At 38.0% G+C, this 72,089-nt stretch overlaps 1 protein-coding gene across 1 annotated transcript; it reads left to right on the top strand.

Moving 5' to 3' along the window:
• The first annotated feature begins 27,702 nt into the window (after positions 1-27,702).
• On the top strand, positions 27,703-71,880 carry LOC124168694 (nose resistant to fluoxetine protein 6-like). Its single transcript, XM_046546961.1, has 15 exons — positions 27,703-27,766; positions 34,332-34,633; positions 37,300-37,514; positions 42,638-42,801; positions 48,257-48,367; positions 49,925-50,110; positions 52,102-52,195; positions 55,182-55,307; positions 57,505-57,670; positions 58,851-58,930; positions 60,429-60,524; positions 61,684-61,813; positions 63,333-63,507; positions 66,046-66,188; positions 67,770-71,880. The coding sequence occupies exons 1-15, from the start codon at positions 27,703-27,705 to the stop codon at positions 67,941-67,943; spliced, it is 2,226 nt and encodes a 741-aa protein (XP_046402917.1). The 3' UTR covers positions 67,944-71,880.
• The last annotated feature ends 209 nt before the right edge of the window (positions 71,881-72,089 follow it).

Raw genomic sequence — 72,089 nt, 5'->3', positions numbered from 1 at the left:
GGGGGATCAATCCCATCATCCCCACCATAGTTACGCAACTGCATTATATTAAAATATAAACTAAATAAAAAATAAAGACGTACCATTAAGATAATAGACTATCCATCGTATAATTTGTGAACCACGTCCTTGAGTATTCTGCTCAGCGATACGAAGAAACCAAACACGATAATTTACGATCGACAACTGGAAGATTTATAGGATGAAAACTTGGTAAAATAGGGAAAGGCGGGTCAGGGTCATGACTTGACCCAAAACAAAAACCCAATCGTATATACAGAGAAGACTGGGATGGATGTCACAAGCGAATACAACTCCATCTCTGGACATTTTCTCTTAAATTTGGTATTTCGACGTCTTCCGCTGGAAAATATATTTTCTGCCTCCAGAGAAGAAACGACCACACGGGTCAAGGTCACACATTAGCGGCCGAAGGTCAGTCTCTCCCACACTCAATTATGTCGTTCAAACAGGCAGTAAAGAGCCGGAGTCGGAGAATTCACGGCGCTATTGTGCGTATCTTAAAATATACACTGTTTCGAATATATTCGTAACCTTTCACCCTTCGCGAAGCCATGACACCCATTCTAGTATGGTATGGTATTTGGAGGAGGCGACCGACAGCTAGGGTCATTTGCGCCATGAGGGAAGGGCAGGGATGGAAGGGTGGAGAGAAACCCGGCGTCGGCATTTGCCTGCTCTTAACGAAAGGCGCCAAGAGGACCACGGCTTAACGTCCCATCCGACGGACGGAGTGTTGCGCTTGAAATGTCCTCCACTGAAGCAGGGATCGGCAGTCTCTGAAAATTCTCTGCCACCGTCGGGGTTTGAACCTATCGCCGGGTGGAAGCCAACACTCCAGCCACTACACCAACCCGATCCCCTGACACCCATTCTAAAGCGCTCCTTGGTTCAGGTTGTCACTATGACTGCGAAACGAGAAAAGTTTGTTCTAGTCTTGCGTAAATTAAGGCTGCGATATGAGTTACTTAAAATGTTGAAAGCCTAGTTTAGAAAAGGAGCGTAATAACCATGAGTGTTACAAGTGAGAAGTTCTCTAATCAGCCACTAACTTTGCTGTCGCCCACCGCGTCTTAAAATAAGTTCAAAAAAGTCATCACTTGCGTCGCTGACGGGTAATGCGATCCGACATTTACGGAGAAATAATCGCGGGTGAAATCCGTAAAAGTTACCAAGGTTAGTAGAAAATCATTTTTTTAAGAAGTCCCGATAACCTTAAACAAATGTTCACTAATTAATTCTTCATCGTGTGGTATTCCATTATAAGGTCTTAGGATATTTCATTTCTACTTATACCACTACTTTTATACATAACTCGACCCGGGTTTCGAAGAGAAATAATCATCTTCAGGCGTAAATTATGATTTAGTTATCATATTTTTGTTACCTGGTTAAGTAACGGAGGACGGCATGAATTTTAAATTGACACCAGAATAGGGGATAAAGATGGGTAAAGATATTCGTTTTTCAGAGATCTGTCCTGGTTTTCAACAGTTTTTAAAATTTCCAACTCTTCTCAACAAGAGTTTTATTCACGGCGGTTGTTGCATGATTTTAAAATATTCATTTGAAAATCGCTTCGCTGCAATGGCAGTTGCATATTAAGTGTTTAGCAAAATTACTTTCATCATCTTTGTTAATTTTGTGAGCACTTAAATGTTTTTTCCGCCTGACTTCGAAGCTTCTTCCTGTCTGCCCCACGTAGACTCCATTGCAATTGCTGCATTTCAACGAATACACTTCACTTCTATCTAACTGGTCCATCGGATCCTAACATTTAACAAACAGTCTTCTCAGAGTGACCCTAGGTTTAAAAGGCATGCGAAATTGGTCTCTAGGTAAATGACGAGCCATTTCCATAGAAAGTGCATCGAGGTACGTCATTGTGCACCACTTCTTCTTTTTATCTCGTCCGCCGAAAACACGCCTGAAGAGGATGTTTACACATCGAAACCCGGATCGTGTTGTGTAAAAAACTAGTGGTATAAGTAATAGTGAAATATCCAAGAAATCTTAAGATTTATTTTAGTTATAGCAGTAAAAATCATTTCGCTATCATATTTTACGCAGATGATATGGAAACGTAATTGATGTCAGTTATGCAGTATTCCGCGGATGAGGAGAGAGCTGTAATATTCCCCAGTTTCTTAGATCACCACCTACAACACTAGAAGCTAGGAACTGAGTTGAGGAACTGGAGATAAAGGAATTTACCGATGTTCGGGTTTCATTCGATAAAGGCGTCAATCACGGTATGCAAACGAGAGCTTTGAGCGACCATAAAAATTCGATTACTTGCCATTAGTATATAAACTTACCATTTGATCAACTGGGTAAAAGGTGCCGATGTACAGAATATTTCTCCACCAGTATTTCGGGCAGAGGTCATGGCCAAGAGTTGGAGGTGGAAATATGGACACTTCCTGTAGCCAGCGTGCCGTTATCTCCACAATTGCTATGGCGATGAGGTAGGTCGGAGTCAGCCTGGTAGAGAGAAAAATAAAATGCACTTATGACCAAAAAGTATTCGACGAAATAAATTTCTCCAATGTTTACTTACGTATGTTATTTGAATCGTAACAGTATAATTTGATATTGTTAAATGTTTTCCATAATGTATAAATATATATCTGGAGAGAATGAATATGTGAATAGTAGGCTTGCACCATAAATTGAATTGTCATGTAGCATTTAAATTTATTAAGGCAAAAATAATAGTGCAAGGATACTCACCGTATACACAAAGCAAAACTATGAGTATATTAATAATTCAAATAAAGATTTTGGATTGGTATAATTAGTGAAACCCTCAAAATTTTTACTTTAAAAATTTGAATTAGTGAAATAAGTAGAAGTGAACTATCCAAGAAACCTTGTACTTAAATTAGTTGAGAGCGACCACCTCTAGGGTTCAAATTTCGGGCTTTGCTCTCCGGTGGTGACGTAGTGCGCAAGACTTGTATTGTTAATCGCACTTTAACTTTAACGTAATACAAGACGCTAAATAAATTTAGACTATTATTTTTGGAATTTGACCGATCCTTTTTCTTCAATATTACCCACACATCTTCGGTGGACTGACGTTGAATTCTAGAAGAACTCAACGCTGAACCTGATGCTGTACAACAATTCGACGTTGGGCCTGATGCTAGCACTAGGTCTATGGAGCCAGTCTCGATGTTGGACCGCAAAGGGATAACGTATCTGAACTGAACTTCTTTATGACTGATTTTTTACACCAAATTCCACTCAATTTCCTTTCAATAAACCGGCTTATTGCTTCCATGTTCTCCGTAATGGCACCGAGGTTTTTTCAAGCATACCGCCTTCGATCGAAGTATTCTATCAATTTGCTTTCCTCGTCCTACTTTTTTTATTTTGGCCGAAACGAGTGAGTTCCATGGCTTTATACTTACGGCTTCTCACATTTTCTGGTGGGCTTCCATTCCACATCTTCACATTTTTTCTCGAACGCTTTGTGTTTCAACGATTCTGAATTTGGCTTGCTCTTAGGTTTTTAAGAGGCGCTATAAGTTGCTCTAAATGAACATGACTTCATGACCCCTGTCATGCAAATAGCCAGATTCAACTTTAATTACAGCATTCATTATAATAGCTAAAAAAAAAAGGAGTTAAGTGCCGAGAGTTGATTTCATTTTAACCCTGATTTCTGGTATAGTAAATATTACATCAGGTTTTTATCATATCGAAATATATATATAGGCACACTTTTTCATTCTTAAACATGCATCGCTTTCGATCCCGTATAAAAATTATGATTTTTAAATGCTATATCTACAAAAGCTTTAACACGGAAAGACATTCTTGTAGTACTAAGTCAATAAGATACGAGGGCGGATTTTTTTCAACCTCCGGTCGCTCAGCAAAAACAGCATACAAGCGAAAGGCGGGTACTCCGCAGGGAGGGCAATTGCGCGTCCTCCGTACCACACCCTCAAGTCACTTCTGATCGTAAGTTGTTAGTTTAAGGTTAGTAGCAATCTCATTAGTTACACTGCCTCAATTGTTTCCCCCGCCAAGTTGTGCACTGCGGAGAGAGAGTCAGAAAACTCGACGATTGGCTCCAGCATCGATATGTCTTGACCTTAGTGCCGATAAAAGAGAATTTTTTCACTGCACTGTGGCAAGAGTGTGAAAGAGTGAAACATTACGTCCATTCCCATTCAAAACAAAAGAGGAGACATGCTGACTTTTGGAGGTGTTCTGATCCATGACAACGCCCGTCATCTCAGCGCTGATGCAGCCCAACTGCTCCTTGAACAATTTCAATGAGACATTTTCGATCACCCGCCGTGCAATTTCGACATAGTGCCATGTGACTTCCATCTTTACGCTGAAATGAAGAAGTGGCTAGGAGGGAAGCGTTTCCTAACGGGCGATGAGCTTCATGGCAAAGGCAACATTCGTAGGAAGTCTTTGGCGGCAGCCTCCTATGAAGAAGGTAGAGTAATACTTGTCCACAGGCACGAAACAATTCCTCAATAGCCGAGGCGATCATGTCGAAAGGGTACCACAAGTATGCTCAACATTTAGCAATGAAATAATTTTTTATCAATCACTTCGTCTTCTGTTCATGACCCTTCTGAAGTTGAAAAAAAAACGGCCCACGTAAAATCAGCGGATTAAATTTTCAAATTTTCTATAAAATAACATGATATTCTTCCGTCTTCGCCAATACCCGTGTAGCGTTAAACATTATTTTATGCCCAGGGCTGGAGGCGTAACGTTCAGCAAACGCTTATGCGTCCCACTGATGCAGTTTCAACGCTCTTTCATGCTCTTTAAGCCCAGGGGTTAAATAAATGTTTGACGCTACACGGGTATTAGCGAAGACGGAAGAATATCATCCGCGTCTTATACGTGAATCCGTCGAGAAAGCGGAAAGGCCAAAGAACTTCAATAGGGAGGATGGATATAACCTCAGCCGCATATGGAGAGGGTTCCTGGCCCAATATAATGACCAATGGCTATCGCCTTCCGTAAAAAATTCAAACCGGTCAACAATGGGTTAACGAAACCTATATAATAAGCTCGAGACGAGAACGGGTCCCTCCCATTCTCTTGAAAACGCTCCCAGTAGGAGTGAAACGTTAACAGATAATGTTACCTACGCAGCATTTCCCGAAGGCAACCACGCATTAATTGATGCGCCTCAGGCGCGTTCCCGCTGTCCCGGTGAACCAGTTCACCCTAACCAGCCAGATGACAATTGATTGATTTTGTGCGCAATTGTTTATGTTGTGGGGGTAGTGTTCTGCTTTTGTGAGCAGAAACTTATAACTAATAAATGAGGAATTTAACAATAACATTTTTTTGGATTTAATACATTGACAATATATTGGGGTACATATATTAATAGACTTAGGTAACATTGAAATATGGGTTGAATTTACAATTTGTTATGATGTTAATGATGAATATGTATAAATACATATATGTATATTTTTTCTCTTTTTCATTATTCATTTCTTTGAATTTCCATTGTGCCTATGTTGACTGAATGGGCAAAAAAACTCCTTTTCAAATTACATATATAACGTAAAAAACCCTAGGATGGGCAGTATCACAGAACACACAAGATAAAGATTAAAAACTCACATTAATAACTGAATTTTCGGTGGCATTACCACCTTCCTCGGAGTTAGGCTTTTACCTAGGTAGGTAAAAGCACATGTAAAAGGGAGCATTAACTGTCCTTGAGAAAAAATCCTTAAAACGATATATGAAACTCAGAGTAAGGATTGGGGTAGAGGGCGCTTTCAGGCTGCGCAGTAGCAGATTCTGTGGTCAACATGGTTACCACGTGATCGTGGGAAGAAGTGCGGGAATCCTTACTCTTCTTGTGGGAAGAAGTGCGGGAAGTGTGGGATGTAAGTGCGGGATCTTGACTACATGTGCAGTAGTCAAAGCGCACTCTCCCCCCCATCCTTACTCTGAGATATGAAACGACACTATAGAACTTCGGCAGAATTTTATACAAACGCTTCAAGTTCAGCGTTCTAACTTTTTTGCTGCTATGGTAGTCCCAAAACAAGTTATTTATCATTATAATGCAGTCCAAAAACAACACAAGGCCGATTACAGAGGACTCACAACAACAAAGAAAACAATTCAAAAAAATAGAAAGCAAAACTTGAACAAAAATGAACAAAATTTTATTCAACAGTATTACAAAGTAAATAACAAAGAACAGTATTCATAGGGTGGTGCTTGAAATAGGTAAAGGGAAAATTTCGAAGGAAATGGTGCGAAATAGTTGAGGTATGAAAAAGGGATCATAATTTGGAACAGATTTCGAATAGGAGTTATTGGAAGAAGGTAGTCTGCCTTCAAATTCAAAATTGCAATTGCATTTTATCCATTACTGCTTCTTTCCATGATGAATGCCGTCATGCTTATGTTGGTCAACTACCTCCGGCCACAATTATAATCTTCCAGAGAGTTTCGAGCAAGTAAGTTGCTTTGTTGATCTATTTATCTCAATTAAATCGGTTTGATTCCCCGAGGGAGGTGCCGACAGTTAAAAGCGAAACCGACCTCCCGGCAAGACTTGGTGAGCGTATGTACTTTAATTAATCTTCGGAACCGTAGCAAATCAAGCCTCATGATAGTTCTCAAGACCCCGGTAATTGACCTTCCGGCAGAAGGAGATACCCTCAGCTCGACGTAGTTACACGCTTTCGCCCTTTGCAACGCCCAACAAAACCAGTCCCAGAGCGTCATTGCTGTGTATCGCGATGCGGAAGGTAATGTCATCAAACATTCTCTATTCCATTCTTCCGGCAGGACAATGCAGACCGGATATCGAGATTCGTTAAAAGATTTTGTTGATGGAAGGGAAAGATATGTTGCCACGAGAAACAATTATCTTAATCGAAAAAAAACGTGAAAGTTTCAACATTCATAAAAATACAGGGTGCGCACATAGCCTATTACGAATTATGAAATATTATTACAGAAAAACCGTGAGACAAAATAATTTAAATTTTATGCTGTTACATAGCTCAGCGTTAACAGTTTTTTTAAAGACCACTTGCGTTAGTATACCTCAACATAAGCCCTCTTATAGCTTGGAGAATGTCAAAGCGTTAATGCAGTTCCCTCCAGGTGTTTTGTAACGTGTGTTCTCTCATAGTACCCACAGCAGCTTGTATCCTAGCCTTCAGTTCATCGACGTGAGCGATAGCAAGACTCAAGTCCTTGATATAGCCCCAGAAAAAAGTTATTATGTCAAACGGTTGTTCTGTAATCATTTTTTTTATAAACAAGGCAAGACTTACTGCTCAACGTGTAATTTTTTGGTGCAAGGGTCGCGACAAAAAACAAAAATCTCAATCGTAAACTTAAAAAAATACGCGAGAGTTACCGCCCACATTTCATTAGCTGGTGACATCATCAGAGTTCTGGTTCATTTAATCGATCAGGGTGGACAATGCGGACAGGAAATCGCAATTCATTAAAAGAATTTCGGTCATTTAAGGGAAAAATAGGTCGCGAAGAGAAACTAAAATCTTAATCGCAAGTTACATAGTGTAACAATACAAAAATAAATTTTCATGGACAAACGATTTTTTTCTCGCTAACTAAAAAGAATGATATAAATTTTCTACGAAACCTCACAAAATACCTAAATAATTGCGTGAATAGTTCTCGGGGTAGACACCGGGTCAGGAACTGCATTACTGCCGACGTTTCGATGTCCGACTCGGACATCGTCCTCAGGACTATGATTAACTCATAGCCCTTAGGACGATGGCCGAAAACATCGGCAGTAATGCAGTTCCTGACTTGGTGGCGCTCCCGAGAACTATTCACGCAGTCAATTCGCCGGGAGGCTAGTAAACATTTCTTCAAAATAAATTGCTTCATACAGGGTGTCCCATTTATCTTGACCAACCGAAATAACTTTTTTTCCAGATGCAAATTCAAAAATGCGTCAAGCAAATGTTCATTAGCCGTCAGGGGGACATTAATTAGCATGATTGCCTTCCTTGTAGCTTTGTTATTTACAAATATATGAACAGCGGTATGTCTTTTTTAAATGGCACCCTATATTTTTTATTCGGGAATTCGTTTCCTCTCCTAAAGACTTATTCAAAAATGTTGCACAGTGGACCATTAACATAAACACAGTGTTATTAAAAATGACTGACTCTCTAGCGCTTAGTGCAGGTACGCGGGTATTGGAACCACTCCACTTGCTGACGTTGACAGTGAACTAATGAAAACATAGTAAAATTCACACCAGTCATAAGAAACTCGTCCACAGTAAGTGGACGAGTTTCTTATGTTTTCATAACGTTGTCTTTATGTTAATGGCCCACTGTGCAACATTTTTGAATAAGTCTTTAGGAGAGGAAACGAAATGCCGAATAAAAAATATAGGGTGCCATTTAAGAAAGACATACCGCTGTTCATATCTTTGTAAATAACAAAGCTACAAGGAAGGCAATCATGCTGACTAATGTCCCCCTGACGACTAATGAACATTTGCTTGGCACATTTTTGAATTTGCATCCGGACAAAAAGTTACTTCGGGTGGTCAAGATAAATGGGACACCCTGTATACAACGAAAAACGTTGGACTAATGCTCCACATCAACACTGACTTTATGCTTTTTAACAATTAAAATGTAATTGAAATGAAAATTAATTGCACATGCAATTGAAAAGTATTTACATTTCCTCACGTACTATCGTGTGTGTTGTAGCAGATGATGGCTGCAACGCGGACTTATGACGTCAACACATTGTTCGGTGAGACCCACCCGAAGTCCGTTCTGAGAAAAGGGCTTGGTGGAGTAACCGGCGAACACACCTTACCGCCAATCGGGAGATCCGGGTTCAAATCCCGGCTAAGTAAAATATTTTTCATGGCGAAATTCATCTTTTGGTGTACTTAAAATGTAATTATCAGTAATCAAGTAAGATGAAGTAAGAGTGGAGTAGGTGAGGTACCTCACTATCACTTAGTCACTTTACTCACAGTTACTTACCTCACTGACGCGCTCACTATAACTGATTCACACCGGGCAAAATGAATTTCGAAACACCATCGCAACGGAGCTAGCCCCCAAACATCTTCAGGTGTGTGCATAGGAAATGGGTCCTTTTCGTAATTGGCCCGAAAAAATTTCGAGCTGACCGTGATCCAACATTAAGGGCTATTATAACTCTTCCGCATGTTGCGTCACGGGGGCGCGCGTGTCGCCCGGCCGAATTCGCGTGCATCTTGCGATAGGCGTCGCTTTCTCCGCGCAAGAGGGACACACGGAAAAAAACTCTCTTTCCTCACGTTGTTTACCCAAGTTAACACCTCCTACTCCACGCCGTTGGGACCATCTTCCGTAACATCTGCAAGAAGTTGACCACATCCTTCAAGATCTTAAGGAGATGCGAAGTGTCTCTAAAAAAACCGGTACAAATATTTTTTCTTTACCTTCCTTCAAACATTCTCTCAAGACTTTCTTTCTTACGCACCGACTCGACAAACACTCCTGCAAACTTGGTCATCGACGTTTACAATGCCTCGTTCAGGACACTCCCACGGACACTCGGAACCTCGGGTGTAAAAATAAACGAAGATTTTCAGGAAGAAAAGGTTTTTTTCCACACATGAGCGCATTTCCGTATTCACGACCCAATTGACGACAACAGTGCCGGGGAGTGCTATCGAGCTCCTCCTGTCTCTCACGTGTCACTGCTGAAGTTAATGAATTAACCAATTGCTAATTTAAATTAAAAAAAAATTCAAAAGGGTTGCTAAGGGTCAAGAGTTGTTGATTAGTTACAAGAAAGATGGATCAAATATATTATCTATTATTTATACATTTCGCTATGATGACTTAAAAGTTATTCAAAAGCTGAAGAAATGGATAATATAAATTCGGTCATATTTGCAAAATTATTTAGAGTTGTCGGACATTTAAGTGAAAGAGTTTACATAATAATTAATTTTCACCTGTCTCTAACAGCTGATTAGAGTCATTATTTCAATATTCATCAAAGAGACAACAACGGCGTGCATAATTTGAGATTAATACGATCATCTCCAATGAGAGACCCCGGTTGTCCCAGTTCAACTCGAATTAATATTCTTAAAGCAGTCCCTACTATTCTTGCTCATGCTCTAAACATTAAATATAGAGTTCCAATATCTTTGTAATTTGAAGAAAACAATCATTGTCGTATTCTTCTATCTTTTTCACAATTAATGACCCTTTAATTATAAAGTAAGATGGTAGAGTAATAGACATTATATTGTAAATCTAATAACGAGGATTTACCCCTCTCTTGCTAGATTTTAAAGTAAAAAAATGATATTAGACTGTAGTTCTAAAGTTGTCTGCACAAACTAAGACCAGAAAGCTTATTACTTTTAATTGAAGCTTTGAAGACAACTTGTTTATTTAACATAAAATCTTAATATAAGTTAATTGTTACAATTGGAGGAATCCCTTCCATTGAAATTAATACTGATACAAATATAATAGATCTATTATTATTTTGATTGGTCCAAATTGTGGATATATTTGTTATAGTAAATGCAGAATAGGTTATTCGTAAATAAAAATATAGTGTAACTATAGTTTCAAGTGCCGCGAGTCAATAGTCAAGTCAATATTCAATTTATTTTAACAACATACACATTCTTACTTCTTCTCATGATTCCCTCACTATGAGGCGTCAAAAGGCCCTGAGGAAACTGTCTTCCCTCTGCCATTCCTTTTTTCAAAACAGACTATCTTTACCACTAATCACTGCAAATCCCCCATCTGCCAGTCCACCTCTACACCTCTATAAACCTGAAATTGCACTTCTTCTCAATCTCTCTGCTCCCCCTCCTGCCCCAGCCTCCCGCCCTCCTCCACAGAGGATCCCGCAGCGCGTTTTCTCTCCTTCCCCCCACTCCTCCTCTCCCCCTTCTGGTGATAATCAGTCTCCGGAGCATAAGGTGGTCAACTTATCTTCCTACTCCCTCACTCCAGACGAAATATCCGTGCTAGATAAGGGATTATCTTTCTCACCCACACCCAAAGTCGATCCTGTGATGCTCGTAAGCGACACTATCAAGTTTTGCCGACGGTTGAAATGGAAATTCTTCTGGGACGCTCAGTCCTCTCCAACGGCTCCGGCCGCTGTTCAAACTCCTGGCTCTCACCCCTCTCTAGCTAAATTCAAACCTCCTTCGCCTCACGAACCGAAACCTCTTCCCGCCAATCACCCTGTAGAAATATTCACCAATCTTCTTCTTTCCAAAGTTTCGGACCCCGCTTTTCTTAACTCTCTTCATCCTCCAACAAACCTCTCCACTACCGAAAAAAGAGCACTGAGCAATTGAGAAAAAATTCTGATATTTTCGTTACTTCCTCAGAAAAAGGATCTACTATTGTTGTGCTCAACTCCACCGACTATCAAACCGAAGCCCAAAGACAACTCTCTGACAACTCTTCCTACACACCTACCTCGCATGATCTCAACCCTGCCTTTCACCGAAACATCCAATCCTTTTTAAAAAGGAAAGCACCAAAAGAGGGCCTTTCTAGTGGTGACATTTCCTTATTATCTCCACCCCATCCGCGAACCCCTCACTTCTACATTCTACCGAAAATTCACAAGGCAAACAATCCTGGTCGCCCAATCGTCTCCTCTTTAAATTCCCCCACAGAACGAATCTCTTCCTTTGTTGACTATTATCTTCAGCCTCTTGTACACTCCCTTCCTTCCTACATTAAAGATACGTACGATTTCCTCAATCGCCTCCATTCTACCTCTCTCCCGGTTGATAAAGACATCATTATGGTCACTATCGACGTGACCTCACTATACACCTCTATACCTCATGTAGAAGGCCTTGCCTCCCTTCGACACTTTCTTGACAATCGACCTACACCTCAGATACCCAGCACTGACTTTTTAGTCGATCTCTCTCACCTAATCCTCACTAAAAACGCCTTCTCCTTCAACGATAAACATTATCTGCAGATCAAAGGTTGCGCCATGGGAAGCAGATTCAGCCCTTCATACGCAAATTTATTTCTTGGTCTCCTTGAAGAATCCTTCCTATCATCCTACCCACTTCAACCTTCACTTTGGCTTCGCTATATAGACGATATTTTCCTTCTCTGGCCTCATGGAGAAGACTCATTGAGCTCTTTCATTTCAGCACTCAATGAATTCTCCGAACTATCCTTTACCTCTAACCACTCCCCCTCCCGAATAACATTTCTCGATGTTACCATTTCCCTTGAAAATAAAAGTTTCATCACTTCAGTCCACATTAAACCAACTAACAAACAACAATATCTTCACTTCAACAGCTGTCACCCCTCACATACTAAACAATCCCTTCCTTACTCTCTCTCAGTAAGAGGCCACAGAATTTGCAATAATCCCGAATCCTTGGACATTTTTCTTAATAATCTTCACCACTCCCTTCTTCGTAGAGGATATCCTGAGAACCTTCTGCGTAAGAAAATCCTACACAATACTTACAAACCCAAAATTCATACCAAGAAACAACCCACACACCTCTCCCTTTCCACCACATACTTCCCGGGCGTGCAGACTTTGAACAGAATCATCAAAAGCCTTTTTCCGATTCTTTCTAACAATGTCACTACTGGAAAAATCTTCTCTAGCTGTCCATCCTTATCCTTCCGTCGATCGCCAAATCTATCTTCCATTCTCAAAACGACTAAACCACTCTCAAGGTTCACCACCCGTACTAGCTCTTTACCTATCCCTTGCCAACGACCCCGGCGCAAAACGTGTGCTATCCTCATTACCCAGTCACTTCCTAACAAATTTCTCACTTTTCCGCTTCCTTCCACTCCATCCCCCACCTGTACAACTAGCAATGTAATTTATATCCTTTTATGCAATTCCTGCCCCGCCTTCTACATTGGTTTAACCACCACCTTACTCAACCTACGGATTAACATCCATCGAGCTTCTTGCAAACCCACTTCCCAATCTGCTTCGCTTCCTGTCCCTACCCACGCCTTTTCCCACAATTTAGAATTTGATGATTGCTTTCACATAGGAATACTTGCCTCTCTCCCACCCTCCGCCTCACCGCTAGAATTGAAAACTCTTGAGCAGTCTTCCATTTGGCTATACCAAGCTTTCAACCCGCCTGGTCTTAACAGGGCCCACTGATCTCTATAGCCTTCTCCTCTTTCCCATTCCCCATTCCCCACCCTCTCCCTTCCCCTATCTTATCCTAATCCCCTCAGCCTTTGGGCATCCTCTGTCCTCCTCCTCAGTATCTCCTTGTCTCCTTCCCGACGAAGACCCTAAGGGGTCGAAAATTTTAAACTAACGTGTGAGTTCTCTTTTATTTGTGTCTATGTTTTTGTGGCCTATCATGGCATTTATTTATATTTATATCACCTGTGGTGTCCTTCAAAAGTAACATATATAAAAGCATACGTATTTTTTCTAATTACGGGCCACTACTTGCTTCCCCGGAGCATGCCTATATCTTTTGGCGTCACATAATATCGATTTTGAATTTTAAATTTCGTCTTACCTCACACGAGACGCTAAAATTTTGGGAACCCTAATGGAGTGACCATTAAGAAAAGCCAGCGTTTAATTTATAACAGAAACCGTAAGGAAGGCCATTTTCCCGTTTCCTCGTAGTTACGAAATTCTCATATTCAAGTATGTTACTCACTTATTTTCCTTTCGGGAAACCTCGCCCGACTGGATTTAAAGGAACTGTGAAAAGGAAGTCGTTCTACGCAAATTTATTGCTCGGAAAGCGAACGTTTTTCGCCCTTAATGTCCTCTGACCCCTTCACAGCTTTGACGTCGCGTGATGTGGCACTCATGTGAAAACGGCTTAATCCTTCGAGGGCGATTCTTAAGCATTCAAATACCGGTCTTCTAAATGGCGTCACAGCCGTCACATGCCGAAAAGAATTGTGGAAATACTTATTTCCTTTCTTTGGATCTATTCGTTTGGGCAACCTGGGGAAATCTATTTATTAAAGTAGGTTAGCATGAATGTAGGCGGTCATTCAGTCAGTAAGCTCAGTCGTAAAGGACCTCATTTGACCCACATTTCAGGTTGCGGATGCCTACATTTCCATGTATTCCACTCCCGCAAGGGAAAGTACCCGAGTGTCACCACCTGATTACGTTCAGATTTTCGTTAATCCACTCTAATACGCAGTGGGTGACAAAATATTTAACTCCCAACCGGAAAATTATTGTAATGTAAAATGGCTTCAAATGTATGCAAATTCGCTACAAATGGTTATGCGGTAACTAAAAATTGGTAATGAAACCCCAACTTCAGAATTATATTGGGATGTGGATGAAGTTATCAAATGAAATAATTCCAATTGGATTTCTATCAATATCATCATTCTTTTTCCTCTTTATGAGCATGAGAGTCAAGAGAAATAAAATTTCCTATTGGGATTAACAACTTGAAAATAAATTCTTTTGTCGCAGTCACCTAATCACACTCTTTGGACCCATCACGAGAACTCAGATTTTATCGTTTTGATCTTCGGCCCATGGTAAGTAGCCGAATATCCCACTTTTATACATTTAGTCTGAACTTTCACTTGCGTTATGCCCTTTGACTCCTTCACAGCTTCGCGCGGCCAAATGCCTTTTCATATTCACGAATCCCATTATCTTCCTGCCCTTTTTCGGTTTTCCCGACAACATACTTCCCATTGCAGCGTTAATAATTCCTTCAACCGCTGATGAGATTCCATATACAGTAAAACTCGCTTAAAATGATCACGCATGTAACACAAAACCCCTCCTTAAACGAGGTGAGTTCACGGTCCCTTGGAATTTCTTATTATCGCCAATAATTCTTTCTATGCACGTAACGAGTTCGGATGATACGAAATCCCCGCTATTGCGAACTATTCTTCGGTCCCTTGGGAAATTATTTCCTCTTATGTAATTCGATGTGTCATTCAGTAAAGCGTTTTTTTACTCTTGTCTTGTGACAAGTTATAGCGCTTCCGCCAACGTACTATGGGTAAATATCTCTGTTAAGGCCTGGTTACACGGTACATTAACACGTACAACTTAATGTCCATTTGAGTGAATGATTTTGGTGGACCGGAACGGAACATGTACGAATGCATGTACCAAATTAGAACAGGTTCTATTTCCTGTTAATGCATTCGCACGAGTTGGGTGGTTACACGGTGCATTTCGGCGTTCATTCTTGTGTTCATACATTTAGACATTAACCCGTACGTGTTAATGCATCGTGTAACCAGGCCTTTATATGAATAAGTTACGGCCATCTTGGCTACTTAACCGTTCCTTACCTTATCAAAAGTTGTTCTTAAGTGTGGTCATCACCACATAGTTCTACAGTTTATCTTAAAACCATTCTCCTAACAGCCATTTGGTGGAAAGATTAGGACGGTGGTTAATTGTTTCGGATCTGTTGCTTAAATATAGACGGAATTACGGAATGTTATATATATCCATAGACCTCCTTCGGGATCTACCTGCCCCTTTACATGCAAACCAACCTTCGGGTGGGATCACTGAATGATGTATCAGAAAGGAAAGACAATGGCTAATTCCACAATTTATTAATTACTGCGACCGGTTTCGATTGCGTAGTATCATCATCGGGCCTGAAAATGTAGTGAAACACAGTTAAATGACAAAATACAGAATATTTTAAATAATTACGTTGTAGAACAATAATAAATTAAGGAATAAGACATATAGTGACGGAGGTGTAGCTTGCCCGCGCCCACTTGTAGTTCGCGGCCACGTAGAGTCCCAGCCAACTAGCAGCTGGCCAGTCGCTCACATGCTTCACTAAGCTGTGAGTGTCGGCGGAGCATTTAAACTGCGCTCGGCACAAAATGTACGAATTTTGCCGTCGAATACGCAAATTCGCGTAAAAATATAATAAAATTCCAGTCATCGCATCTATGTCGCATTTATTTGCGCACATCGCATTTGCGGTATTCACGCATCTCTAATCATCATTAGGCTGATGATGATACTATGTAACCGACACTGGTCGCAGTAATTAATAAAATTGTGGAACCTGCCATTATCTTTCTTTTCTGATACATCATGAAGGAGTTCCATCATTTTCATGCCCGACACGATTAAATTTATCACTGAATGAGTTTCAGATCTGACTGTTGGAAAAAAATTGTGATTGATAACGTGATTCGCAATGTGTAGCTCTAGCTTTTTCTCCTTCTTCATATCAAGTTAGAATAAAAATTCCCTACCATAGGCGAAGACTTCCATTTCACTGTTCCTTTTCATTTTGTCGGGTGAGGTTTCCGGAAAGTAAAAAGAAAGAACTGCACACTTGAATATGAGAAGTTCGTTACTGCGAAGAAGCGAAAAACGGGAAAATAGCCTACCTACAGTTTCTGTAATAAATTAGAAGTCTAGTTTTCTTAATTTTCACACCAATAGAGTTCTGTGAAAATTCAGCGTTTCGTCTGAGGTGACTCTAAGACTAAGAAGAAATTTAGAATTCAAAATCGATAAAACTTGACGACAAATGATATAGGCCTGCTCCGGCGAAGCAAGCGATGGCCGATAATTTATTTATTTATTGAATTAAATAATTTTTCACATACAGCAGTGACGACAATAAAAGAAGAAATTCGTTATAAAGCGGTAGCGAAACGGGAAAATGACCATCTTATGGTTTCCGTTATAAATTAAACGTCTAGTTTTTTTAATTGTCACACCATTAGAGTTCTCGGAAATTTCAGCGTCTCGTCTGAGTTAAATGATAGACTAAGACGAAATTAGAATTCAAAATCGATATAACAGGATGCCAAAGATATATGGCCGTACTCCGATGAAGCAAGCAATGGCCGGTAATTTATTTATTTATTTAAATCATTTTACAACGTTTTTATAAACTCGCTTCGATGTTTGTCATTCCGTTGGGGTCTAATATTGCAACTCAATTTTCAACCACATTCCAACTATCCATTCAGGTGAAATTTTCAGGATAACTCTCCAGATGAAGATAAAACATGCACTTTCATTACGATTGGAACTTTATCAAGAATTTTATTCAGAATTTAACAAATTAACTACGGAGATTACTTTTAAAAAATGGCCACGAAAATCCGATGGCAGCGCTGAAATCGTTCAAAGGAAAGAGAATGAGGAAAAACCATAGGAAAATATTTGTTTGCATCAAAGTTTATTGAAAACTTTTCACGAGAAAAAAGTTATTTTTCTTAAAAATATTTTCATACTCAATATTATTTCACGTGCAGCCGTGACGCCAATTTATAGTGAAAATTTTAACAAAACATCAAATGAGACAAAATATAATAACAATCTAAAAACTAAAAAAGAATAAACTAGAGCAGAAATATTCAATTAGCTGACGGCTGAGACGAAGCTAGGGGCAGTGTATGTGAATTCTTTGTTTAATAAATAATAATATCAGCGTTGAATCGCATCTCCGATCCTTGAACTCACCATGGAGAGCGGTAATATGCCTACCCAAGAAACAAAAAAAAAACTGGACTACGATATAGTTATCCATGCACGTTGCCTTGGGGGCATTTATAGGGAAATATTTTCCCACGTCTTCACTCAAGGATGAGAGAAACATAATACGCTGAGGATAAAAACGGGATTGTTTCCAGAAAAGTTCGCTACCGAATACGCCAATGTAATGGTATGGCATTAAAATAGAAACCTTCCTTTTCATCAATCTTTTTTTTTCAAGTGTAAGTTCGACAATTCATGCTATTAATTTGTTCGTCCCACAATCACACTCCCTATACTCAGGAGTTGTCAGTATTGCTAAAGGTGGTGTTTTGCATCGATTCCCACATGTTTCTTTTTCTCTCTCGAAGGGAATAAAAAATTGTCGACCCCCGAAAGCGGTCAAGCAACTTAAGCACGTGAACCGGCTGAAGAGGCAGGTATGCAATCATTGTGGAGGACCTACAAAAAAATCGCAAGAGAGGGCACAAGTTTTGAAGTCGGCGTATCAAGTCCGAAGATTACTCGTAGCGTATAACGAAATGCATCGCGAAGCCGGTTTCGCGGTTATGAACCACTCCACCACGTAAGCAATGCCTCATTGACTGATAAACATGAGGAAATATTTCTTTTTCCCCAGGGAGGCGTGTTCCTCAGAAATGAATAATTGAACTTCGATGTCTCATAATTGGGTGGTTGTATCCGGTGATCATGTTAACGTATCATTTACTCGTCGAACCGCGGACATGGCATTGACAAAGCAATTAACTTTTCCCAATTTCTCCATCACTTCAACCCCATTCACTTCCCACTTTCATATTTACATTCATTTCTCTTCATTTTACAATACACTCATCAGTTTTCAACACTTTTTTTTATTAGTTTTTAATCTTTTCGCCGTCTTGCGACCTCATCAGGATAGCAAGGATCTTTTTGTATATATTCCCATCAAGTAATTGTTTTCGTGGTGAGAGTAGTATTTTAGCAAACCATATTCATAAAAAATTCTAAAAAGGTACCGGAGAAGAAGAAAATTCAAAACATAGACAAAAAATATTAACATTTAATAAATATTGAAAGAGTAATCGAATACAAATTAATATGTAAATAACGAAAGTACTGCGCAATACGTAAACTCTACGTGAATGATAAGTAAATTTAAAATAAGTAAAAGTTATAACGGAATATATATAAAACTTCCGTACATAAAAATACGGAAGTTTTAAACGAGCAATTAGTCCCGAATTATATTACAATAATCGAACAAAAAATTAATATTGAAACTTTTTTTAATAGTCGATAAAGCATTACACGAGACGCTAACTGAATTTAGTTTAAATGGACCTGTTAAGTAAGTCTTATAGCTTTAATCCACAATTTTTTCCTATCCTTCCTGAAAACAGATGCACAAGATAAAATAGAACCAATGAGGTACATACTAAATATTACTCTGTAATTATCAATTTCAGATAAGCAGATCTCCAATTTTATCGGATGACAAAATTAACTTTTACGTATTTTTTTCTGACATGCATTTGACTTCCATGATTAATGTTTTATTCCTACCGCCGTTGGGAAAATTCATTTTGTACTCTCAGGGCTAAGATTTCCTTTCATATTCACACATCATAAAACGTAAAAATACATGTAATAAGTTCAAATTATTGATGGCACAATTGGATGTTCCATTTGTATATGCATATTTGAGCAAATGCATTTTATAGCCATACGGGCGGTGTCCTGAAGGAAAACGATAACAGCGGAGTTTACATCGGAATGAGAAAGCTTCGGCAAAATAGGTGCGACGGAGAATGAAAGAGTTGATAAGGGGATCCCATTAATCTTTGGTCAACCCCAAAGGCAGAAGATGGTAGCGACAGTTCAGCTTGTTAGTGGACTAACCACTTTCACAGAACCCATGTAATTCCCTTCACGGCAGTCTTTTTTCGAGGTGAATTATTATAATAAATTAAAATAAAAAATTAAAGTGATTACATTAGGTTTAAATAATTATGTAAACCTAATGTAATCACTTTAATTTTTTATTTTTCATTATTTTAATAAAATGGAACACATACAGAAAGACTGCCAATTTAAAGTTTACTTTTAACAAATAAAAATAAAATAAATGAATCATAAATTACAATTTTAAATCAAACAACAAACCGATTACTGTGACCATAATTACAGTACTTATTCGGTAATATAATCAATATCAATATTTTGATGCCAGGTGGGTAAATTTTTAATTTACAAAGAAAACGAATCAATATCAGCCGGGAGAGAATTTATCAAAAAAGAAAGTTTGGGTTTCTACATTTTTCAATTTTTATAATAATAATAAATAAATGTTATTGTCTATAGAAAACTCCAATGGAGCATATGCAAATACACAGACACTCAGACTGTAGAGTTACTGCATAAAAAAATCATAAAGCACTTGGCATAAATTTTACATCGTATAAGCATGAACTAGGGCAGGATTTTAACCATTTTTGTTATTTTCATTCAAAATTTTGGAGCTCAAAACTCTCGAATGACTTCATTTTCGATTTAAAAACATGTCAGAAAAAAAGATCATCATATATCCAAAGCTAGCAAACGCATCAAATGTGTTTACCAAAACCAGTAATGAATTCGAAATTTGGCCACCATTTCCGATGAGAAATAAAAATAAAAGAAATCTACTTTTGAGCTAGCGAAATATGAGACTACTGTCTATAAAAAAAAGCAATACCCCCGAGTTTGAGGCACCCTGGCGTCTAAACGAAACAATCAATATCAATGCAGCAAAAAGGAGTCGAAATAAAATTTATTTCTGCGTTGGATCATACACTTTTTACAACCTTCGGCTCCACTATATTTCCTTACTTAACTTTTCTCAAAAAGTACCCCTTTTTTTCCCGTAACATCAGGTTTACCAACTTTGAGCGCTTGGTATTCCAGTAATTTTTCTTCCAGTAACTTGCAATTTTGATAGGAGAAAGTCAGGTCTAATATCAAACTTTTCAGAAAGCGAATTGTTTATAACACTAAAATTGATTGATTTGTTGCAAATTTTAGCAGAAAACATCACGCAATGATTTTGTTTTTCTAAAATGGTCCCGTAACCTACCTGGACCGCTTTGTACGCAATGAACCCTCACGGAAAAAGTTAAAATATAATTATTTTCCACGCTGTCTCGTCCGTAAACTGGACGGAGTTGACCTTTACGGAAAGTCAATCAAAGAGACATAAGTGCGTAGCTCAGCTGCCTCAGCTATGGAACGGCATGAGCAAATTTCACATTCAAGTCGTGATAATGTAAAAAAAAAACTGTGAAGCCTCTTTTCTCGAGATAATACAATAGTCATCATGTCCACTACGAAATCAGGAAAAAGCAAGTTTGTTTCCCAGGGACCCACGTATCCTCAATATTTCAATCAATCACCACTTTTGACGCCAAATATGAAACATATTTCGCAAAAGAGGAAGAGGAACTCAGTGTTTGAATAAGCTCCGTTGCGGAGAGCCTGAACTATGCCTACCCAACTCTCTCTGTCTCTCTCGTGCTTTCAGGAAAAACAATGCGTAATCTTGGCCTCCCCAAATAAAAGGTGTCATCACTTTGGGGAGTGCAACATCCATGCGCCTTCCAAAAAATTTGAATTCAAAATCTCTTGGGTAACGACTGAAAATTTTATATTTATGCGGGAAACTCCTTGCCGGAAAAGATACTCGTACGTAGTGACGTAAAGGTACACATACGCTTTCATTTATTTTGGTTGCCGTTTTAAAGACGGCAATTAGCTGATATAGTCTGAAATACTGAGCAACTGCCCTTTATATAATTTCAAGCTTTTGATACAAATGTATAATTTTTCCAAAGAGTAAGTACACTGTTTATTCCAGAAAATGCATGAATAAATTACGTCGAGAGCTAAGTTTATTAAACTTATGACGAACAAATGGCGCGAACTATTAATGAATATAAAATATGAAGACGAGAAGGGTATGTATGAGCATGCACACACACAAAGTATGCAATACAACATGTAGCTATGAAAAATCGAATTTACACAGAAGCACGATTAAAGGTAGGAAATACCTCGACATATGAAATTATATTTAAAGAGTATCCGAACCTCATATTTATGTTATTTTTGTTGAAGCAAACAGTTTTTCACTGAAATATTTCATTTTCGCGACAGCAGCGGTCAAACCGCAAATATTTCAACCTATACCTCTCCTACTTTCATTTTAAATAATTAAAATGAGCCGACTTGCACCACATTTGTAAAAACACATGTAAGTATCTGAAGTAATGTTATGCATATGTGCTTTCACGAAATACTTAAGGAATATCTAGAAGAATATGAATACTTCGTATGGTAGGGTTTATTTTTCAAATAAACCGTGACTATAAATTATCACTGTTTTGTAGAAACTTAAAGATTGGTCACTCCTTCAGCAAATTTAAGATGTTATAATCATGGCAAAGCAAAAAATCTAGTACTGTTCCACAAACTTTTATTTGCTGTCAACTAGTTTATATAGGATGAGATATTATAATGCTAAACCTAAAAATAATTACTCCAAATCAATGCTTCAAGTTGGAATCTAAACTTAAAATTGAATTGAACGCTATGACGCTACTTGAGGTAAGACTTAGATTGGTTTCACTACACATTTGTTGATTTTACGCGACGCACTGCTGCATCAGAATTGCTAGTAAACCATTTCCGCCCACCGTGGCCATATGGCTATATCCTACCATTCTGAGCATCCTGAAGAAAACCCGCACTCCTTTTAGCTGCCGAATTCTCACACATATATTTTTGAAGCTTGCAATAAATTAGTCCACTTATTAGTTTACTTCTAAAGGCGGTCGAAATAAGCTCACTGACGAAAAGAAACGGGTCGACACGGAAATTCAACGAGTACATGTGCGTTATATAACTTCTTTAATGTCATTCACATGTCTGTCAATTACATGCGAGTATCATAAAAGTAAATAGGAAATGACATTGCGTAGATTATTTTAACTTACCTTCATCCAAAAATTTACTTTCCCTGAAGATTCGTCCTTTCACTCATAGAAGTTGAAATATGTTAGATTCCGATTCCGTTACCTCTTACAGTTAGTGTAGTTATCTGGCTACGGGTAATTCGGAAGAAACAAGTTGATATATCGCCAAAATATTTCTCTAAATCAATGAAGACGACCATCGGAGCACTAAATATCTTCACAATGCAAACAGAAAGTTTTCTTGGCGGAAATGGGTTGAATAATTTTTTCGGACCAAATAATAATGATGCAAGATTGATACTTCACTTTAACTTGAAATATTTACTACTTTCTATATTTTTTCAAACGATCTATGTAATCTTAAAAAATCTTTGGCCGAAATTAACAGAAAGGTGGAAGAATGGTTAATTAGTGAAACTGTAAACTTGTCATTCATCTGAAATGTACAAATTATGTTAAATTCTCATATTTTGGTTTCAAAGTTTCTGAAACTTTTAGTGAAATGTTTTTTTTTTGTTTATGGAGTGTAAACTTGAAATGTAATATAAATGCTATGTAGGATAAATGGTACTTCTGACAAGTCATATGGCTTAGAAGGACCAAGTTGTACATGCTAATAAAGGCAATTTATGTTATGTTTTTATTTCGGCAAGCGATAGCTATTCAAATTTCAATTCCTTCAACGTTAGATAATCCCTTTTCATTCGCTGAGTCATCCCATTGCGGGCTAACACTCTATCTTCCCTCCCTGACCAGTTTCTTTCGACTCCTTAAAAAAAAAACATTCATCAAAGAAGACAGCGACCTCAAATCCTCAATAATTGCAATATGATACGTATTAGATAACGATCAACGAAAATACTCCTTCCGCCATTACCTCATATTCGAAGGACTTTCGCTTATAATTAAGTATCACAGCCTTCGTCAGCATTTTGTAGTAAATCGCAGGTGGCTCAGTGTAAAGAAACCGGTCCTCGTACACTGAGTGAGTGAAATTCGCAGCCCCACGACATAAAACTCTCTACCCTGGAATTAGGAAGCGATGACAGTTATTCAGGGAATGAAATCTCGAGCCAATGACAGACAATTCTTCACGAAATTTTTCATGGGTCATCAGTATGTTTGAAGTATTTCTGCAACGCCCGCTTTACGACAGCATAGGAAAGGAAGAAACGAAGAGGTATAGCCTATTTGTGTGGTATATTAATCCTTACGAGCATGTATAATATGTATGTATGAACGTGAGAATGAATGAAAATATTCACCGTGTAAATCACCCAACTTGTGCAAATGCATGAAAAGAAAATAATTCCTGCTATAATTGGATTCATGCATTCGTATATCGATAGCTAAGTTCTAACAACACGTATCTAAAAAATAGCAACGTTTCAAGAGCAAAAAAAAACAATTTACTTTTTTAATTGTATATAATTGTAATTGAAATTAAAAAAAAAAAATACCTGAAAACGAAGCATAAACTGTCGTCGCACAGAAAGTCCACGCGGTGAAACCCAGAAGCATGGAGACATCATCTAGACAACGCCGCGGAGAACTACGCATCAAGAGGCATACATTTGCAAGCAAAGAGTAGCTTTTTACTTGAATTTTATTTTTTATTAACAGCATTAGCACTATTAAGACCGGCCAACTTTTGACGTACGTGTTGTTAGAATTTAGCCATCGATATGTTCCATTCCGGTCCAGCAAAATAGTTGATGCATTCAAAAATTAACTCCTACGTGATCATGAACCGTGTAAATAGGCCCTAAGATATTGTGGAAACCAAGGTTGCAGTTACTAAAACTGATTATCCTCTAATTTGTTAAGTAACTGAATTTTCATATGGAAAATAGTTTTAAATATTCTCAATAGATGGCGGCGGTTGTAAAGGTTTTGGCCGAAATTTCTAAAATAAACAGCTCTGGTTTGATCGATAACATGATTCACCACTACGAAGTAGAAAATAAATATACAAGGAAAAAAATAAAACAACACGCTTTTCCTAAACGGTATAAAATGCACTGAAAGTATAGAATGAGCGTTTCGTCTCATGGAGAAAACAGTTTAGGTGCCAATCGTTACTCGCCTATCTGACTCTTCTACACTCATATCTAATAAAACCTAATCAACACCCTCGCTTTAATCTCCGGGTGGTGGAAAGCTTATTTTTTATTTTTTTAATGCATCTTATACCATTTCTGGAAAAGGCGTGTTTTTAAATATTTTTTATATTTTTACGTCTAGAACCGAGTAAAAATCAGGGATTGCAAGTGGAACGAAAAGAAAATGTTTCGTTTCGACACGGAGGGAAACTAAAATACAAAACTTACGGTTTATTTTCATTCCCGTACGAAATTAAAATCACCAAGGAGTTTAGTTTCGACCCGGGACGAAACTTTACTCCCGGAAACGAAACTAAATTAATCAAAACTCAGCTGCTCATATTAAAGTTTCGATCCCAGTAGTTGAGTGGAAGGGGATGAGAGGGAATAGTTTCGACCCATTTCATGACAGAATATAGAGAGATTAAAACAGTGAGCTTGAAAATCGAATGGCCAGTCTGCGTTCTCCGTTCTCCTGTTAGTGGTAAAAATATGAGTGCCCCAAGCATCTAATAGCGGAACCTCTACTTCATTAAACCATGGAAAAAGTGATCGTGTGATTCAATCTTTAAATCCGGGATGGCAAGTGAAACGAAACGAAAATAAGAGGCCTAGGTTTAGTTTCGTTCCCGCACGAAATTAAAATCACCAAGGAGTTTAGTCTCGACCCGGGACGAAACTTTACTCCTGGGAACGAAACTAAATCAATCGAAACTCCGCTGCTCATAGTTAAGTTTGGATCCCAGAATTTGAATGGTGGGGGAGAATAGGGAATAGTTTCGACTCATTACGTTTGAAAAACCTGTAGAGAGGTTGAAACATTGAGGTTAAGAATAGAATGGCCTGCTTGCGTTCACCGTTCTCCCGTTAGCGGTAAAAATATGGGTGCCCCAAGCATTTAATGGCGTTAGGCAGAACCTCTATTTCATCCAACCACACTTCGAACACGGTGTGTTGATCGAAACTAAATTGTTTGAAGGTGAAGCACGTGGTCCCTCCGGTGCGAAACATTATCTGGGTTTGGTTTCGTCCCAGAGTTTTAGTTTAGTTTCATCCCTGGTGGTGATGTTATTTTATCCGACCAACAGGTATACATAATGAGTGTAGTGACTTTTTGTTATTGAATTTTCAGGGTGTTCAGGAGGAATCTGCAGTATTTTATGATATGGTAGGGGAGGCAATTTTAAGTATTGTCAATAAACATTGGAATCGCATCTCTTTTGTTACGCAATCATTTTTTCGGATCCACTTTGCTTTTACCATGAAAACGTTTTTCTTTAATCCAGCCTTTTCGACATCTCAGTTAATACTCTTGAATAGTTAATATACTTGTTTTTGACTTTCGTTTAGTTTCGACATCCATCCCTGGTAAAAACCTGGATTTGATCAACCACGGAGAGTTTATTCATCACTTGAGCAACTTATTTGGAGAAAATACGTCGACACGTGCCCAAATCACATGATTGATTCTATGCGAGCTCCACATATTTGATTTACCCGTAAGGGCCAAAGGGTATTTCATCAGAGGATGACTTGAATTTTGGTAAAACGAGTAATGTGATACTACCTATTTTCAAACTCTGGAGGGTTATTTCTCAAACACCAACCTCGTCTTATGAAAACGGTTGGTTAACCTATGCAACAGCGGCGCTGTCCCAGAAACCGCCGGATGACAGTTAGATAGTTCGCTGAGCGACTGGACCTTACTGCCTGAGAAAGTCAACACGCGAAAGCAACACTCATCACCCAGCGAAAGGAGGAAATCGATTCCTAATGATTGATGAAACGGAATTTGGAATTCATTCACAAACTTCTCCAAAAACCTCATTTTCAAGGCGAGAAGATTTTAGATAGAAACTTGCATTTTGCATAGTTGAGTAGGGAATAAAAATATGTTGGATTGTAATAAACTACATTCAATATGGTCTGAGTTCTTAGCTTAACCCGTTTAGTAATAAATTTGTACTGCCTGTGACTAAAGCTGTTCCCAATAAATTGTAAATCTTGTATTGACATAATAACGTTTAAATTTAATCCAAGTCTTATCAATACTATAATCTATAGTTACGAGCGTGATGCGCCCGCCGCTCCCAGCGGGCTTCCCCCGCTCTTTTCAATGCAGGTCCACAGAGGGATAGGCGCGTTTCTAATTTTAAAATGTAGAAAAAAAGGCAAGGTCTTATGTACAAATTTAATTGGAATTTTCATGTACAAATTGAGGTCAGAGGACCTCTTTAAACACAACATTGGAAGTAATTACACTATCCTCTGTTAATACTTGTTTAGCGTTTTCCTTAATATTTACAAAAATATTTTGAAAAGATCTTACCCTAGAAAATGCTACATTAAGTTGGCCATGAGAGAATACAGGGTCAGGCAGGAATAAGCCAGCTCTTTGCAAAGTCTGACCCTGAGCCTTGTTAATAGTCATCGCATAGGAAACCTTAATGGGAAATTGTCTGCGAGTCAAATTAAAAGGCATGGTGGGATCCGACGGCGTTAACTGTATTCTTGGGATGAGGACAATCTTGCCCGAATCGATTATTTTTTTATCGACTATTTTTTTTGCATTTTTAAAAACCAATTTTAGGAAACAATAGCAATATTTAGGAAGTAAGATATGCCGTCGCATGTTCTCTGATAAGTTCTATGCATTTTGGTACCTCATTTGTAGAGTTTGGTTGCGTATAAGTTGAGAAAAAGGTATCTATACAGTAGAAATAATATAGAGGATGGAGGAGATAGAAACAGCAGTAAGAACATGCGAAAGAGCATTGCACTCGAAAAGGAAGTGCTTATGAACAGGAAGGAGCTTATAACAGGATCGTAATGGAGTTTTGAAAAAAAACCTTAGCTAAGAGTGTGATCTGGAGTGAACCTCTTTACGGTGCGGAAACGGGGATACATAGGAAGGAGGACGAGAAAAGATTGGAGGCATTCAAAATAAGGGTTAGGCGAAGAATGTAGAAGGTACAGTAGACAGAGAGGAGGTAGAATGACGAAGTGCTGGATATGGTGGGTGAGGAAAGGCAGCTTTTAAATGAGATACAGAGGACACAGAAGGTATGGATGGAGGGAGTGCTGAGCGAGGTTGGATGTTGACAACAGTGCTGGAGGGTAAAATGTTGGGTAAGCGAGGGAAAGGAAGGAAGAGAATAAATTTTTAGATAAAATGAAAGGGAGCAGGCATTATTTTGAATTGAAGTGGGAACTCCATTAAGACGGGGAAGATTACCAGAATAACTACTCCATGGAAACCTACTTTAATCGGTAGAACTCCTTAATAAACTGTTTATGAATTGCAATACGCCTAATAAAGAATTTATTTATTTATTATTTCCAACTGACCGTCAAACGGCACATTAAGGCCTTTACAACGGAGGATTCACAAAGAACAACACATACATCCATGCCTTGGATAGGGGCAACTTATACGGATGATATTCGAACCCACGAACTACGGTTTGGCAGGCGAGGACTTTGGCCGCCACCGAGGCCGGCAAAAAAATCCTCCCCGGGGGGGGAATCAAACCCCGGTTTTCCGGGGATACTGACAACTATACTACCGAGGAGAGTTTAGAGAATGGCACGCGAATGTTGAAGCCAAACTTGTTGTTAGGGTTTGCCAAATGAAGTTTCGAGTAATTCACGAAGTTTTAATCCATATACTTAGTTACGGGGCTTAAGAATGAGGGTTGGGCCAAATTTGGAAGATACTCGTCCAATTTAATTCCACGCGTGGTCATATTTTGTCCTATTCCGCCACGAAATCTTTCTCTTCAATCTAAACACTTTCTCACTCGTCCAACGAGCTACCAGGTAGACCTCCCAACCTTCTTTAAGCCTGCGTGAATGACGAAATTTCTAGTGAAAGTTTAGATGCTGCCCCAACTTATGGAAAAACCCGGATAAATTTCAAGAGAAAGAATCTCAGCGGAAAGGGAATCCAATCATTAATCGATCGAAACCACTTCGCCCTTGGCCGAAGTTTTCAGAACGCCTTCAAGGAAGTAGGATATTCTATTACGCGCACATCATGCGATGAGATGATATGGTGATACTAAGTAAGAATATAAGGGAGCTAAAATTTTGGCAATACTTTTATTAACAGAAAACATCGATTCCTACGTAGGTTTCCGGTATAACTGAAAAAGGAAAAGACCTAATAACTTTAATAGGGAGGATGGGTATAACCTCAGCCGTATATGGAGAGGGTTCCTGGCACAATATAATGGCCAACGGCTATCGGCTAAAATTCAAATCCGGCACAACAATGGGTAGCGAAAAAAACATATATAAGCTCGGGACGAGTATAAATTCCTTCCATTCTCTTGATAACGCTCCCAGTAGGAGGAGTGAAACGTCGAGTAAAAATGTTTTCTACACAGCAATACCCGAAAACCACCAGCAACATATCATTACGTTCGTTTTATTTTGTGTATCACGGAACCTCAGTCATTTAATTTAATAGTAATAACTTTCATTTCAAAATTAAGAGAATATTTACTACAGTAATTGTTGTATTTTTTTCACAAATATGAGAAGACCTTGCCCCCCCCCCCCCCCCTAGAAAAAATCCTGGATCCGCCCCAGAATGAAATTGCTCCCCAACGTCAGCCCCGACTTATCTAAAATCCCTTGATAGCATCCCTCACTTCGTTGCCAAACTAGTTAGACATAGATTCCCCCATTTACGGAATATGTCTTCTGATTTTGCGTTGTTTTCTCTCTCCTTATGTAGCCTTCAGGACCTTAGACTTAAACTGGATTTAAAATTTCTTCGTAATATCTTAAACTCGACTTCTGACTACCCTGTACTCCTTTCTCTGTTGAATTTTGGGATATCAACTCATCTATTCCCAGGATCTACCTAACCAAGCGCTCACCTTTATATCGCCTCTCCTCCCCCCCAAATTCATTCCATCTTTCTATCGATCTATTTTAAATAATAAAACTTACACTCAGTTAAATATTTTAGCATTTTGCGTTTCAAGATTTGCGAAGATTTCTACGGTTTCTGGATATTTTGTCTCCGATTTACGATTTGTGACATTGAATCTTATGGATAAATTATTTAAAATGCTTGGAATATTTTCATTTTTTATCACTGAAACCCATATTTATGTCCAATCATGTGACCTATATTACTTTAAAGGTTTGTGAATAATGGACCCTTAAGAAGTCACATCGGCATCGATAATTTCTGTTAATATAATTGCTCCCCTCCTCCACTCAATTTACCTATCAGCTAATCTTTTCACCCCTACGTATATCTTCTCTTCCTCATCCTTCTTTACCTGTTCTATATATTATATTCGTGGCCTTCCTTTTCTGTGATATCCTTGTCCCTCGACGATTGTCGTATAATGCAAGAATTTGATCGTACATGCTTTTTCACCCATGTCAGCTAATTGAATGTATTTTTTCTCTCCGTTGGTTAATTCTTAATTAGTTTTTATATTGTTATTATATTTTGTCTCATTCAAGTTTTGTTAAAATTTTCACCATAAATTGGCGTTGCGGCTATCTATGACAAATAATTTAAATAAATTAAATAGTGTATCGCCTCAATGTTATGACCCTTATTACTGAGTGATTCAACCCACCAAAGATTGGTTTGAATAGGCGAGGGAGCGGCTCACACCAGAATTAGCTTGCGTAGGGATGTCACCTGGACCACCGAGCCCATCGAGGATAGGGTAGTTTCCTTCATCAAAGAAAACTGAAGGCAGTGATTGCGATTCGTTACCCACCATTACTGTATTCATAATATACAAATTATTAGGTTTTAGAAATACCGGTTTAGACGAATGGCAATGGTCAATTTTATTCTCATTTGAAAAAGGCCAGATTGGCGCCCATGCGATGCCACTCCACCTGACGTCACAGGTACCTAGTTTTTATTCGAGTAGATAGGAGTTTTACATCGTCTGAAATTACCATCGCATGCATGAGGCACAGAGCTCAGGGAAACATGTCTTAATAATCACCTATTAAAATTTTCCCAAGGTCGGAAAGTTTCCTTCGTTTGATAAGGTATTAATAATCCTTATTTAAGCCAAGCGCTACCTGCTAGCAGGGTACTCTGCTACCTGCTAGCATCCTGCGTCGTATCAGCGCACAAAGTCTCGCCCCAAGGTCACCTCACTTGCGGCAGCGGGAACCAGAAATACGTCACACGGACTTTTCCCATCATTCCAACTTAGCCGTCGCATTTTCGCGCGCTTGAAATTTTTCACTTTTCGTTTGATCGTGAAAAATAGATATCGTCATTCGAAAATCTTAGAGCGTGAAATGCGTTCTCCAGGAATAATAATCTTTCGATTTATGCAATAAAAAATAATAGGAAACCACCCTATTGTTGAATTGGATATACGACGGCTTCACTCATGAATTGAACCTGGTATCCTTAAGTCAACAACCTAATGCTCTAAACACCAGACTATCACGCTATTCATCGCCTTACACATGCAGCAAAATTGGCTGTGGCGCCTTAGAATGAAAAAATCATCATGGCTAGTCAACAATGCTCAGATTGGTTTGACGTAGCTCCCTACTCAATTTTCCTATCCGCAAATATTTTCACACCTACGTATTTCTTCTCTTTCACTTATTTCTTAACCTGTTCTATATATTTTAATCGAGGTCTTTTTTTACCGTTCTTGCCATCTACTTGTCCTTCGACGATTGTCTTCATCGGACCGTCATGTCTCAATATATGGCTTGTATGGCTTTTCCGTCATCTTATCAATGTTTTCACGTGGCTTATCTTCTACTCTTCTTAAGAATTCCACTTTACTTACTTGGTCGATTCATTTGATCTCATCCTTCTTCGGTAGCACCACATTTCGAGGAACTTTGATTTCTCAGCTTTTTTCATTTTTCATGCCTTACTTCCGCAGAGAAGCATTCTCCAAATAAAATACGTATAGATTGAAGGGGAGGATGGCTATCCTTCGGTGAAGGTAGGATATTCTGAATCTTCTTCACGGTGCAGAAGCGAGTCTTAATGTTGCCTTTATGGAGGATTCTGGCGATTCTATCTATGGGAGTGTATGAGGTTCCCTGCTGCTGCGGCAGAAGCTACGTGGGACAGAGCAAGCGTTCAATCTCCCAAAGGCTTAAGGAGCACGAAAGGGCGTTAAAATTACATCAGTGGGACGCATCAGCTGTTGCTGAACATTTTGCCTCCAGCCCTGGGCATAGAATAATGTTTGACGCTACACGGGTATTAGCGAAGACGGAAGAATACCATCCGCGTCTTATACGTGAATCGATCGAGATTGCGAAAAGACCTAATAACTTTAATAGGGAGGATGGGTATAACCTCAGCCGTATATGGAGAGGGTCCTAGCACAATATAATGGCCAACGGCTATCGGCTAAAATTCAAATCCGGCACAACAATGGGTAGCGAAAAAAACATATATAAGCTCGGGACGAGTATAAATTCCTTCCATTCTCTTGATAACGCTCCCAGTAGGAGGAGTGAAACGTCGAGTTAAAATGTTTTCTACACAGCAATACCCGAAAACCACCAGCAACATAGATAAAAGAAGCTGTGAAAGTCTTCAGACGAGAACGTAATGATAGTCGTATTAAAAATTTGTCTATTTTTTAAGCGTCTGGGGGGGGGCACGTGCCTCCCTCTAAATCCACCCATGATTTCATTAACAGAAACCATCGATGCCGTCTTAAGTTTCCAGTAAAAGAAAAAGCAAAACATATGTCACTCTACAGCGTCACGGGCCATACTTGGCTGCAAGGGTTAGACGATGAATAGCGTGTAGGACACAAGGCTGCTGACCTAAGTCTCCCGGTCTCAAACCTGTTTGAAGCCTTGGGTCACCCCATTGGGAAGACAGGTGGTGTTAAAAAAAAATAACCCAACGTGGAAGCCCATTAAATTGAAATCCTTAATGACAGCAAGCAGAGATTATCCTGGTTTTAGCCAGCAAAATTCTACCGCCATCATAATTTTTTCTACCCTTTTAAAGGTCTTAAATTGGTGTTTTCGGAGATGTGTGTAATAAATACATTTCTAAGTTACGTAACTACCCGCGTCGGGTCATATTGACATAGAACGTAAACCCTTGAATTAATAATGGTAACATGAGTGGAAATAAATATGGGTTTCAGTAAAAAGAAAGTGACCCTAATAACAGAATTTTATAATTTTTTCCATAACATTCAGCTTCAGAAATTTTTTGTATATTTTTATTTTATTCCCAAACCTCCAAATACAGCTCATATCGTCCATTTTATGCCGGGGTATTCAACAAATTTAACAATTCCAAGTACACAAACAACCACGCCCTGGATAGGGAATATCTACCCAAGCGGGACTAGAACCCGCGACCTCTTGTTTGGCAGGCGAGGAATTTATCCCGCCGACACCGAAAAGGAGGCCAAGTGTCAAGGCGCCGTAGACATCTTACGTAAAAATATTACGTTGCATCGCAAACACTGGCGACGAGTTGTAAAACGGTATTTTTCCAGGCACCGAAACTCGCGTCGGGTAACGCTAAATTACGATGCATAATGCATATATCCGGACGCAAAAATGGAATGAAAAGAACGAGGAAAGTACGCTATGTGATTTCATGGGATGCAAATGGCTAAAATATTAAACTGAATATTGGGAGAAAAGAAAAACCTCCTAAAAGCAGAAGACGGGACAACTTAGTTGGCCACATTTTGAGGCAAGATGGTCTGATGAAGACAATCGTTGAAGGACAAGTGGAAGGGAAAAAGGGCAAGGGACGGCCCCGAATGAGTTACATAGGACAGGTTATAAAGGATGTAAAAGAGAAGAAATATTTAGCTGTGAAAAGGTTAGCGGATAGGAGAAATGGAGAGCTGCGTCAAACCAATCCTAGGGTTATTGACTAATGATGATGATGTTTTATTCATTAAAAAGCCATATAATCCGACGCGACTACTTACGAGTTAATGGCCACAAATCACAATAGTAATAATAATCACACGACTGGAAATAAATCTGAGTTTTAGCAATAAAAACATCTAGCTATTTCAAAGCTTTTATACTGTTTTTCGGTTAGATTCAGACTCGACCCGATTAATTAAGGCTTAATATGTAGCCGGTTCTGTAATGTCTGGTTAGCTCTAACCATAAGATGACACAGACTTCCACTTCACGATGTGGCTGCTAATTATGGCTAGCATGAAGTATGATATTATACAGAAGCTTACCGGAGCTTTCAACCTCCTTTATAAAATGTTTAAGGTTGTATCATGTTTAGGTTAGCATTTCTTTTGTTTATACTCACTTTCTTATGTTCATATTTCTTGTTCATTCTTTTGTTTGTCACCTTAAATTCTCGTAATTAGTGTGTTATATCAAAGTGCGATTATTTATTATTATTATTTCTTTTTGTTTTGTGGAAAATATTGTATTGTTTTTTTTTTCATGCTCTTGGCGATCTGCACTGTTTACATTTGACTGTATATATTTACATATATTTACTTTTTTACTTTTATTTATCTGCCAAGATGGAAATGTAGAAAGATGTACTTATATTTTCTCATGGGCCCCAGTGCCTACGAAAATAAACGATATTATTATTATTAAACAGTCATTATAAAACGGGCCCATAGTATTAACGGAGACGAGCGAAATAAAAACAAAACATTTCTGACATATTTCCTATCTCTTTTTCTCCGATCTATTGCAGTGTCAGACTCATCGGGTCGCTACAGCTCGCAGTTCTTCATCGGCGACGGCTTCTGGCTCGGTTCCATCACCTTGTGCGAGTCCCTGGACCCGAAAGGGGCGTCGCTGGTACACCACCAGGGCCGGCACCAGCGCAGCGAGCATGAGGAGACTCAGAGCGAAGAAGAGGACGGGCCGACCACCCCTGTGCCAACACTCTCCTCCGTTGAACACGAGACATCTGTCCGCGAGAAGGCGCCTTATCCGGTCGCCTTCGTCTCGCTCCAGCTGCACATGCAACTGCCCAAAGAGTTCCAGCCGTCGGTAATGAAACATCGTCAAAACAAACATGCATGGTTTAAAGGCCTGTTTACACGGTACATTAACACGTACGGGTTAATGTCTAAATGTATGAACGCGAGAATGAACGCCAAAATGCACCGTGTAACCACCCAACTTGTGCGAATGCAAGCACAGAAAATAGAACCTGTTCTAATTTGGTTCATGCATTCGTACATGGTCCGTTCCGGTCCACCAAGATCATTCACGCAAACGTACATTAACACGTACGTGTTAATGTACGTTTGCGTGTTAATGTATCGTGTAAACTGGCCCTAACAAACGAAGTCATTCTGGTAACGTAACCCCACCCAAAGGGGGCTTCCATTTATTGCGTGAGGTAATTTTGGCGATTTTTGGACCCTTAGTGAGATATGTGAGATTTGGCTCTACCGCCTCCCTCTAATCTCACGTGATATTCATCAAAATGAGTATTTTGAGTGTAAATACGATAATCTGTGATTTACTACGTTGGCTTTATTAAAAAAAGCCATTTGTTTCGTTATTTTTATTAAAGATAAGTTAAGGCTGGTATTTAAGATTACTAATTATGTGTTCAATTCAACCCAGTTTTCTCACAATTTTGCACTGTTTCTTGCGGAAAAAAATATTACGTGATACTTGCCAGAACCCCCCTCTCTACGTGAGACTGGGTGCGAATCGGCTTGACCCCCTTCACTCCCCCTAAATGCCTCACGTAATTAATGGATACCACCTAACTGTCACAATGGCCTTAGTGCGCTTATTTCTCACATACCTATACATATATGCGCTTTATTCACTGTGCGCTTTATCCGCATAATCGAAGAAAACAGTATTACAAGACAGAATAAAAGGGGTTAGGATTTATTGTGAATTGAGGACGGAGGTTCATGTTGGGAGGGAAGGCGGACGGAGTAATTCGCAAAAGCTCCATGCAAACCTATCTAAACCCCCATAATACTCTGATGATCACAATCGACTGTAAAAAAAATGAAGAGCTAGCCTAATTACTTGAAATAAATGTAAAGGAAGTGAAATTCTAAAATATACCGGCAATGTTTTAGCCAAACTCATTGATTTCGATATTTATACCATAAGGCTTAACCTTGAGGATAACATTCAGGAGGTGTTTCTTAGAGTTCGTAAAATTCATTTCATTGTTCGAATATGAAGTATTTCCTTCCCGGCAAATTAATTACGTGAATGGGGAGCAGAGGCTATATAGAAAACACACCTTCAAAACTTCAACCACGGAGCATATTTCTCACTTCTTTTGAACTTGAAAAAAGATCTATAAACAGCCCATTATGTAAATTAGATTCATGGAAAAACATTCGATGAAGTTCTCTGATTATACGAGTATGCTCCGCAAAATATAGTCATATAAAATCAGTTCATGAATGATTTATGCATGGGTTATTCTAATGGAATGTTTTTGCGGCTTCAACTGCTGTTGCTTCCCTTGCCTTTCCCTGAATTGCTACCACAAAATGACATCTATTAAGGGTAAAAGTTGTAGTGATAGCTTGGAAGATGTGCAGAGACAAAGTTTCCTTTCAAAACAAATGGAATTTTCCTTTTGGTGACTTATCAGGTTGTATCCCTTCTGAATAAAGAACAGGTAGCAGGATTCGCATATGAACGGAAAGGAAAACACACAAAATAACATTACCAAATTTTCCTCGTCTGTTTTGTTTAGATGTTCTATGTCAGTATCAACCTTGAAAATGACGTAACCTATGTTCGGTAGCGGAGTTTTATATTTAAGCGTGGAAAACACCATTTGTAGTTCTTATCATGGAGGACAATAGAGTAATTTTATTTAATAAATTCATGAAAATGACGAATAAGGACGTAATTACTCGGATCAAACTCCAAAAGGCAAGTATCACTGTATAAATATCCCCATTCTAGGCTGTAGTTTATCACGGGAAAAAATTGAGTATTTAAAAAATGAAAAAACAAGTGCAAAAGGTGCCATGATGTAAATTATTTTCATGTTTTTTAAGTTTTTTTTTTCAATTTTCACCCCCTAAATCTTTTTAACCCCAGTGAATTTTGTCTCTCTCTCGATCCTAATAGCCTTCAAACGTCAGTTTTTTTCAATCAGAAGCAGATAACATTAGTAAAAGTCCCTTGAAAAGTGATAAGTTTAGATGGGGGGTTGTTTTCCCCAATTTAGGGATTGGTCGAAAAAATGGAGGGTGATAGAAAAAAACGGAGGTCATTTTCGGATTCAGCGACCCAAAATTAGCCAGAAACACCCTAAATTGTAGCCAGGCAATTTTTGAACTATTTTTTTTGCAGAGCAGTGTTATTGGCGTTATTGAAGTATTAATATATTAAAATCTATCGAATTCAACTTTTATCCCTAAACTCATATAACAAACAAGTTTTTTTCCCTACCGCCAACAGCTGTGCGGGGTAACTCAGTTACCCCACCTATAAAAATTGAAATTTTCAAAAACAATTTGAATGTAAACAAAATCATTCGTCGCCTAGATAACGACAAAGTGGTTTAGCTCATATACAAAAGATATCAAAGTGACAAAATAAAAAATTATACAACATTGACATAATTTGGGGTAACTGAGTTACCCCGCGTTGTCACGGTAGGGTTAAGACATGTATCACTGCCTAACCACCCCTATCCGATTCCGCGTTTGCAGGAAAGGGTCATCACGCTTGGATTTTGCATTCCTCACTCCTGCGCCTCCAGTCAACATGACGCCAAGCTCATCTCGCGGTACCTGACAGGCGCCAACGGAACGGAAATCGCAACGGAAGTGCCCAAGGGACCAGGCGTGAGCCTCACCATATCGTCGGTCAGGAAGGTGCCGGGGGATTATGAACCGCTGAAAGACAGCACGTTCGTGACACTGCTGTGAGTATATCTACCAAGGAGGTTGTAAATATCTAGAGGCGCTGTTTCCGAGTTTTTAGAGTGGTCAAAGTTCCGCTATCTTGGTTTGACAACTTTAGGACTTAAGTCTCCAACTGATATTTGGAGGGGGCTAACTGTAATTTTTCTTCTGAAAATTCGTTAAAATAAGTAAAAAATGCTTCCATAATCACTAGTATTCATCCGGTGATTGTCTTAGGAGTTTTTCCATCATTCGCAATACTTCTATTAATGCAGTGGCGGATCTATGTGGGGAGGGGGCTAAGGGGGCTATAGCCCTCTCCTGGGTATCCAAAGACACAATAGATAGAACGGTAATTTTTTCCGATCCCCACAACTGCTGGAATTTTTAACCCCACTTAATTTTAACCCCCTCTTGTCCCTATCCTGGATCCGCCATTGTATTAATGCATATAATCTTTGTCCTGTTAGGCACGTCCCTAGAGGTGATATCCTTGAAAATATACTTTTGTACAGTAATTGCTAGATTTCCATTGTCTATAATAAATTAAATACCGACATAAGTGCAGGGAAATTAATATTTTACACTCGTAAAATTTTACTTTCTGGTAAGCTGGTTTTAGAACATAACCGTGGTGATTGATAATAATGTTTCCCTGGAAAAAGATATTTGAGACATAAATTCGCGAAGCCTACCGGTGAAGTAAGAGAGAAAGGTTTATACTGTACGTTCCATAGTTTATTTTAATTTATTAACGATTTATGACCAATAATTTCATCAATTAATTGTCCCTTGTGGGATTGTCAATGTTTTGGTCAAAGTGGGCGTGGTTTGTCCTAACCAAGCACCCCCATCATTGCCACACGCTCCACGCTCGGAACCAGTGGTGCCCCATCCAGTATATTACAACCTCCTTTATATCTACAGCACCAAGAATTTATCCTGTCCATCACTCTCATATTTGTATCATTCATGCCTCAAAAAACGTCTACGATTCCTTTCAAATAAAGTAGATTTATTAATTTAGTAGATTGTTAATTGAAAAGAAGGATAGTTGCATTTTCCACAATAATTTAATGCGTACGACGCGTTTTGGATCACAGAGCCATCATCTGGAACAAGACATTGTAGTACATGAGGACAGTTGTACCCGAGAACATTGTACCAGATGACTACAGAGCCATCAGCTACTTCAGGACATTGTAGTGCATGAGAACTTTTTTACACGAGAACATTGTACCAGATTATCACAGAGCCATCAACTGGTACAAGACATTGTATTACATGAAAACATCTGGAGTAGAAGATATGTCATGAGAACATTGTACCACATGATCACAGAGCCATCCTCTGGTACAAGATATTGTATTAAATGAGAACATATGTACCAGATCATCTTTACATGAGAACATTGCACCAGATGATAGCACTGTGAGCCGAAACGGATCATGCGCATTAATATACAGGGTGTTCCATTTATCTTGACCACCCGAAATAACTTTTTGTCCAGATGTAAATTCAAAAATGTGTCAAGCAAATGTTCGTTTGCCGTCAGGGGGACATTAATCAGCATGATTGCCTTCCTTGTAGCTTTGTTATTTTCAAAGATATGAACAACGGTATGTCTTTTTTAAATGGCACCCTATATTTTTTATTCGGCAATTCATTTCCTCTCCTATAACTCCTCCTCTTCATTTTTTTAAATAACAAAGCTACAAGGAAGGCAATCATGCTGATTCATGTCCCCCTGACGGCTAATGAACATTTGCTTGACACATTTTTGAATTTGTATCTGGAAAAAAAGTTATTTCGGGAGGTCAAGATAAATGGGACACCCTGTTTAGTAGACAAAAGCAACAACCTTTCATTTCAATATGCATAACTTCCATTATATCTCGCCTGAATCAGTTAAATTTATCTATTGACTCCTGTAAGAATTAAAAGAAATATCGAAATCAGTAGCAATTAAAATTAGGACATTTGGTTGACTCAATTTTGCCATTTTTCCGGTTTTTTTCTGCATTTGGGTGACCTCACGCCAATCCAACCGGGAAGAAAACAAAACTGACTTTTGAGGAATCCGTCAACGGTTGTATCCAATACAAAATCCCAAAAACTTTTTCATAATTTGAGGATTAATTTGCCGCTAATTGGGTCGGTATGGAAATATTTTTCTTCCCATACCTGGATTTCCACCGACCAATCACCGATTCCAACACTTGGTCGTTCAGCCTTAGCGTTTAGAAAAAATGTCGAGTCATTCCGTTGCCAAACCTCAGTTCCGCAAAGTCATCCAGTCTTCGCCTCGCAGGATAGCATATCAATCACTGACATAACAAGGAAGGTGGACGATTGTATGTTACCTACTACCACTGATCAATTAAATCACGTTACACTGCCCTCACGCTCACCGACTACTTGTTCTTAAGAGGAAAAGCCGATAGACGCTAATTGGACGTAATACAAATCTCGACGCAACCAACAGCAAATCAATCAATGATATAATAAGGAAGGTGGACGATTGTATCGTACCTACTGCAATTGTATGTACTATTTAATACGGTTAACTTACCCTCATCCCTTCAACTGCTTCTACTAAATTGAAAAAAAAACAGGTAGAAGTCAATTGATTGAATTTAAAGTTATCCATCAAAGCAATACCGGCGACAGAAGGTGATCCCGTTTTGTCAGTTACGTCAAAAAATTTAAAATATTTAAAGAATACCTCCGAGTGGCCAAACAGGTATTTAAGAATACCGGGTTAAAAATACCGATAACATCGATAAAAAGATGAGCACATTTCATGTCCGATTATCGTTCATCATTTTGGCACCCCGCAACGCCACTGACTGGAAAACGATCTCTTGTATGACGGGATATTCTTTTTTTTACAAAACTACGCGAAGGAGTGGAACCTGCTGAGTTTTTCATAAAGAAACCTGTCTGGTATCCCGATGTCAAATTTCATTCCAACACCTGCAGCACGAACGTTCTCACTTGCGAAAAAGCAGCCCGACTTCCCTTGTTGACATAAAAAATCATCACAAGTCAGCCCATGAACTCACCAAAAATGCTATTAATTCCTCTGGTGAAACTGAATATGGTTGAATTTTGCATTAAGTTTTCCCCCGATCCAATACAATTTGTATTCATACTCATCAATTTTTTCACACACGTTGGATATGTGTGAAAAAACGAATGAATTTCCTCCTCGATTAATCACATAATCGATGATAATGCAATTAATATCATGATTAATTGATTTGATGTCATGATTATTATCTGTTAATGATTCTCATTAAGCAACGTCTCATTACATTCACCTTAAGTAAATGGCGAGAGTACCTGCATTCACCTTAAGTAAACTTGCTTCATCTGTTGGTCTGTTCATAAATGGAATGTAACTATTGATTTTAAACCCACTTCACATTGCTGAAATGACTAAAAAATCTTCATGTTTCCTTGATTCTGATAGCAATACCATAATCAATTGTAATTAATATAACCTTGGTGTTATATATTATGTTTAGATGCTAAAAATTCGTGTTAATATTTACTCACCTATCAGGCTCTCCTACATTCACTTCTAATACTTCTAATCAGCACTCACGCTCTCGGAGGGATGAAAAGCATATTTCTACTTTCAAGTGCATTTTATACCCTTTTTTGTAGCGAGTTTTTCTATATTTTTAATTTCACTTCTATACATATTTCACCACGTCCTTTTGGTTAGAAGTTAACATTTATTCGACATTTGTCAAAAATACAAAAGAAAAAGACAAAATCCGATTTTTCGGGAGATGCTAATGCATCCTCTTTCGGTTGGCGTCGTAATACTTGTATTTTGTCTCTGTCATACTCTCACCTCATCACAACTGTTTACGATCATTTTCCCCACGCAATTCAAGTACAAATGACTAAAATATCGTTTTTAAATAATGAAATGGCAGCACGATAGGCAAGAAAAATGTTTACTTGTTTACGTACAAACAAAAAATTGACTTCAATTTCATTGATTTTTACTTAGTATATCTTTATTGCATATTTTTATGTATCAATATTGCATGTGGAAGAAATTTTTTGTTATACAACAATTTGCATGGTATAACGATTTTTTTCTATCCCTCCAAAAGGCCAAAGCCTCAGGGGTCACGTAAAGCTCCAAATTTGGTTTGTGTCTATGATATTTAAAAATGTTTAAATCATGGAGCAATAAATATCACGTTATACTATATTTATAGCCGGCCTCGGTGACGGGGGGGGGGGGGAGTGAAGTCCTCGCCACCCAAACAAGAGGTCGCGGGTTCGCATTCCTTCTCGGTAGGTTTCCCCTATTCAGGATGTGGTTGCCCGTGCACATGTAAATTTTTGAATAAAAACATGTAAAGGCCGATATGAGCTGTTTTCGGTGGCATGGAAATTTAAAAAAAATAAATAATATTTAGTTTACACACTTATCTTTCGGTTAATCAGCTGAATTTCATAACTCTGATATTTAAAAATGTTTAAATTATGGAGCAATAAATATAACATTATATTATATTTATAGCCGGCCTCGGTGGCGGGTTGGGGGGGATAAAGTCCTCGCCTGCCAAACAAGAGGTGGCGGGTTCGAGTCCCGCTGGGGTAAGTTGCCCCTATCCAGGGTGTGGCTGCTCGCGCATGTGTAAATTTTTGAAAAAAAAACATGTAAAGGCCAAAATGAGCTGTTTTCGGTGAAATAGATATAAAAAGTTACAAAATATAGAGATTACACACTTATCTTTCGGGTAAGCAGCTGAATATCATAGCTATGATATTTAAAAATGTTTAAATTAAGGAGCACTAAATATCACATTAAACTATATTTATAGCCGGCCTTGGTGGCTGGGGGGGATAAAGTCCTCGTCTGCAAAACATGAGGTCGCGGGTTAGAGTCCCGCCTGGTTAAGTTACCCCTATTCAGGGCATGGTTGCTCGTGCACGTGTAAATTATTGAAAGAAACATGTAGAGGCCAAGATGAGCTATTTTTGGTAGCATGGAAATAGATATAGATAACACACTTCGCTTTCGGATAAGCAAATGAATTTATAACAATAAATAAACGTTTAAAACAATAACATATCGGTTGTAACATCTAATATCCCTGTCGCCATTTTACAGGACCGTGGCTGCGATACTCGTCCTCATGATGGCTTCTGGGACAGCACTGGATGTCATGGACCGCAAGAGCAAACTGTCGACCAAATATCGTCCCAGGATGGAAAACAAAATGGACTGGATGAATTGTGAAAAACAATCCAGCAATCTGTTCAACGGAAAATCAGGTGAGACAAGTTTTCGCCGCGGAGTTGACACAGCGGGAGTCAAGTTTTTTCCTTATGGCAATATGGAAATTGGTTTCATGGTTATATGCGTGGTGACCATCACCCATCCAGAAAAAAACCTTTAGGTTGAATCACCGAGCGAGTTAACACTCATGGGCAATTCCATTTGTGACGGAATTACCTTTAGAGAAAACTATGCAATGGAATTGATGAATTCTTCTCGGGTTCTCAGCCAGGTTAATTCTTTTATATAAGCCGACGTTTCGAGAGACGACTAGTCTCCCATCTTCAAGGCCGTGTTACTCTTTGAAAGTTCAATTTACTTATACGACAGATTTAACCTGAGAGAGACCCCGAGAAGAATTCCTCAATAGTATTTACCAGGAGAAATGAAAATCCACGATAAACACACGAATGGTTATTTCCACACTTTTTAATGAGGATTCGAGGATGAAAATGACATAACGTTTTAAAACCATGGTCGGTCGTTGAGTGTTGAATTGAAAAGTTTGGAAATTACCATTTGTGTTTTTATTCTGGATAAAGCGAACTTCCACAAAATCAAGCCTGAAACGGTTTTATAAGAAATTAAAATCTTTTATTATGCAATAGAGTATTACGACAATATCGTAAAATATACAAAATAATTGCAAAACTTCTCACTGTGCGTGATCAAAAAATCATTTGTGAAAGTCATGTTCATATACAGAAACAAAATTAATAATCGAAATACTTTCTATCTGTGCCCAGAATTAACATGTGACGGAATTACTAGGTCAACCTCCTGAGTGTAATGATTTCAAGCATCTTCAATCTTTTTGAATCGAAGTATAATTTGAAAACTTTAATAAGGCTCTGAATTATGTTTCAAGTACTGATTTCATTAAATATAATCACTTAGCTGTTGATTCGTCAAGATAAAATATTTCTATCTTAAATTTTAATTTGAGAGAAAAAGATAACGTTTTCATGGAGATCCCCGTCAAAATAATAATTGTAAATAAAATTTTAAAAAGGTGTTTTGCGTTTATATGAATATCAGCATAAAACGAAACGAATATAAATATAAACGCAAAATACTAATTTTGACTTATTTTTGGAATTTTTCAACGAAATAAGGAGTAATTTTCAATGTATTGCCGCAGCATTGAAGGCAAAAAAAAACAAAGAAATAAACAGATAAAACCTGAAATCAGATGTGCTGAATCTGAAAAATCTCTTCCACCGCCGAAAATTAAACCCGAACCAGTCCCGTGAAAAGTGTACGGGTTAGATAAATGCTTTTGAATTTGAATTGAGAAAAGAATGAAGCTGCGAATATTCCAATAAGATTTGCGCCTACTTATTAATATTATTTTTCCCCCCTTCTATTCTTGACCTTGTTTAATACATTAAGTAATGTTTCTTGGAGTTTTAGGTCAATGTAAAAACAAGTTATAGCCAACGATTCGATTTATTTAAAATCATCCTCAGGGCTATGAAAGAGAAAACATGAACAATATAAAATACAAAGCTGACAACGATATACAATATTTTTACATAAAAATGTTACGATCGCGTTTTTTATATAGTAACATAATTTAAAGTATTCACATATATATGTAATGTATATGTGTATACTGTCATCTTTGTATTTTATATTGTTCATGTTTTCTCTTTCATAGCCCTGAGGATAATTTTAAATAAATCATCATATGTAATGTATATGTGTATACTTTAAATTATATTACTGTATAAAAAAACGCGATCGTAACATTTTTATGTAAAAATATTGTATACGTTGTCATCTTTGTATTTTATATTGTTCATGTTTTCTCTTTCATAGCTCTGAGGATGATTTTAAATAAATCCAAACGTTGGCTATAACTTGTTTTTACATTGACCTAAAACTCCAAGAAATATTATTTAACATACTTATTAAATGTGCTAACAGTAAGTCAAAACTCAATCCGTTTCCCCGAAAAAAAGGATTGACCTTGTCCGTCCATTTAAGTGTACATTCTCAACACCACAACAGATCGTGGCTGTAGAGGAGCCACAAATGTATAGGTCTTCCACTAAGGCGACCAATGTGTCTAAGGAGTGATCGGGTGGGCATTAGGCCGGCCCTTATTAGGGCCCTTATAGTCCAATTTTCCGTTTGTTTTGACCTATCTCTAAGCGTTTACGAGATATCGTCCGTCGTACCTCAGGGGCGCCGAGGTGCGGGATAGCGCCTTGGGGGGTGGATTGCATTACGACGGACGATATCTCGTAAACGCTTAGAGATAGGTCAAAACAAACAAAAAATTGGCCCTAAAGGGGTTTACTGTTGCGTTTTACATAGACATAGCACTTTTTCGGCCCAAAAAATCTCAATTGAGGGTCCTCAGTACTTAGGGCCCTTGGGGCACGGGTTGCCATCATTTTAAAGTAACCAAATTTTAACACGTGAATATGAACCTCATTTGGATCATTTTGAGACTAGGAAAACATAACTTTTCTCAATTCTGAAAAATAAGGGCCGGCCTAGTGGGCATGGCAAGGTATCTCGCCACTCGTGACGTTTGCACACCCAACACCCTCTCCATTTGCATCTGTATCTCAACAGGCAAGGAACAGAGTTGTATAAATAAAAAACAACCGGCTTGGGGTTGCCGTGCCGGAACTGGTAATTCACGTCCTTCGGCTGCCGACATGTTGGGAAGGTTTGTCTTGTTTTTGGCAAATAAAACACACCTGTAAATCACAAATGCAATTCTATGTTTCTACCACAACCTCTTTAAACGCAACATTGGAAGTAATTACACTATCCTCTGTTAAACGCACATGATGGCTCATACTTGCGTATCAACAGGAGACTTGAATGAGGAATCAGCCGCATTTTGATAGAAGTTATTTAAAGAATGCGAGATATTGTTGCAAATGAACAAATGTATCAGTTTGTGCGCCGTTAACGTCAGGAATATTTACCGGATTTTGTTTTTTTTTGTTTTTTTTATTATTTAAAAACCAATTTTAGGAAACAATAGCAATATTTAGGTAGTAAGAGATGCCGTCGCATGTTCTCTGATAAATTCGGTGCATTTTGGTACCTCATTTGTAGAGTTTGGTTGCGCATAAGTTGAGAAAAAGGTATCTATACAGTAGAAATAACATAGAAGATTAGGCTGTGAGCCGCTGCAGACTCGGAGGCTACGTACTAGACTATTACATTGCTCTAAACACAATGGTAAAAACACTTTACCACATTTATTCATGATCAAAGTTTTACTAAAATTTCACCATAATATTACCGTAATTTTATTAACATTTTACCGAATTTTTTTGCATGAGATCACGGTTATACCACAAATTTTCTCCACCTCTTTCTTCTCTAGCTAACAAAGTCAGCTTCCTTTACATTTCCCACGAAAGCGTTTTCTGATTCCGTAGTCAGTAGAATACACAAAAACCTCTATTTTGAGCGGTAATTAAGCTCATTGCATTGATTGGGGGTTTTTAAAATATCCATAAATAAGTGTCATGATTACCTCTGATTTCACGTCTGACTTTCACATAACCTCAACGGAAAAACGGGTTTGATAAATTCTCATTTAATCCGATTGATCATTGAGCTATCAAAATAGCTAGCTACGCAGCCGCTTTGATGCGGGACCTATTGACTTTCTCTCGACGGTTTTGAAATTGAGGAATCACCGAGTGGTAATTTTTCACCCAACAAAGACGTAACCCAATCTACCTAAGGCCAATCCATCAGACAACCCCTCGTAACAAATTTATTACGTAAGGGTATAAATTTTTGAATAATTTTCTGAATCATTTCCACCGTACCTTTTTCCATCACTTTTTCTGTCACTTTCCGTATTTACAACCGCGCCAAGTGTGGCGTTACAGTCGCCCTTAGAAGTCCTACTTTCTGATTGCCTGATAGGACGGTCCCGGCGACGGAAAAAGGGACGAGTCGAATGATGGAAAAAGGAATAGGTTTACCATCCCTAGAGCCATCGCGGAAAATGATCGCGTGAAAAGGTCATTTTTTCCACCATTATTGAAGCTATCGCTGGAGCTGTCCCTCGGAAGGGATGGAAAAACTGATCATGTGGTCCAGGCTTAAGATTCGCATTATATTTTAATTTTTAGCAAGAATATAATTAATATTGGCATGCACAAAGGCTTGTTTACACTATACACATATTAACAGTGAAGCCTGAATCACACGATCCTTTTTTTCGTAATTTTCGAGTGATCACTCCAGCGACCACTCGAGTGATCACTCGGAAATGATCGTCGCGCGCAATTGTTTTTCGCGATCACTCCAATGTGAGGATTCCCATTACTTTTTTCATCGTTCGTCTGGTCGCCTTTTCCGTCTCTGAAACCGTCACTGAAACCCCGTAGTAGCCAATCAGAACGCATGCCCGTATGGAGCGATTGTAGCGCAACGTTTGACAATCGTGGGAACGACATAGGTAAACATAAATACTCCCGACTGTGAGAAGTAAACAATACCAAACCTGCTGAATCGAGCGATACTTCCACCCATAAATACTATAGTAGTAGTATAAAATCTATGCCTCCACTACACAAACACTCAACAATCCCACACCGAATCAAATCAGCCCAACAATACGATTGCGCTCAGCTGGCAGTAGCCATCTTGTCATTGTCTGCCATCGAATTTGCAATCAAGTAATTTAACATTAATCTTTGTAAATATGTACCTCAATTCCCTACGCACCATAATGATGAGTCCATGGCTAGTATCTACTCTTTGTCTCACCCAAGAAAAGAATATTTCTACAGATTGCCTTTTTTTAAATTTATTATTAATCAGGGCTAAGGATTAGCCAAAATTTGATATAATGTTTTCATAAAGAAGAGGATATGTAATCTACTTAGCAACTGCCAAATGAGACATCTGTATAGAACTCGCTTTCGCCCGCTGGGGGGCTCTGCCTGCGGCCTATATAGTCACTGTGCCAGTTCTTACAACTTTTATCTGCCATAGTTCCTTTAGGATCGTTTCTTTCGGTGATATATAACCTAAGTAAATTGAATCCCAGGACTACCACTGTATTTTTTGTTATTTGTAATGTGAGAATACAAGATATTGCGTTGTACGAGTTAAAATATTGAAATCTAGTATCAAATTCGGCTACGTGTATAACTCCATTTGCTTTTTTTACGTAACTACATATAATTATTTTACGAAATGGACATACACATAGACATAAAAAAATAAGGAGTGCATCTATTTTTGTAATTATGAATGGGCCTGCAAACTGCATTATCATTATTTTTGCTCTTTTGGATTTTTCCTGGAAAATATATCTTTTCCTATAAAAAAACATTTCTTGGCTATCAGGCTTTTTAACTGTTAAAAGGTGTGAATTGCTAAGGGTAATTGAAGCCAAGTCCCGAGATTTACTTCTGTGTCAGAATAAATTAAATCGAAGCATTTGTTTTTTTCCAGTTGAGTGCAATGGCAATCACTTAACATACGTTCAAGGATCCCCTGCCGCTGAAATCGTGGTACCGGACGCAATGGACGAGGCAAAGAAGAGGAATTTTGGAGCCAGAATAGGCGAGTTTCTGTTTTGTAAAACAAGAAAAACTTCTATAGACTATCCCGGAAATATTTTTATTTGTTCGAATTTTCACGGAAAAACGAAAAAAAGACATTCACAGGCACTGAAATTATGACATACCAACTTAAATTCATATTTCGGAGCACAACTTTTTAAAAATATTCTGTAGGACTTAAGCCACCCCTGTGGTGAATATTTTTTATATAAATATTTATAAATGTCTTTCATTAGTGTAAAATATGAACATATTGGCTTCCCACATTGCCATATCCATGAAATATGTAACCTGAAGTAAACCAACATACATGATAAATTCCTTGTGGTCCACTTTACTTCCTTAAGTAGAAATATTAACTTAAATAGCAAATAGAAAAATTTGAGAATAGGATATACAATTATTACAAAACCATATAATTACTTGCCTCTTAATTCAAAATATAACGTTTTAATTGCTGTGCTATGTATGTATAAAAACTTGACACTTGATTAATGACACTTTTTGCGCACACAATGCACACCGGGAATATTTATTAACCTAATGTTATTGCTTTGTAATATGAAACATACACATATTCAGGTGAAATAATGAGGTTAAAATATGAACTTGTCATTAAAATTATACTCGCCATAAATACCAATGTCCACTCTTCTAGTAATCATCTTTTATTAGATAAGAACTTCGGTGAAGGTATGTATTTTGTATTTTAAGAATGTATTTTGAAATTACATTTGTATTTAGTATCGAAAATACAATTTTTAGAAGTAATTTGTATTTGAAATACAGATTTTAAAAGTAATTTGTATTTGAAATACAGATTTTAAAAGTAATTTGTATTTTGTATCTAAAATATATTTGACATGTATTTTGCCCATCTCTGCTAGTAATCATATAATTTTACTACTAAATCAACTTACGCCATCTTTAAAAGCATTAATTTTGTTACTGGCCATGTGCTTTTTGCTATTAGATTTGCATGCCATGAAAATTTATGTGCGACTGTATGCGACTATGCCATGCGACTATATGTGACTAGGGAAAAAGCAAGCAGGAGTACGAGCAAAGCATAAAATCTGAACTTACCAAGAGAGAAAATATGAACACAATCTCAAAATACTAAATATAGTGGTTTTTTCGTAAATTTTTTAGTTACACGTTACACACTAGGGAAATGGCAAGCATGAGTACGAGCAAAACATAAAATCTGAACTTGCCTAGAAAGAAAATACAAACACAATCTCAAAATACTAAATATAGTGGTTTTTTCGTGAATGTTTTAGTTACACGTTACACACTAGGGAAAAGGCAAGCATGAGTACGAGCAAAACATAAAATCTGAACTTGCCTAGAAAGAAAATATGAACACAATCTCAAAATACTCAATATAGCGGTTTTTTCGTAAAATTTTTAGTTGTACGAATAGATTTATCGTCCAAAGCATACGTTCGTCGCAATAAATTGCACAATTTTTTAGATTTTAATTTTCGGATGATATCTAAAAATTGAAATCTTCGGAAGTCAAATTCATGTTTTCTTCTTTCCTTTCGGTCCACAGTTTTCAACGTCAAAGGTGTGTTGATGTGCTTCAGTCTGCGCTACAACGTACCGAAGCTGTTTGAGAAGCCCCCGCCCGTGGACCACGCCGTCGGACCTTCTCTTACGTGCCTTCACGGCCTCCGAGTTTTCAGTCTTATCTGGGTCATCACGGGACACGGATGCCTCGTTGCCATGACATTTGTCGGTGAGTGACAAACAACAACAGCTCTATAACTATGGGTAAACTCTTCTCGGGATTCCCACCGCGTTAAATTCTCCATTTTAGCCAATTTTTCAAGCTCTGACACGGGGCTCATCATCAGGGCTGCTGAATATCGTTTAATTTCTTTTTGGTTGCTAAGTCTTATTATTACAATTAATTTGGTACAATAAACCATAATAAGTAGGTACTAAAAGGTATGATACCAATTCCTTTATTGCAGTTATATGTACAGTAGATTCCGTTTTATGGATCCACCGGTTACTTGGGGCAGCCGCTTAATTGGGGCAGATCTTGAAGAACAGAACCCAATAGAGATATATACCACAGTATTCTCCGCTTATTTGGGACAGCATGCCGCTTTATTTGGGCCATGAGTCGGCGACATAGACTCTATACTCGCGACGAAATTAATTTTTTTTGTTTACATAATACTATTTTTTTATATTTTCCTCCTTTGATTTACTCTTATTTCACAAATGCTCCTATTCTTGCCCTATTTGAAAGCTCTTGTTGTCATCCTATTCGCATGAGGATAGGACTTTTCTTTAAAAGAACTTATTAAAAGACATTCATTCAGCGTCGCCCGAGGCTGTGAAAAATATTTTTAACTAAATTGTTATAATTCTTAAAAAATGATAATAAATTAACTAAACTCGCTGATTTATTAATGAAATTAATAGTTTAATAAACTTATGTTGCATTATAAGCATTCTTTAGTCTTCTTTCAATCATTTCAACCTTTGTTTATGCCCATATACAGGATAGGTCGCCTAATTGGGGCAGCCGCTTAATTGGGGCAAAGTGCACAAGTCCCGATATGTCCCAATTAACCGGAATATTCTGTATTTTATTCATTAAAGGTCAAGGTCACACACATCTGTAGTGACTCGCCAGAAACTCCGGGAGCTTGGCTGGAAAGATTTAATGCATCCACCGTATAGTCCAAACCGGGCACCAAGCGATTACTATCTTTTTCTCGCATTGCAAAACCTCTTGAGTGTTAAGAAATTGGCATCAAGAGAAGACAGAGAAAAACGAGTCCTATAGTTTTTCACCAAAAAACACCAAGACTTCTAATGAAAGATACAGTGTCCGGCGTGATACGGTGGATATCTTTGATATTCAGCTTAGTAACACTTGTCCGTTTCCACACACTTTCATTTAAACCGACCATGGTTTCGAAATAGACAAGTGGTTTTACTAAGCTGAATACCAAGACTTCTATGGTAGAGGCATTATGAAGATACCATTAAAATGGCAAAAAAATTATCAAACAAAACGGTGCATATTTGACCGAAATCGGAAAATCCAAAGCATGTCAAATAATTTCTTGAAGTTCATAAAAAAATAATGGATTTCTTTTTCCCCAACCTATTAATATATTTCCTTATCTGTCCTATTATGAAATTATGTTCTTCAACTGGAATAACGAGGAAAATTGGTCACGTGCATCTTGCTTGGTACTCTCTGTGACGCAAGATGGCGTTACTTCCGGATTGTCCTCGTCGCAAACTTTCCCTCCCGTCTGATATTTTATGCAGAACGGGTTACCAGGTGTTGTTGATGAATTACCCAGAATCTCGATTGAAATTATTTTTCTCCGGCTACATTTCTATAGCTTATTTACGTCTATGGCTATATAATTTCGATTTTGAACGGCAGATTAGCCAGCAAATACCACACAATCACATTAAAATAATGCATACGTGAAGGACTCTAAACTGTGCATTATCTCCTACAAGTTACGGTCTAAATATATGAACGTGAGAATGGACGCATAAATGCAACGTGTATGTCGCCACGCCAAATGCCACCAAATAAATAGCTTCTGTTTGAAATTTTTCCCTAATCTCAATGAAGCCTGTATGATAACTTTAAAAAACGTTGGCAAAATTATGCTACCTACACAGTTAAGAGAGTACGTGAGATTTTATAAATATATTTAACAATTTTTTTCTCCATTATTTCCAAAGATAACAAATCGTTCCGAGGTATCGTCGAGAAGGATTTTCTGTTCCAATCGGTCAGCAATGGAGCATTTTCCGTGGACACGTTCTTCTTCATAAGGTGAGACCAGTTGACATAAATTACGTGAAGGTAAGTAAGGAGCTTTCTAAAATCATTGCCCAAGTAAGGAGCTTAATTTCTAACTCATCAATCACAGAGATCATTATACCCAATGACTCCCATATCCCTCAATGAGCTTTTGCGATTACTAATATAAGTTTGGTATTGCTATTAACCCTAAACCAGTGACGTGAAATATTTGTTAAACTACCAGTGACGTGCGGTCTTGGAGACCGCAACAAATCAAAAATTCATAAAATATTGCAACGCCATTGTTATTGTTTTGTTTAATTTTTGTTTGTATGCTTAACTATTCTTAAACTTATATTAAATTTTTTACACTCCCAATACGAACCAATTTGTCATTAAAAATTGTGATTTGAAGCAGGCTCAAAAAACTGATGCCCAAAACACTTGAGTTATAATTATTCTATTTATGCATCAATATGTCGCCAGATTAAAAAAAAACCTTAAATGTTAAAGTTGGAAGGCTAAGTAGTAAGTAGCTATGAAATTTATCCAGCTTATTCCTTTCTTGGTGCTTTCTTATGCTAGTGACGTACGGTCTCACAGACCGCTAATCGAATTGGAATTAAAATTTACAAAATTTAATAAAAGGAACATCAATTTTTAAGAGTGGGATGTCCTTGTTATGCAAAAATATGAAGCTAACGAGAATTATAGATATTTTGAAATATTAATTTTGAAAATATTCATAATTTTAGAAACGCAGCGGTCTCTCAGACCGCACGTCACCGGTTAAGGGTTAAACTATTCTACCGATTAAGGTAGGTTGCCATGGAGTGCTTAAGAAGAATTCCGTGAGTCTCCCCTTCCATCTTGCACTTCCCTCTTCAATTCAAAATAAGGCCTACTCCCTGTCATTCTATCTAAAAATCCAATTCTTTTCCTTCCAAAGCTTTCCTTCCTCTCCCTCGTTTACCTAACATTCTACCCGCTAACACTGTTCTCAACATCCCCTCCCCGCTAAGTATTCTCTCAATCCATACCTTCCGTCTCCTCCGTATTTCATCTAAAAGCTGTCTCTCCTCACCCACCATGTCCAGCACTTCGTCATTCCTCCTCCTTTCCGTCCACTTCACCTTCTCCATTCTTCGCCACACCCATATTTCGAATATCTCAAGTGTTTTCTCGTCCTCCTTCCTAAGTGTAAGTTTGGTATAAGTACCAAAAAAAATTAAGGTATGAGCCTTGAGTAGACCGTTTTCAAAATATATCCATGCATTACTGCATGAAAATTGTTCCAAAATGAAATCCCATAGTATAAATAAAATAATTAATTACATGAAACCTTTCCTGGTTAATTCCTTTTTAAACTGAATCCTAAACTCGGTTTTCACGTGACACGGAAGCCTCGTATCCAAGACACTTGTTGGTGAGTGGCAAACAACAGGAGCTTTTTTCGATTTTGAATGGAACGTTTGACGGTGAATCACAAACTACAAAAGTAAAATGAATACATTCTTCCCAGACGTCTAAATTATCAATATAACTACTGATCAACTTTTTTTTTATTTGAAATAGAACGAAATTGCTACTTTTACTGTCGTAATTAAATATTCCATACATTAGCATCACTAATCTTTCCATTTTAGACGCTTTCTTTTTTTATATTCATACAAGCTTGGCTCTTCGAAGACATTACGCTTGTCAGAAGGTCCCACTATTATACCACATCGTGGCATGTTACAAGCATAACATTTAATATTCGGAATTAAAAAGACCCGGCGTCGACATCGGCCGTCTACTTATGAAAGGCGCACTGGGGGCCACGGTTTAACGTCCCATTCGACTGACTGTGTGCTGCACTCTCTGCCACCCTATCCCTTACATCTACCCATGAATTACTGAAATCGCACATTTTATGATAACCCTAGAATACATTTTGGGATTTGATTGAGGAATATTAAAAATTTTCTTGTGGATATATGTTAAAAACCATCTAATTGTAAGCTCATTCCATACAGAAATTTTGAAATAAATTTTAATTCTAGCGATACAGATAAATGCAGGTAAGGTTCTACTCTACAAATTCTGAGTAATTTAAGACTACATCATAAGTTTTAACAAGTGTACCCCAGGAAATCAAATCAGTTCGGCGTGACATATTCATCCTGTTTAGTTTAGCTAGTCCCTCTCACTTTAATAACCGCTCACGGCTACTCAATATGAAAAAAGTAAATATTTAGGCATCAAATATTCAAGCAAATCTCTGAAATACCCCACACAAGCCAGAAGAAACATTCGGCACATTTGAACTTGATACCTTAATTAGCACCATTGCAAAATTTACTTGATGTCAATATTAGGCAAAAAAGTAGATAGGAAAGTCAAGTTCCATTTGAAGTCTGGTAAACCTACCTGTTTGGCAAAAGGTTAAATTACTTCTCTAGATATTTGCGATTCCTATTATTGTTAGCGGTAACCAAGGGAACTCGAAAATTAATAAGCATAGCAAACTAGCTAAAAGTAAGCAAAAACTGATTCAAAGACGACCTCCCCTTATTCATGATTCCAGTGTAAATCGGAATATTTCGATGAAAATTAATTATCAATTAATAACAAATGAAGAGAATTAACATCTTTTTTGGCATAAATAAATTAACATCTGAATGCCCTAATCTTTTTAATAAATAGATGAGCATCTGTGGTGAAAAGTATTTTCGATATCACGACAAAACCCAAAAAAGTATCTATAACATTGACGTATTTTCAACTACGGTTACACGTATTTTTGATTTAAGTACAAATATAAACTGAATTCGCTAATATGAGACTATATAGCGTTTCAAGAACCCAGTTTCAACTTTGAACTTTAATCCATAACCTGATTCCTACTCAAAAAATACTGATCATTTATCGACGCTTAAAACCTTATCGTCTGTGTGAAATAATTCACACTTCAAGTGTTATGGTTTTTTAATATGTTCTTCACCTTATTATTTTATGGTTTTTTTCCTTACAGTGGGCTACTGGTGTCGTATTTGTTCTGCAAGGCAATCGCGCGACCAGTTGTCGACGCTGTTAATAACAGAAGCATCAAGTCCGATGTAATCAAGTTTGTGGGGATACTGACCTACCGTTTCATAAGGTAAAAACTGACACTGGGGAAAAGAATATTATATTTATGGTGCGTTGAAAGTAACTATAGAACAAATACCACAGGATACAAAATATTAACACATTTTGCACAAAAATAAGATAATTATGTGGTAATACGAACACCTCCTTATTACCATTAAAGTATTCTACCGATTAAGTTAGGTTTTCATGGAGTATTTAAGAATTGTCCTGGCAATCTCCCCTGCCTTCATGGAATCCGTACATAATTATAGGTCCATTTTCCCGGATTAAGTCCCGATGAGTTTTTTCGCAAAAACCTTCACTCTTGACAGTTTAGAAAAATAATAGGACACATATTTTCGCGATTTTTGTATCACCTGCAACCTTTACATAGTATCTAATTGTATGTTGATGGAGGGACCGAGAAGGAATGCAAGTCAGTTTTGTCATAAATTTGCCTACAATTAAGTTGACTGACGGAAGCCGAACTTCATTGTGACGTCAGTAGACGTCAGCGCGACCACGTATGTTTTAAATTCTTTGCTCTCGTCCACTTCGGGCTGATTAAATTTAATGATAAACAAGTTCATCAAGAAACGAAATACATTTGATTTTTATCAATTCATATTTGAAAATGTATCCTTCCGATGTAACTTTAACGGCTGTTAATAAATGAAATTGGGCTCTTCATACAACTTTTAAAAAAATGCAGTAACTGTTAACGTGCATATAGTGTCACTATATATTGTATATTTACAATATATAGTTTGATACAATACGTATTATATACATATTGTATCTAGAGTCTGTCCAGCGATCAATAAGATTTGCTTTATAGAGAGTGAAAAAAATGAAACATGTTAACGGAAAAATTTGCACACCGTTACCACTTTAATAATTTGTCAGTGGGGTCTCCTCAGTTTCAACGACTTCATTACGAGAACTATATCGATTACTATTCAAAACATCCAACCTCAAAAATTCCTTCCAAATCATGTAATGACCACAATTACATGGAATTACGAAGCTTAAATATCGAGAAAAAAATGTAGCTACTTCTCGATGTAATTAGCGATGAAGGGTCCGTCGAATTAGCCTCTGTGCCAGACAAATTGAGCCTTGCGGGGCCCAAACCGGAAATCCTGAAAAGTTAGGTAGCCGGATTGGTTTCATAATGGCCATTCTACTTGTTATCTCTCACCCCTTTTCCTTAGAAACGGGATAAACAAGATCTCCCATCTCACGGACGTCAAAAAAATTACGTGATTTTCGTAACATTATTTCACATGCTTCCCAAAAATTCTTTGCATTCCCATCAAAATGCGTGACACAATGGCGTTCATTATCGGGTCTGTGAGGCATCATTCCGGAAACGTTACCTGAAATATTCATAAGACCAGGACTTCCGGGGCATGAAGTTGAAAAATTATTGCTGAGAGAAATAAGAGAAAGGGTGAGATTTCATGCATGATACGACGGTAATCACGGAGTATTGACGTAAAACGTTGCCTCAGCAAAAAACCTGGTTAGACGCTAAATGAACACGTTCGAGTCAATTTGTAAATGCATGAACGCGAAAATGAACGGAAGAATGAATCGTGTAACTGTTAAGTTATTCACAAAAGTATTTTATTAATGCAGCCGAGAGGTGTCACTAGTGTGGTATGTAGGTGGGTAGTAAGCTCTCTTTCCGGAGTAAATTTTCTTTTTTAAAAATCTTTAGGGTTTCACAAATTTTACCCCTCAAAAATATTTATTAGAATCATTAAAATACTTATGGTTTTACAATGTGTATACGGTGAATATCATTGCACTATTGAATGAAAATTTAACTATGTTTTTCCAAATAAAATATTTATTATACCATCTAATGATAATGATAGTGATCTAATAAATATTTTACATGGAAAAACATAGGTTAATTTTCATTCAGTATGAATAAATTCCATAGTAACGCCTCAAGCCATCAACTTCCTTGCACTATTATTGTTGCCATAATAAATTTGCATGCCACATGAAAATTCAATTTATGGTACCAGCATACTATTTATATATTCATACCTTTCAGATATATATTTATACATTATTGAAAACATTTAACAATATTAAATTCTACATTTACAATTCAAATAACATGAGACCCTATTCCCTGAGTAAGCATTGGAGAATTTTATTTGTTTGAATACTTTTTGGTCATGGGTGCACTTCATTTTTCTCTCTACCAGGCTGACTCCAACATACCTCATCGCCATAGCAATGGTGGAGGTAACGGCACGCTGGCTAAAGGAAGTGTCCATATTTCCACCCCCAACACTTGACGATGACCTCTGCCCGAAATACTGGTGGAGAAACATTCTGTACATCAACACCTTTTACCCAGTCGATCAAATGGTAAGTTTATATAATTATGGTAAGTAATCAATTGTTGATGGTCGCTCAAAGCTATCGTTTTCATGCTGTGATCGACGCATTTATTGAATGAAACCCGAAAATCGGTAAATTCATTTATCTCCAGTTCCTCAACTCAGTTTCAAGCTTCCACTGTTGTAGCTGATGGCCTCGGTAACTGGGGAATATTACGACTCTCTCCCCATCCGTGGAATGCTGCATAACGATCATGGTATCACTTACATTTCCATATCATCCGCGCAAATAATGATAGATAAATGATTTTTACTGCTATAACTAAAATAAATCTTAAAGTTTCTTGGATATTTCACCATTAATTACACCACTACTTTTTTACATGATGCAACCCCGGTTTCGATGAGTAATCATCATCTTTAGGAGTAAATTATGATGTATTTATCTTATTATTGTTACCTAGTTACCTAACGAAGGAAGGCATGAAGTTTTAAAAACGGATGCCAGAATAGGGGAAAAGTATGGGCAAAGATATACGTTTATCAGAGCGCTGTCTTGTCTTTAAATATTTTTTTAAATTTCCAACTGCTCTCTAGAGTCCAATTCACGGCGGTCGTCGCATAATTTTAAAATATTCATGCTAAAATTGCTCCTATGGCAGTTGCATATTACGTGTTAAGCAAAAAAATAAACTTCCTAAAAATTATTTATGAAAATACTTATGTCCACTGAAAATAAAGCTTTAATCGTAAAAAATACCCCTCTGAAATTTGAAATGTCTACCATTATTAGGAGTCCATTGTAAAAATAAGCTACCACTCTTTTCTTAAATAGCATAAATTAAACGAAAAATATCTCAATCAAAATCAACACAAATTTCAGATCTCTTCCATCACTGCACATTACGATATTCGGCGTTTCCATGGTAACAAGTGCATCCAACAAAATGTTTACGTTGCCATAGCTAAGTAATTAAGGAATTGTAACTGCAGTCGATGCTAGTACATGTATATTAGGCATTATAATAACAACACAGAACTCTGATAATTGATAATATAATTCCGATAATTGATGTCTTCATAACCAATGAATTTTGAAATCAATTTGCTTTTAAGTGTTATTAACTCTGTGAAGAAAAGCTGTTGCCTGATGCCAATCTTTGACGAGATCGTATAATATAACTCGTTGACTCTACATTTACTTGCAGTGCATGGTATGGAGTTGGTATCTGGCTGATGACACACAGTTCTACACTCTTGGAGTAATACTGCTTCTTCTTTCGACCAGGTTGGTATACGATTCGCTAAGATTAATTTTTTCATCCCTATCTAATTAATTTTCGAGTCAGTAAAACGTTTCCTCGAGCAAATTCTATAGCCATGGAATGACACGACAACTCCGAGTTAATTGTATCCAAAAAAATATCCTGAACGCCTCGCGGAAAATGGATTATATCGCATACAAGCGGCAGCGTGTTTGAGGTAGACCTCTTACCTACAGCAAAATCAATTAGCAGACAGACTACCACTTTATTTCTAGCACTTCATGTCTTCTTCGCGTATTCTCAATAAGGTCGCTTGAGACCTGCGTGGAAAATGGATTGCGAGGGGAGTTCAGTATATAAAATCGTTCTGGAGTTTATACGAAATGTTTCAAATGGAAGGCAGTTTTGATGAAAGGTAGCCAACCTTTGTTACCATTAGAAATAACATCGTATAAACTCCAGAATGTCTTCCCTAAAAATAATTGCAATATTTCATTTTATAACCCATTGACGCTTGACAAGATTTTATTCAATTCTAAGGACAAATATGATTGAATGGACAAAAGTGGAGTGTATAAATTTAAGTGTGAGGACTGTGGTATGCCAGATGGATTTGAAAAAAATAGATTTTTCCGATCCATACAAACGGTCAAAGATCGGAAGTCAATGTAACTACAATAAACGAAGGGGGAATGTTTGAAAATGTTCCACGAGAAATTGCAAGATTTTTCAACCAAAATTGGCCGTGAAAAAAATTGGTTGCATTACTTATTCAACTCACCTGGTACATCGGTTTAAGGTGGACCTCTTACTTGTTACAAAATCACGTGGCAAAGAATCAACCACTTTATTTCTACCACTTTATCTCTATTGCGCGTTTTCTCTGTAAGGCAGCTAGAGCCCTGTGCGGAAAATGAATTACATCGCATGTGAGCGTTAGCATGCTTCACCTCTTACTTATAACAAAGCCATGTAGCAAAGAGAATACCACATAATTCCTTCTTCATGTTCCCACTATGTATCATAACGAGTGCTACTAATCAAGGTTCTTATAGAGATAACAAAAGAGCAAAATATTCGAAAGAACATCATCACTGAACACAATAATCCGGTTTCTGATCAATTCATAAATTTTACTAAATCATTTATTTTATTACACTCACATAGTTTAAATGAATTAGTCCCATTTATCTGGAAAGAAAATTGCCGGTACAAGAAAATTTACAATACAGTCTAGTTAGGTTTCCGCGCGGAGTTGAGTGGAAGAAATTTCCACTTTTGGGTTTTCCTTCTTTCACTTATTTCTGGCTCAGTGAACTGAGGAAGACCGCAATATAGGAAGGCGGAACGCTTTGCAGGAAAATATAAGGACGCGGCGGGAACCAGAAAAAAAGGATTATTTAATTGAATTAAATAAAATTGCGAATCGATTAAAATTTTAGAGTAATTTACGGTCTTTCGATAGAGTAATTTTAACTTTGTTTGCATTTTCTAACAAAAGTAATGCTTTAACCCTTCTAGGCATTTCCGGACAGCTCTTGCCAGCGGCTTGCTCATCCTGGTATCATCTTGGTTCACAACTGGCATCATCACCTATATCGCCAAACATTCACCAAGGTATGTATACTGATATTAAGGATGAATTTCAGCTAAATGTATTAATTTTCACATTTTCAAATCCTGCCTTTTTTCCTTCGTGAAAATATTTTTTGAAGTACAAAGAATTCAGAATCATGATAACGTTTTCTTCATAAAAAAAAGGGTCGAAAATGTTTTTAAGAATATAAAAACTAATTCAGTGGGGAATTTGATTGAATTTTTCGAAATATTTAGTAAAAAAGGAGTATCTATTAAGAAGAGGACCCAGTTCTTCAAGAATTTCTTTTGGTATTCATTTCATGCCTTTATAGAAAAGGAAGACGGCAATATGTGGACGGGAAACATCAAAAAGAAATATTAGCATAGGCAAGACTCACAAAGACTGAAATTTATAGGCGATTCAGTTTCTGTCATCTTTAAATGAATCTGAAGATACCGTAAAAAGCGCTATCCGTATCATAAAAATAATTGGTGACCGAAGAATTCCTCATTTAGTATTTAAACTTCCGCTATACATAGAGCTAATTGGGCCTGTATACACGATACATTAGCACGTATGATTTAATGTTTAAATCTATGAACGATTTTGTTGGACCGGAACGAAAAATTTACGAATGTATGGACCAAATTACAACATGTTCTTTTTTCTGTCCATGCGTTTGCACAAGCTGGGTGGTTACACGATGCATTTTAGTGTTCATTCACGCGTTCATACATTTAGACATTAACTTGTAAGGGTTAATCTATAGTGCATTAATATATCGTATCGTGTGGTAATATATCGTATCGTGTAGTAATATATCGTATCGTTAATTTACAGGCCTTAATAGAGGGCTTCTAGGTTCTCGGATGGTGATAATGTATTGGGGGATGCAACAATGAAAACAGTGTCTAAAGGAAAAAATCGATTTTTCCCGATATTTTTCCATCACTAGGGGAGGAATTTTGGGCCAGAGTTATCGGCAATATGCTCCATATACATGCATAAACCCACCTTGGCCGGTATAGTAGTTTAATAAATACAATATCCTGCTAGTGTATCACGTATCTGTATCATGGAAATTACTTTACCGGCCTCCTATGATATAAAATTTATATCCACATGCACCCAAAGCCTGTGATATCTTTCGTATCCCAGCATACACCTTGTTGATAGGAATTAACGTTATCTTTCTAGCATCGAAGATCCCTTCTCACTATTTGATGAGCTGTACGACAAGCCATGGACTCGACTGGGCCCATACATGGTCGGCATGGCCGTGGGCTATTTGCTTACGCAAGAAGTTGTCTATAAGAAAATTTCCAAGGTAAGTCAAATCCTTAAACATTAAAAACTATAGTACTTCGATTTGAACGAGATCTTTCGAGAATATGCCAATAATCTTAGACAAGGACCTATTAAATATAGCAAGCACACTCTCGTTAAATTCTAATGGTCTTTGGTAAGAAAATTTCCTTGAATAGATAAAGTAATTGAATAAAAATATTGATTCCTGCGTTAGCCCTATCTACATTACTGAAACAATAAAAAAATAATAGGCAATCATTGAGAGTGAACGTAACAAAAGATAGGTACAGCGTAATTTTTTGAAATAAGATTTTAGAGGAACTGCTACAAAAAAACCGTACGGCCACCTAATACATTTATCACAGCCTTAAAATAGTAAGATATTAGTAACAAAATTGAAATTCTTAAATTAATGCTTAGTTGCTCGGTAAATGATGAAAAAAGTAACATGTGATATTTAGATATCACTGTCTAAGATTCCAATTTAATTGGAACTGCCACAAAAAAAAGTTACGGCTACCTAATACAAAATAGCATTTATCACAGCCTTACGATAGTAAGATATTATTTAGTATTAAAATTGAAATTCTTGAAGTAAAGCTTTGTTGTTCTCCAGAGTCTTTCGAACTGAAGACGCCGGCAGATTAACCAGCGAAACTGTAGTTAACAAGACAACTGACGCGGGGGAAACCCCGAGAAAAATGCAGTGATCAAACCATCAGCACGGAAGCCTTTTATGGCTGGCTTCCTTCATAATTCGAACTCAAAACAATGCTTATGAAAAAAAAATTGTTGTTATCACAATCGTTATTGATCACAAGAAGACTAAGGTAATGCGGTTTTGTAAAGTATCGCGAGCGAGGAATGTGAGAATCAAGATAAAAGTATGTGGGGAAAAAATTGAGCAGGTAGAGCAATTTAACTATTTGGGCAGCACATTAGAGGAAAATGGACACAGTAGCAAGGACATCAGAAAGCGAATTGCACTAGCAAAGGAGGCGTTCATGAACAGGAAGGAGCTTCTGAGAGGATTGTTATGTCAGAGTTTAAAGAAAAGGTTAGTGAAGAGTTTGATTTGGAGTGTAGCTCTCCACGGTGCGGAAACGTGGAATCTGAGGAAAGAAGGCGAGAGTAGATTGGAGGCATTCGAGATGTGGGTATAGAAAAGAACGGAGAGGGTGAAATGGACAGAGAGGAGGAGGAACGACGAAGTACTGGACATGGTTGGCGAGGAGAGACAGCTTTTAGATGAGATACGGAGGAGACAGAAGGTATGGATGGAGTTAGTGTTTAGCGGGGAGGGGATGTTGAAAATGGTGTTAGAGGGTGGAATGTTAGGGAAACGAGGGAGGGGAAGGAAAAGAATAGGATTTTTAGATAGATTGAAAGGGAGTAGGCCTTACAGTGAATTAAATGAGGCAGCGCTGGAAGGAAACGGAGGCTCCCAGATCACTTCTTGAATACTCCATGGAAACCTACCTTAATTGGTAGAATACGATAATAATAATAATGATCACAATCTTTATCACTCCCAACAGGTGGCGTCCGCGATCGCATGGATGCTGTGTACCGCAGTCACCTTCTCCTTAGTCTACGGCCTCTACGGTCGCAAGATCGGGCCCTTGGAATCTGCAGCCCACACCGCACTCTCACACACAACTTGGGGTCTTGCCATGGGATGGATAGTCATCTGCTGCGGAACTGGAAGGGGTGGTAAGTTTCATCATCATCACCGGTCAACAATCCTAAATCTAAAGTTGGTGCGAAGGCTTCCGCGGTGCGCTGGTAATGTAGGCTGCATTTTCCGGGTTTCACCGCGTCGTGGTTGCGTTGGGGACAACAGTTTCTCCTGCATTCCAGCAGGCGTCTTCACTTCGACCTGAAGACGCCTGCTGGAATGCAGGAGAAACTGCTGTCCCCAACGCAACCACGACGCGGTGAAACCCGGAAAATGCAGCCTACAAATCCTAAACCTGTATGGAAATTCGCCAGTTGGAGCCCATTTGAAATATCTTTGCGACAGAGAGGCAGTCCCAAGTTTTTTGAGGGGTTGGAGGGCACTTGGCTTCTTAACCCTCAAGGCCGTTTTACACGGGGCACGGAATTGCGCAGGTTAGAGCTGCATTTATTTCTAAAATGGCGTGGAATTGCGCGAATGCATGAACGAAATTAGAACAGGGGCTATTTTGTCGTCTCGCATCCACGCATTCTCGCATGTGTTCTAGCAATTCACCACTTTACACGACGCAATTTTGATTGCGCCTTCGCACGTACGTCAGATTGCGCAATTCCGCGTACCGTGTAAAACTGCCTTTAGAGTGCCGGAGGGCGCTATTGCGCACCTCCTGCAACGTCACTCTCAGATGCCGATAGTTCACTAATCATTCAATAGTCTATATCCTTTTTATTTTAACATTAACAATTTTCTTTAAATTATAAAAATTAATGCATACCACCATAAATTCGTCAAAGAATGCATTAAAAAGGTGAAACCACAAATCAGCAAAACTGCCTCGGCAATCTTAACGTAGCACTTAGAAAATCGTTTGGCACTCGAAGGGTTGAAAACCAATCAAAACGCGATAGTCGAAGCCTAGCTTCCAGGAAATAGTCAATTCTAGACCTCCGTGGTGTACTCTTCGTGATTAAGTTAGCTGTGTTGCCAAGTGGGAAGAGGATTTTTGAGACTGTCTTTCGTTTCCATTTAATAACTAAATCTTTTGAGAAATCATGGCAATACCTGCCCCTCTCTCTCTCTCCTTCCATCCATCATCCCTATTGTCGCAGTTCCCACCTTCCGCTACGACGCCGCTCGAAACATTCCGAGCTTGCACGATTGGGTCAGTCGCAAGGATACTTGAGAAGGATCATATGCACCTAAATCCCAGGATTTAGAAAGGACGCCATGTTGGAAGGGTGTCCCAATACGTTAGGCGACATAAGTGAACGACTTTTTTTCACCTTTCTTGGCCGCCAGATTTTTAGCATCGACGAGAACATCCTTTCCCCATTATTCAAAGCTTGGGAAATGATCGCTTGATACGGTCATTTTTCCGCCATCATCGAAGCGATCGCTGGAGCTGTCCCTTGGAAGGGATGGAAAAAATGATGGTAAGATTCAGGCTCAGGATTGGTTTGACGCAGCTCTCCACTAAATTGTCCTATCAGCAAATATTTTCATTATTAGTAAAATTGGACATTGAAATACGCGTTTCGTTGTTACTAACAACATTATCAAGTGTAGCATAAGTCGTAAGAGTTCTTCCTTATATAGTTATTATACTTTAAGGGGAGGGTAAGGTGGAGGATGGGGTTTGGGTGTCGACAAGTGGGGATATTGAGGGTTGCGGGAGAAAGGGTCGTTTTTTAGGGTTTCGGAAGAGGAGCAGGATGGGGGGAGGGGGGAAGGTTCCACGGTAGATGGGGTACTAGGGGAGAGTCGAGTCGAGTTTGGTCATTTCTGGATTTGCCAATATGATAATATACGTAAGCCACAACTTATTCTCATTTTCACATCCCTTAAGGCCGTTTTACACGGTACACGGAATTGCGCAGTCTGACGTACGTGTGAAGGCGCAATCAAAATTGCGTCGTGTAAAGCGGTGAATTGCTAGAACACATGCGAGAATGCGTGGATGCGAGACGGCAAAATAGCCCCTGTCCTAATTTCGTTCATGCATTCGCGCAATTCCACGCCATTTTAGAAATAAATGCAGCTCTAACCTGCGCAATTCCGTGCTCCGTGTAAAACGGCCTTTAGGGAATTTTATTTTCGGAATGCTTACCTTGATGTAAAAAGGAAAAGATGATGAGGGATGTTGAGGGTAATTGTGTCATTATCAAAATTAACGTGTCTTGGAAAATTCCATAAGCACTATTGAAATGAATAGACCTTTAGCAATATGTGATCCATTAAATTAGTATATACGTATCCGAACTGCCAGAAACAAGCCTGAGTAAAAACATTTGCACCATTGTAATAATATTTCATGATACCGCTTCCTGTCGGCAGTTTTCTGAACTTACTGGCCTCGACAGCTCTGTAATCGAAACTACTCGACTCGACATTCGTAATGCCACTCGAATTACTCGAGTAGAGCACCAACTACGCGACTCGACTCGAATTTTAGAGTATTCGCACATCCCTAAATCCTAACATAATGAACGTTTTTCCATGCCCTTCGTCAGTCCCATCTGTCAAATGTGTTATAAGTTCATTTCCTCATTTTTCTCCGGCCAATTTCTCAACAGGTCCAGTGAATGCCATCCTGTCCAACAGGGTATTCGTACCCTTCAGCAGGCTCTCTTTCTGCGCATACCTCGTCCATCCAATCGTCATGTTCGCCGTCTACATGCATTCCGATGCCCCCTACCATCTCACCAGGGACTCAATGGTGAGTAATTAAGGAAAAATTCATTCCATCAAGGAGATTACATGAAGTAGGTCCCTGTCTGCCCGTGGAAGTCTTGATTTATCCTGCAACTTTTCAATATTTTTAATTGGCTTCCAAAAATGCCCGTGTTAATATAGTTGGAATGATTTACAGAGTACTAATTGGTCTTCGAACATCTCACACCCAAATTACAACGATATTTAGGCCCATATCTTAATGCATTAAAAACTAAGATCATGCAAAAGTTTAGCACATGTGTATTAAACAACTATTCCTTGACAAATATGACAATATTGTAGCACCAAAGATTGCTATCGGTTGTTTAATAAATAAAATATGTTGCTAGTGATTTTTTCCTGTATTTTAAGCCTATGCTGCTCTTTATTAGCTAGTTGTAAAAGATGATCCCATGACAGGTGTTTTCATTTGCGGTACCCAAATTCCACCAAGAGGAATTCTTTGTGTTGGTGTAAATAAAAGTTTTAATGATACATAAAAGAGTGAAATGAAGTAGTCATTGGCTATGAGGTTTCCGCGGCGTTCTCCACACAGGACAGTTTCTCCATCCACTGTCGCCGCTCTTAGACAAGACTACGCAAAGGAACGCCCGAAAGCCGTTATATATGTGAAGCAGTCATTATTTAAATCTGTCAGTGTAACTGCGAATGTAATTATGCAATATCAAGCAGAAAACTAAATAGCTGAACTTTCACACGAATTACCATTTCTTGCATCGCCGTTATAATAATAATATAATAATAATTGTTTATTACTCCAAAAAATAAAAGTACAGAATAGAATTAATTACCGAAAACGGAGTAACTTTAGGTAGCCATTAAGGACAACCTGTTTTTTGGCTACCATCATATGCTTAGGGTCATGCTGACATATAAACATTTGAATTGAAGTAAGCACAACATTTGAATTGAAACAAGCACAACAATTGAATTGAAACAAGAACAACATTTCAATTGAAGCAAGCACAACATTTGAATTGAAACAAGTACGTACATATATATTACATGGTATTACATCATAGAAAAAAATCCTCCACACTTTGCATTTTAAACAGCCAAGGCTGAATATTTTTCATAATTACATAATTATTTTTTGTTTTCAGACATGATACGGGTAATAAGTTGTACACTTTTGGCCCAATAAACAAGAAACGACGTTTATACAGCGTAAGGTTAGTCCTAGGTAAAGAAATACATGATCTTCGTAGGGTGAAGGAAGGATGGTTGTATAATAATAACCCCGTATTTCCACTTCTCATGAAAAAACGACGTAAAACCTTGTAAATGAAAAGATTTCTCATTGGAAGCAAGCCTATACTATGAAATAAAGGAAAGGAACTTTCAAAACGGCTCTTTTTTAAAATTACTCTAATAAGCCTTTTTTGCAATACAACAATGGATCTTATAGAATTTTTATAAGCTGCACCCCAACTAAACAAACCGTAGTTTAGCCTGGTATTTACTTTTTCTGTCAGTTAATTCTGTCACCGTCTTTGATTGCACTAGGAAATAATTATTTTGAATACTGCCATTATAGTTTCTTACGCTGTGGATTTTTTCTCAGGTGATGACCATCGGCGGCTTCATTCTGTCGTCCTACATGTTGGCCTTCGTCGTCTCAATGTCCATCGAGGCTCCTTCTATCCGCCTCCTTGAGTTCATCCACCCGATCAAGAAGAAACTTCGAGAAGAAGAGGAGCGTTCCAAGAATGCCAGTAGCACGACATTATCATCTTGAACGCCGCACGAAACGGCTGCAAATCGACTGACTATTACTGTTGACGTGGAACATCGAGGCAAATCCGCAACATAGTCCTTTTTCAAAACAATGTGTTGGCATGCGGGAAGATTAAGAGGCTTCATTGAATCCGGAGGTTTCATCTTCAGTTGCAACAATACGAACGCGGGTGGGAAATTCCCTACTACGAAAGTTCAGTTTCACGTTACCTTTCGTCATGTGAACACCAGCACCCTATAAACAGTGTTGCCACAATTACGACACAAGCCGAAGTGATTGCGTGAGAATTTCCTTACTTATTCATGAATCGCGGTAGGCGTGGCAACATCTGGTTTTGATTTCGTCTTCATTTGCAACAGTACGAACTTGGAATGGAAATTCCTTCCCCCGAAAGTTAAGTTTTACCTTACCTTTCATCATGTGGACAAAAGCACCCTACTCGCAGTGTTGCCACGTTTAATTCACACGCCGAAGTGCTTGCGCGAAAGCCTTCTTCCTTATTCACAAATCGCGGTAGACATGGCAACACCTGGCGGTGATTTCATCTTCAGTGACAACAATACGAAAGTAGCTGGGAAATTCCTTCCCCCAAAAGTTCAGTTTTACCTTACCTTTCATCATGTGGACACAAGCACCCTACTCGCAGTGTTGCCACGTTTAAATCACACGCCGAAGTGCTTGCGTGAAAACCTTCTTCCTTATTCACAAATCGCGGTAGACATGGGAACATATGGCAGTGACTTCATCTTCAGTGACAGCAATACGAAAGTAGCTGGGAAATTCCTTCCACCGAAAGCTCATTTTTACCCTAGCTTTTGTCGTGTGAACACCAGCACCCTACTAGCAGTGTCGCCGCGTTTACGTGATACGTCGAAGAGTTTACGAGAGTTTTCTTCCTTATTCATGAATCGCGGAAGACATGGCAACATCTGGTGAGCATACCTTCCGCACCTACATCTCCTGTTCCACAAAATTTCTCACTAGCACGAGAATTAACGAAGGCTGACGAGAAAACCCCGAAGTTTCATTATTCAAGAAATTTATAAATCAATTATAAAAATACACCTGTCAATCACGTCCACAAGTGCTGTTCGTGACTTTGTTTTCCCTTCCCAGTGAAGTATCATTTTATGCCGCGGAAGCATCGATGGTGGCAAAAAATTTGCCAGACATTCCACTTTAGGCTATCAAGTAACCCTTCCAAAAGTGAGTTTAACGGTATGATAAAAATGCGATGAGTGAGTGTGTGTGATAATGTATTTTGTCAGCCTTTACTTCAACGGCTTCGGACTCGTTCAAGTATGCTAGAGGGAGATTTCAATAATCTTCTCAGACAGAAGGCTGTGACCATTGAATTTGTGATCGCGTTGCAGTGTCGTCCAGGAGAAAACTGAGCCAAGGCTGCTATAAATTTATCAACAGACAAATATTTCGACGTGAGTAATCCTGTTTTATTGAAAAGGAATTTCTCTTCGTGCGTTCCAAACGTCTGTCAAGGGTGAGACAAGGGCAAGTTTAACGCCTAGGAATTGCGACATCCTATACCAAAGGAGAACTTGATAACTGAGCACCCGGCCAACTTACGAAGAGGACAGAGTTATATATGAGCACAAATGAAGGAATTAATGCACATTACAGATTTTTTCTGTTGATCACTTTGCTTTAAATTGATTTAAAATCGAAAAAACTAACATAAATACTCCGATTAAATATTTCCCAAAAGTTTTCTCCCTTAAAGACTCATTTCACTCGCATGGGACTTTACCACTTTCGTTTTATAACTAAAACGTAACGGTCCAAGCCCTGCCTACCGGGCTTGAGGAGCTATGTTTGAGTATTAAAAGGTGATCGTTATTCCATTGTGTACAACTTTATCAGTCTACCAAGAATAGGACTAAACCACTAACGTTCTGTCGCACGAGCAGGTCTTAAATATCAATATGCTTGAACTCCCGTTTGGGTAGCTTGATGGAATTTTAGCAAGGATAAGTTTTTTCATACTTAGGGCCCGAGACGACGTCGTTAAAAAATTGATACCAAGGAGTATGAAGAAATTGCGTCCCTTATAAGAGTGAAGTAAACGAGGTTAAAGTCATTCCATCGCCAAATGAGTTGGCATAGCCAGCCCTACTGGCTTCAAGATATGACATTAGCATGTAATCTTTTACCCTTTAATAAGTTTAAAAATTTTCACCAACAATTTTTCAGTTACTTATTGCTGCCTCATACTAAAAAAAAACTTTTTGCAGTTTACAGGTTTTATGTGGTGCTGAAAGAAGCCTTAAGTGTATGATGAATTAGATTCCAAAGTTTATTGCCTAAGAATAGCGACGGTAAGGGCGACGTATCATAGTCATTGCAGCATTTGTTGTAATTGTACATGCAAAACCCTTAAAATGTTCATTGAAATTCCATTTTTAAACGTTTTTCTGCTAGTTGCCGATTGGAATGAAAATAAACAGCTCAATAAATTACAGTGCCGGCGGAGAGCATCATTTTTCCGTCATCTGAGCTCCAGAAGCGGCTGACTCGTGCATCCACCATCTTCTCAAAGTTTAGAGGATAAAAAGTTAATCTTATGAAAGTAGTCATGGTAGTTTAATGTTTCAAATTTCGATGCACCACGTAGATTGTCATCACTAAGTAGACAGAATATTTGGGTCTCTACACTAGGCTGGTCTTTATGTTGGTTTATGACAGAATTTTTCGAGTTTCTTTCAAGGCACAGTATTTTAGCAGATAATCTATCCTTACTCCAGACAAATTATACCTTGAATCGGAAAAATATTAATCCTGTTACGTTCCAACAGATATTTTGAAAGATATACATTGATTGCACCTCTTTACCAAATCATCTCCAACAAGAGGTAAGCAACACCTATCTCTTTAAATCGTTGACTATAATCGTTAAATAAAAATAGCTAAGGAGAGAGGCTCCCACACACGTAATGTATGTACAAGAACTTCTTTGTTATGATTTTCTTTAGTAAGTTTTAGTTTTAAGATCTATTTAATGTAAATATCGTTGATAGTTTGCCCGAGATTGTTTTCGGTTTGAACCGTCTTATACTATTATAAATTACTGATTGGTATTAGCAAAAGTCTATCAGATCAAGTTGAAATAAAACTGAACACTATTTCATTACCGCTTTTCTCTAAGGTTGAAAGCATGTTACCTATTTTATTGTTTAAGGTACCTAATTTATTCTGTCATGCATCTCTTAAAGGATACATTTCACGATAAAAAAATTGTGCAACACTAGGGTGATCAGATACCAAGATGTGAAAAAAAGGGAAGCACAGAATGAAAAAGGAGGATAAAGAGATAAAAAGCAGGACACTAGAAAAATAACGACAATTTCATTGTTAAGAAATGTAAAAATTTATTGGCACCAAGATTTTGTATATTTTTCCGCGGATCTAACTTTTTCAAGCAATTTTTGCATTTTCAACAGGACTTTTATTAATGATTTTTTTACTGAGACTATGTTTAATTTGTTTCTCTCAGCAATCCACTGAGGTAAAATTAGAGAAAATACAATTTCTACAGATGTAAAGTGCCGTGGTAAACTGAAGTAATATTCAGAAGTTTTTTTTAGAAGTTTTGAATGGCTATCAACAGATTTACAATGTAAATTGGTAATCATGATATCCCGGAAGGATGACTTTTTCCGATACTTTAAAAATCCTCCCGGAAACCGGACGAACATTTAAAAAGGAACACACGTCCGGACTAATCCCGAAGTCTGGTCACCCTATGTAACATACAAAGTTAACGCATGACGTACAGTTACAAAAAGAGGATCATGATGGATTTTAAAAGAACTCTTCCAAACACATGATCAACTTAACAAACAAGAAAAGAAAGTCGCGAAAGTATTAATTTTGGTCGTTACTTTTACTTCTCCTTAAGTGTGCTACAGTATGATTCATATTTTGTGAGAGTACATTTGTATTTTTTTTATAAATAAAAATTAAATAAAATAATCTACTGCGTTGATTATTTCCTAAACCTACCTCCATATGAATTGCAGAAAATTTTCTCGTGTTTTCCACCGGTTGATGTTTTCCATGTGTCCCGACGTTTCGAGCAGCGACTTGCTGTTCATCCTCAGGGGATCTTCCGAATCTTCCCGAAGCAAGTCG

This window comes from Ischnura elegans, chromosome 12, assembly GCF_921293095.1.
Source record: "Ischnura elegans chromosome 12, ioIscEleg1.1, whole genome shotgun sequence".
Classification (NCBI taxonomy): domain Eukaryota; kingdom Metazoa; phylum Arthropoda; class Insecta; order Odonata; family Coenagrionidae; genus Ischnura; species Ischnura elegans.
This window is presented reverse-complemented; position numbering and strand designations above follow the sequence as displayed.

Bases quoted from the DNA above. Each gene is read 5' to 3' on its own strand.
- LOC124168694 (XM_046546961.1), top strand. From the start codon at position 27,703: ATGGATGGAGGGAGTGCTGAGCGAGGTTGGATGTTGACAACAGTGCTG. The intron at 42,802-48,256 runs GTGAGACAAGTT...GTTTTTTTCCAG, and splicing joins TCTGTTCAACGGAAAATCAG to TTGAGTGCAATGGCAATCAC. The intron at 55,308-57,504 runs GTAAAAACTGAC...TCTCTCTACCAG, and splicing joins CTGACCTACCGTTTCATAAG to GCTGACTCCAACATACCTCA.